Here is a 66,943-nt window from a genome sequence, read left to right on the forward strand (position 1 = left end):
TGTGTTGTCAGACTCGCGGACTTAGAATAGTGAGTGAGTGAGTTGGATTTTATGCCGCATTTAGCAATATTCCAGCAAAATCACGGCGGGGGACACCAGAAATGGGCTTTACACATTGTACCCATGTGGGGAATAGAACCCGGGTCTTCAGCGTGATGAGCAGATGCTTTCACCTCTAGGCCACCCCACCGCCCCGGACTTAGAATAGAATAGAATATAATTTTTAAAGTGAACTGTCATGATTATAGTGTTAATGAATCTGACATTTTCTGTATATGTCTATGTTAAAATAAAATGCATTAGTTTCTGTAATTTTCATATTTTGTTCTGAAAAATACACGCACTGAATTGGAGACAACTCTGCTTAGAATTGATCTTCAGCAGCCTGGTGTCATAGGCGACTAACCAGATAGAGTGGTCAGGCTCGCGGACTTGCATATTTTAAAACAGTTGCAACATCTTAATAACAAGATGTTTTCATGTACAATGACATTTCTGTCTACAGCTTAAAAACTGCAGGGATGTGATCCAGTGTTCAGACGGATCAGCGGATAAGAGTCTGGATCAAGGTATCCCCAAAGGCCGTCGTATAGCTTGTACAACAGGCTTTGATACCCCAGTGAACGGATCAGTGAAATCAATTGTTATGCCGTTGGCGAGTACCCTTGTAACAAAAGCGGTCTGGAAATATTTCAGCAATGACCTAAGCGTCTAATTTTAGTTGACGTGTCTTGCGTGGTAGCAAACTTAGATCACAAAGATATTTTTGCAGTTTGTCATCGATGACAAGGCAACCTTCTGGGTGTTATTCATTCAACTCTGATGAAAACGCACTATATAGTTGGCCTTGGTAACTTCACAACAACGCAATCCAATAAAATCCGGGTTAGAATTTGCCTTCAGCAACCCATGCTTGTCGTAAAAAGCGACTAACGGGATCGGCTGGTCTGGCTCGCTGACTTGGCTGACTCATGTAGGGTGCTTCCAATAATTTGAACATACTTTCTACATTACCAGCGTTCGGCACGTCTTGGCCCGGGATACGAGGAGGGTCAAATCAACTTGAATACCTCATTATTTTGGTAAAAATGGTGTTTGTATCTATAGACTGCAATGTTTTCTACCTAAATATGAATTTATGCCACTGTCGGAAATGTGGGTAATCGACCCCGGATCCACACACCCACACACACGCATGCATGCACGCACGCACGCACGCACAAATGTGAATGTACGTGGCTATATTTACATCAAATAACCTTGAACACAACGGTTAATCATATTTCATCTCACTTCACATATTTCAATTGTATAAAGATTGTTTGTAAAGCGAATCAGCCTTGACAAACAAGACGCCATCAGTGCGCACCATTTGATTCAGGTCGTGTTATAGCCTTGCACAAGTCTCTAAGGTGATAATTAATAGTTTTAATGAAAATTTCTAAAAAAATATAAATAACAAATTGACATCTTTAGACGTGCACTGTCTAGACTTGCCTCTTTGAACGATAGAAATACTTTACATCCCTGGGCATTTAGGAAGAATTAAACTGATGATTCATACAGTCAAGACGTGATGAGGTACTTTTACGGCAATGTCACAGTAGGTTTACTCATGACTATCTGCTGAAAACGGATAGGAATGGCCGGACCTCCCATGTGTATCGCTTGCATTGAAGTGTTCACCATCAAGCATATTCTGCTTGACTGTGTGGAATTTTCAACTGATAGGGATTCACATTATGACGCGATAAATCTGAAAGACCTGTTTTCCCGCGTCAGCGGACATCTCATTGTTAGCTACCTGAGGGAAGTTGAGCTGTATCATAAATTGTAACTATGTACACACACTATGGCTGAAATAATGCTGATGCGACGTAAAACTCAGCTCAGCTCAGCTCAGCTCAGCTCAGCTCAACTCAACTGAAATCAACTCAACTCAACTCAACAACTCAACTATACTCAACTATACTCAACTCAACTCAACTCAGCTCAGATCTGCTCAGCTCAGCTCATGCACATACGTCTTTTACTCAGCTGGGTCATTCTGACCAACTCGTGTTATTCCGGGACAAGCTGATTTTACGGAAAGGGGCGAGGGGTGACGAATGCAGCACAGTAACTGCAGTCATGTGACCAGTTAGGTGACCTGTCAGCTGATCCAGGAGGCGTAGAGATCACTAAACGTGTCTTCTTATATCTCTGTCTTATTGGAAAGCTTTCAGTATTACCCCAGTGAATGGTTCAATGCACGCTTTGATTCTCTAGTTCCTTGGCGAGTACCCCAGTTACCTTACACAAGCAGCCTATACAGATATTTGAGCAATTACCCTGTCTCACACATAGGCAGTAAATACACACCGATAGAGCGTCGCATGGAAGTGAACGAATTATCATGCGAGAGGTGAGCAGGTGTTATATTTTAGGTGTAGGAAAATTGTCAATATCTATATTTGTATAGACCACATTATCCCCAGAATTCTTACTGTAAAATAGAAGACACATCTGCGTAATCATGCCAAATATTTTCCATTCCCTCATTGAACAAGCCCATGAGCCCGCAGAACAACGTCTAGCTATGGCTACGTTCCGTAAAGATGCATAAACACATCAAAGTTTAAGGTATCATTGCTGTATAAACGAAAAACAAAATATACCAACATAAGAGTAATTATCGACTATCTTTGTGCCAAATTTGAATGCTTAGTGTTGTACGGTTTTCGAGCTTTCATGTTCGAATGACACACACCATCAAATTGTTAGTGAACCCAGACAATTGGTCCATTTTCTTTTGGTGAAGGATTTACGGTTAGCCTAAACTCGTCATCCAATTTCTTTAACAGCATTACCAATAACTATCAAGTATTCAATTCTTCAGATGTGCTGTTTAAACGAAGGAACTGTCACTATATCAGTGCTACTACTGTTCTGAACACTGTAATGACATTCACACGGAGAGTGAGTGAGTGAGTTTAGTTTTATGCCGCACTCCGCAATATTCCAGCTATATGGCGGCGGTCTGTAAGTAATCGAGTCTGGACCAGACAATACAGTGATCAACAGCATGAGCATCGATCTGCGCAATTGGGAACCGATGACATGTATCAACCAAGTCAGCGAAACTGGTGTCCCCTGCCATGATATTGCTGGAATATTGGGGACAGTCTTCCTTTGGGTCAGTTTTCCTGGGGTATTCAGCATCTAGGCCATCACTGGAGGCATGCACACTGTGGGAGAGGGGTCAGTGTTGGGGGATGGACAGCAGTTTTCTTGGAGGGACAATCCTCCTTTGGGTCAATTTTTGGTCACACAGTAGGATGAGGGGTCAGTGGGTAGTGTGTGTGTGGGTGTGGGAGGGGGGTAGGGGTGTGGGGTTAGCAGTTTCCTTAGAAGGGCAGTCTCACTAAGGGGCACAGTTATTGAAAATGAATGTTTCCCTCACTGTTCTTTTTGTTTTGTTTCAGGGTATGACAAAATCGAGGGCATTGTCTGAAATGAAGTTCAAGCTGTGTCCAACAGAATCTTTTGCACGTGAACAGTTCAGGAAGTGTGGTGTAGAACATTATTGGGACCTTGCGTTCAGTGGTGCTGTGTTAGAGACGACAGGAGAGGAGGTATGATGAGGCGTGGACGACACGACTGGGATGTTCTGAGTAAGGCAAGGTTGATGAGTGATGACAGGAGGTTAAGACAGCTTAAAATGGGAAGTACTGTGGCATGGGAAGATGGCGACGTTGGATGGACAGAGGAAGAGCTGGAGGAAGGCCATGGGAAGAATATGGACTCTGAGGTCACTTCTCATGTCTAGAATATGAAATAGAGTGATAATGGCGATGACATGTTGTGAAACAACAGTGAGAATGAATATCGAAGCTGACATTATTAACACCCTATCTGCTATTGAAAACATTAAAAAGTCTAGCAATAAAAATTGTTTATTGAGGCGGTGAGGTAGCCTAGTGGTGAAAACGTTTGCTTGTCATGCTGAAGTCCTGGGTTCGATTCCCCACATGAGTACAATGTGTGAAGCCCATTTCTGGTGTCCCCTTCAGTGATTTTGCTGGAAATCTAAAAGCAGCGTAAAACCATACTCTCTCACTCACTTAGTTTTGTAGATAGGGTAACGGGGGACCTGGTATTATTTGAAAATGAATGATCAGTTACTGACATTGCAGGGTTAAAACAAAGCATTACAAATCCCAGACTCCCAAGGCTTGCAGATGGTCAGGGGCGATAGCTAGCCTAGTGGTTGATTCCCCACATGGGTACAGTGTGTGAAGCCCATTTATGGATATTGCTGGAATATTGCGAAAAGCAGCGTAAAACCATACTTGCTCACTCCCTCTCTTTTGTTTTGTTGAAAGGGATACGGGGGACTGGTATTATTTGAAAATGAATGATCAGTTATTGACATTGCAGGGTTGAACTCTGTCCTCAGGTTTACAAATAATCTGAAAAATCTGTGTCGTTGGTGCAAAAGTATTTGGCCATTTAGCCTGTATTGCAGAGCACACTGAAACAAAGCATTACAAATCCCAGACTCCCCGGGCTTGCAAATGGTTGCAAATGGCGATTGGTAGCCTAGTGGTTAAAGTGTTCTCTCATCACGCTGAAGACATGTGTTCGATTCACCACATGGGTACAATGTGAAGACCATTTCTGGTGTCCCCCACTGTGATATTGTTGGAGTATTGCAGAGTGGTGGAAAGCCCATCTCACTCACTGAAATGGTCAGCCTATAGGTTAATTAGCTGTGTATGCTGATTGTGGTGTTCCATCTCACTCCGACTCCTCAGAATAGCATGTCACAGAAGGCTGTTGGTTTGAAATGGTAAGTCAAGCATACTTTTCCCATATAAAATATTTGTCTGACTAAAGACTGAGATCACTAATCTTGTATAGCATCTATGAAAGTAACTGTCACTTTGAATGAAACAGGTTGGCGGTGCTGAGTTGCCTCCCTTAGTTACAACAGAATCCAGTAATCAATAAGAAACCACAGCCATGCTTCTGGCATTTACCAAAGAAGCAAACAATAAAGACCTGGGACACTAAACAAATAGAACTACCCGAAGACACGGGTTCGAACATGGGCACAAAGCATTTTCTGGTGTCCCCGCCGTGATATTGCTGGAATTGCTAAAAGCGGCGTAAAACTAAACTCAGTCATCAGTCAGTGTAGAACTACGCCATTTGTAACCAGTATAGAGTTACGATGGTTCGTAACACTACGAATGCTCTGTGGATTAAGATTTCAAGCTTTCCTCCCATATTCTTCTGACATTGAGCAATCTGACCATGAATCAGATCATCCATGTCTCGAGGCCTTGAGGATCTTGTGACACAGATTAAATGCCAACTCACTCCATTGACAGGAAATACAGTTTTCGTAAGTCATCAAAATATGAATGATCTGCAGATTCGATTTAAAGATTGCTGTATGGTTGATAACAGATTGTAAATATGGAATAAATGGGTTTTTTCTAAGTTTAGTTGTTTTGTTATGCTTTCCTTTGTGTAGTACACAGACTGGGTGTGTGGCGTGAGTATTGAGTATTGATTGTCTGGTCAGGAGTGTATATACAAGACCATGCTTGGAGGTCACAGACTAACTGCGTGGGTATTGTAGGAAGGTGGAATATCTGGTCAGGAGTATTTACAAGACCATGCTTGGACGTCACAGACTGTAACTGTGTTGGTATTGTAGCAAGGTGGAATATCTGGTCAGGAGTATTTACAAGACCATGCTTGGACGTCACAGACTGTAACTGTGTGGGTATTGTAGCAAGGTGGAATATCTGGTCAGGAGAGTATTTGCTAGACCATGCTTGGATGTCACAGACTGTAACTGAGTGGGTATTGTAGCAAGGTGGAATATCCGGTCAGGAGTATTTACATGACCATGCTTGGACGTCACAGACTGTAACTGTGTGGGTATTGTAGCAAGGTGGAATATCTGGTCAGTCGGGTATTTACAAGACCATGCTTGGATGTCACGGACTGTAACTGTGTGGGTATTGTAGCAAGGTGGAATATCTGGTCAGGAGAGTATTTACAAGACCATGTTAGGATGTCACAGACTGTAACTGTGGGTATTGTAGCAAGGTGGAATATCTGGTCAGGAGAGTATTTACAAGACCATGTTAGGATGTCACAGACTGTAACTGTGTGGGTATTGTAGCAAGGTGGAATATCTGGTAAGGAGAGTATTTACAAGACCATGTTAGGATGTCACAGACTGTAACTGTGTGGGTATTGTAGCAAGGTGGAATATCTGGTCAGGAGTGTATTTGCAAGACCATGCTTGGATGTCACAGACTGTAACTGTGTGGGTATTGTAGCAAGGTGGAATATCTGGTCAGGAGTGTATTTGCAAGACCATGCTTGGATGTCACAGACTGTAACTGTGTGGGTATTGTAGCAAGGTGGAATGTCTGGTCAGGAGTGTATTTACAAGACCATGCTTGGATGTCACAGACTGTAACTGTGTGGGTATTGTAGCAAGGTGGAATATCTGGTCAGGAGTGTATTTCCAAGACCATGCTTGGATGTCACAGACTGTAACTGTGTGGGTATTGTAGCAAGGTGGAATATCTGGTCAGGAGCGTATTTACAAGACCATGCTTGGATGTCACAGACTGTAACTGTGTGGGTATTGTAGCAAGGTGGAATATCTGGTCAGGAGTGTATTTACAAGACCATGCTTGGATGTCACAGACTGTAACTGTGTGGGTATTGTAGCAAGGTGGAATATCTGGTCAGGAGTGTATTTACAAGACCATGCTTGGATGTCACAGACTATAACTGTGTGGGTATTATAGCAAGGTGGAATATCTGGTCAGGAGTGTATTTACAAGACCATGCTTGGATGTCACAGACTGTAACTGTGTGGGTATTGTAGCAAGGTGGAATATCTGGTCAGGAGTGTATTTACAAGACCATGCTTGGATGTCACAGACTGTAAGTGTGTGGGTATTGTAGCAAGGTGGAATATCTGGTCAGGAGTGTATTTACAAGAATATGCTTGGATGTCACAGACTGTAACTGTGTGGGTATTGTAGGAAGGAGGATTGTCTGGTCAGGAGCGTATTTCCAAGACCATGCTTGGATGTCACAGACTGTAACTGTGTGGGTATTGTAGCAAGGTGGAATATCTGGTCAGGAGTGTATTTACAAAACCATGCTTGGATGTCACAGACTGTAACTGTGTGGGTATTGTAGCAAGGTGGAATATCTGGTCAGGAGTGTATTTACAAGACCATGCTTGGATGTCACAGACTGTAACTGTGTGGGTATTGTAGCAAGGTGGAATATCTGGTCAGGAGAGTATTTGCTAGACCATGCTTGGATGTCACAGACTGTAACTGTGTGGGTATTGTAGCAAGGTGGAATGTCTGATCAGGAGTGTATTTGCTAGACCATGCTTGGACGTCACAGACTGTAACTGTGTGGGTATTGTAGCAAGGTGGAATATCTGGTCAGGAGTATTTACATGACTATGCTTGGATGTCACAGACTGTAACTGTGTGGGTATTGTAGGAAGGTGGAGTTTCTGTTCAGTCGAGTATTTACAAGACCATCCTTGGATGTCACAGACTGTAACTGTGTGGGTATTGTAACAAAGTGGAATATCTGGTCAGCAGAGTATTTACAAGACCATGCTTGGATGTCACAGACTGTAACTGTGTGGGTATTGTAGCAAGGTGGAATATCTGGTCAGGAGTGTATTTACAAGACCATGCTTGGATGTCACAGACTGTAACTGTGTGGGTATTGTAGCAAGGTGGAATATCTGGTCAGGAGCGTATTTACAAGACCATGCTTGGATGTCACAGACTGTAACTGTGTGGGTATTGTAGCAAGGTGGAATATCTGGTCAGGAGTGTATTTACAAGACCATGCTTGGATGTCACAGACTGTAACTGTGTGGGTATTGTAGCAAGGTGGAATATCTGGTCAGGAGTGTATTTACAAGACCATGCTTGGATGTCACAGACTGTAACTGTGTGGGTATTGTAGCAAGGTGGAATATCTGGTCAGGAGTGTATTTACAAGACCATGCTTGGATGTCACAGACTGTAACTGTGTGGGTATTGTAGCAAGGTGGAATATCTGGTCAGGAGTGTATTTACAAGACCATGCTTGGATGTCACAGACTGTAACTGTGTGGGTATTGTAGCAAGGTGGAATATCTGGTCAGGAGTGTATTTACAAGACCATGCTTGGATGTCACAGACTGTAACTGTGTGGGTATTGTAGCAAGGTGGAATATCTGGTCAGGAGTGTATTTACAAGACCATGCTTGGATGTCACAGACTGTAACTGTGTGGGTATTGTAGCAAGGTGGAATATCTGGTCAGGAGTGTATTTACAAGAATATGCTTGGATGTCAGGTGGACTGTCAACTGTATTTCTTGGATATCACAGACTTAACTGTAACTGTGTGGGTATTGTGGCAAGGTGGAATATCTGGTCAGGAGTGTATTTACAAGAATATGCTTGGATGTCACAGACTGTAACTGTGTGGGTATTGTAGCAAGGTGGAATATCTGGTCAGGAGTGTATTTACAAGAATATGCTTGGATGTCACAGACTGTAACTGTGTTTGTATTGTGGCAAGGTGGAATATCTGGTCAGGAGTGTATTTACAAGACCATGCTTGGATGTCACAGACTGTAACTGTGTGGGTATTGTAGCAAGGTGGAATATCTGGTCAGGAGTGTATTTGCTACAGTTCGTTTGAGTCAGAAACGGACCGATGAATTGCAAATTGTACAAAATTGCCACATAAAGATAAATAGTACACATGTTTATCATTTACTAATACCCAACAGCTTTCATATATTTGAAAATTTTCCGGACTCCACCAAAAAAGTTGTTTAAGAAACAATCATCATTGAAAACGCAAAAGTTGTTATCTGTCGCGGCGGGGTGAAACCTCAGAAACGGAACAGCCACTATCTCGTCGTGCACGGGATACACATGCCTGATGAAAAATGAAGTTGAATGCTGACGTGAAACAGTTGATGATGAAAGTGTACGATGTTTTCCGTGCTGAAGCCGAAAGGGGCCAACCATTTTATGCCATTAATAAATTCCGTAAGCGTTTCTTACTCAAACGGACTGTATACCATGCTAGGAAGTCACAGACTGTAGACGTACTGTGTGAGTATTGTAGCAATGTTGATTGTGTGGTCAGGTCAGAAGTTAGTATACAAAAGTGTGCTGGAAATGTGGAGCAAATCAACAAAGAGAATCCAACAAGTGCTCGGTTTGTACCCTTGATCTTCCTCCTTAGGTCTGTATCACTAGTGAACACGATATATGCAACACAAACCATTCCGGGTGTGCCATTATCTATTGAGTTGCAATGTTATAACATGGATGGTAAGGCGCTCAGGTTCAATTTCCCATGTGCACAGGATCGCCTTTTTTGGTATCGAAGATAGATCATCGTCACAGAGAGCAGTCGGTGTGACCTACCCGTCTGCTCTTTTGGTCATTACCTTAAGTGGGATAATAGACGTATAATATGTCATGTATATCAGCAGTGTGAGAGCTTGTGCATTGTAAGTCTGGTTCAATGTAATGCCAACGAGTGGCCGTATATCTTGATGAAAAGGCTACATTACTACCCCGCTGAATAAATTCCACTCAGGTTCTAAAGTTGCCTGGCGAGTACCCCAGTTGCCTTTTGAAAGCAGCCCATGCGCATATTTGAGCAGTGACTAGTCGCGTGTTACGGAATTTTATATTTAGGTTAGTTATGATAAGATCACTAATAACTGGTTTGAACCAGTGTTTGTTTATGAGATCGCCGGACGTGTGTCAAATAGTATACACAGTGCTTTTCCAAGTAAATAATTACCGACAGAGAAGTGTTCTCGTCACCTGAAATGCGTGATCATATAAAGGATAGACATTGATAATGTCACAGATACATGTGCACGGGTACAACGTCTCTGTTGGAGGACAACAGGTGATACAACAAGTCGGAGGTAAGATCAGACATAGTATCCAGGAGACACCAGGGCCACGTTTCACAAAGCCACCATACCAGTGTTACGTATATGCCTGACGACCGTCGTAGCCTTGTAATGGGGATGGCCTAAAAGTCGGGCCAAGAAAAGTCGGGCCGGGCCGGGCCGGGCCACCGGGTAATACTAAAAATGGATTGCAGAATATTAAAACGAAACCTGCACATTTGGATCGATACTCTTCCTGCCTTCACAAATGCATAGTTTAATTGAAAATGTATAGCTAATGGTGAAAAAAAACACCACAACAACAATGACTACATACCGAGATTCCCGTAGAAAAGACACCGTCTTCTTGTTGTGTGTTTTCCTTGCTATGTATATGAGGGAAGGTTGCTTACTTCTCTTAGCGTGTGGCATCCTGGGATCCTGGGCAGGAAGTGACAGTGTTTTGACTGCTTTTATTTTATTTGCGTGTATATTGCATTAATTAATTGTACGCATGGTGTTCGTTAATGGGTTTATTAGCCAATAATGTATTTGGCCCGCCTTGGCCCGGCCCGGCCGACTTTTAGGCCATCCCCTTGGCTTTAATGGCTTTGTGGAATGGGACAGAGGGTTCACTTGAGCACATACAGACAGGCAGCTGTCAGTGAAATCTGGATATCTCCAGTAGTTAATAGGGTTTCAGGACTACAGCATTCAAGGTCCCTGTAACGTTTACAATTGTACAACACGCAGTGGCACAGCAGGTAACACAAAGGCCGATGCTGCAGCTAAAGCAGCTCTTGACAAGCCCTTATCTCCACTGCTGATCGCGTATAGTGATTTCAAACAAACTGTCAAAAGTTATACTCGGGACCTCATGCAAAAAAGGTGGGACAGCCGAATAGGAAGAAATAAACTCCATGAATTGGTTACACCTACTTGGGTTGTCAGTCAAGACGTGATGAGGTAGTTTTAGGATGATGTCGTATTGGCCACAGTCGGTTTACTCACGACTATCTGCTGAAAACGGATGTGATGGTCCTCCCATGTGTATCTCTTGCGATGAAGTGTTCACCATCAATCATATAATACTGCTTGACTGTGTGGACTTTTCCACTGCAAGGGACATACATTATGAGGCGATAAATCTGAAAGATCTGTTTTCCCGTGTCACCGGACATCTCATTGTTAGCTACCTGAGGAGGGAAGTCGACCTGTACCATAAATTGTAACTATGTAATGTGAATGACGGATTGCTTGTTTTTTAATTTGGTGCTATGACATTCTGTTTGTAAATAGTAATGTAATGAATATATATGTTTGTTAGTTTGATTGTTTTTACCCCCCCCCCCCAAAAAAAAACAAACCCAAACAAACAACAACAAAAAAAAAAAAAAAAAAAACAACAACGAAAAAAAAACAAAAAAACCCAAAAACAACAACAACAACAACTCTTTTAGGACCTTATATTTTAAATGTGTATGAATTCAGACTTGTTCTCATGGCTGTAATACTGCCGATGTGAGGTAAAACCCAACCCAACCCAACTCAACAACTGAGAATGGGGTGGTAAGATGGCAATCTCCATATTCTCAACATTTTTCAAACCAACCACTATTTTTACACAACTTTGGAATAACTAAACTGCTGGAAGTTTATTAATTGTTTTTCTTTATTTCTACGTGGCGGTGGGGTAGCCTAATGGTTAAAGCGTTGGCTCGTCACGCCAAAGACCCGGGTTCGAATCCCCACATGGGTACAATGTGTGAAGCCCATTTCTGGTGTCCCCCGCCGTGATGTTGCTGGAATATTACTAAAAGCGGCGTAAAACCAAACTCTGTCAGTCAGTCTGTATTTGTATAGTCTGTGACTGTTGTCACATTAATTGCCTGTGAAGATCCGCAACTTTTGTTTGTTGTAAGAGACGGCTAAGAGGAACGTGGGGTCAGTTTATACTAACTGTGTAGACTGATGGTCGTGATGTCTCGGATTCGGTTATTTACATATAGCTGGAATATTGGAAAGGGCGACAACAACAAACAAACAAAAGAACTCAAAGATTCAAAGAAATGATGAGTCACTTTAATTTTCAAGACATGACCTCATTCCAAAATCGGATCACTCGTTTGAACCAAACCAGCGAAAATGCTCTAGACACGCACAAAATGTCCAAAATATACGAGGCACATGAAGAAACTGTGCATACAAAAATTTAAAATCTAAATTTATCAAACCTGTGTAGACACATAAGGATTTAAACTCAGAGATTAGTGACATGTATCCAACATGCATGCACGTTCCGTGACGTCAGTGGGTTCGTCCTTGAGACGTTCAATACGTTGTTGCACGTGCATTCCGGGAAAGAGAAACAGAGCAAATGAATGCCACACAATACTGTCACTTTGGAAAGCTCAACCCCTGCCCTTGCGATCGTTCAAAAAATTAAACGGCTATTGAAACGCATAGCATGCCAAGGTTCACGTCTGCACAACGTCATGAGGCCATTGGGATGGTCCGTGGGGGAATGTCTCAACGACAAGTGGCTGCACATTTCCACTGCGACCGGAACACCATTTCTGTACTGTGAGACGCTACCATAACACAAATGACGTCATCGATCGGCCACGTTCTGGACGTCCACGTATAACAACGCCAAGACAGGACAGATGGATAAGGGGTGACCCATCTTCGCCACAGATGCCCGAACCATCCCAGGACTTCGCCGTATCCACCCAACACAGTTCGACAACGTTTACGTCATCACGGGATCAGACCACGACGTCCCGCCATACGGCCTATCCTGACACAACGTCATCGACAAGCTCGCCGAATGTGGTGCCGAAATCATGTCCGCAGACCCTTGTTTTGGTGGAGAAATCTTGTTTTTACAGATGAGTCCAGGTTTAACATTTCCCATAGTGATGGACGTCAACGTGCGTGGGAGAACGTTATGCTCAGGCCTGTGTCTTGGAGAGGAATCGCTTTGAAGGTGGTTCCGTGTTGATTTGGGGTGGAATAACAGCACGCCAAAGAACTCCTTTGGTGATTGACAATGCCCGCCCTCATACGGCAAGGGTTGCTATGGATTTCTTGCAACACCACAACGTTGACTTACTGCCTTGGCCTGCAAATTCACCCGATCCCTCCCCGATAGAGCATGTTTGGGACAAGATGGATCGACGTCTACGCCGTCTTCCTCATCCGCCAGATAATGTCCTTGACCTTGCACCAGAACTTGAGAGAATCTGGCGTGACATCCCACAAGCTTTCCTTGCACGTTTGATAGGCTCTATGCGTCGCCGATGCACTGCTGTTCTCAATGCCGATGGTGGACATACCCGTTATTGAGCTTGTGACATGGTCGTTTGATCCCTGTCCCGCTTGTGGACTCGTGACGTCATTGTGATTGACTTTTCAATTGAAACTCTCCCGACTTGTTATGGTCTCATGATCTCTCCATTAAAGTTTATATGTACCTTTGACGTTGTTATCGTACTTATCAACTGGGATAATATTTTGACAATGCACAGTTTCTTTATGTGGCTAGTTAAGTACAGGTGTTCAGTCATAAATATCAGATAGGTGAATAAAAACATAATGCCTTTTTCTCCAACATGTTTCGTTGTTTACTCTTCAGGGAGATTGTAATAGTCACCTGTTAACAGTTAACAGTTTTCTCCCTGAAGAGTTCATTTTGAATAATTATGAACTTTTTTTATAATTAATATTTAATGATAGTAATTTATTTTGAACTTGACAAAAAGGTTTGTATATATTTTGTTACTGATGGTAAAATATTTGATTGTATCTTGTATGCACTTTCTATCAGTTTGGAACTATGTATTTCATCTTTTTCTCCCAATTTACTCACCCAGTGAGAACATTTTGCTATATATACATGCTTATGTTCCAGCTGTAACAGAGGAAGGAGGTGATGAGGAGGGCAACGTGTGTGTCGGTGGCACGCAGGTCATCAATAAATATGCTTCACCTCCTCATGGTAAGAATGGGTGTGTGAGTGTGGTATTACGCCATATTTATCAATATTCCAGCAATATCACGGCGGGGGACTCCAGAAAAGGGTTTTACACATTGTGCCCCAGAATTGTTGTACGTAAGGTGTTTGATCGTCAACTTTGACCAAACAATGACATGGCCAGTAGTGCAAAACTGAGAAGAAAAGTAATCTGATCCTTGAAAATTCAGATAATCTTCCAACCAGATGAAATGAAACCCCATGAACATGATCCCAAGGGTGTAAATGTATTTTGAGAGAGCCTTTGCTGATCTCGATTACAGGCCAGTGTCACCAAAAACCTTGTGAAAAGATAGACTACTTGATTTTCGTAACATTTTCCCCCACCCTTGCTATGTGTCAGGCCATTTATACAATACCAGGGGTACCAAATCATATTCTTCGATGACAAAAGCCAGACGCTTTCTTCTGTTCTTGCTCGGGTCATGTCAATGTCAAGGTAATACATATACATTTCAGACAATCCCACAAGACAGGAATAGCTTAAATTTTGGATTTTCTGTTTCGAAATTGCCTGGGCAAGTGCCGTATTGTTGATTCACCATTGTCATATTATACATCGCTTTGTGCTATTGCAGATGGGGACAGTGAGGTAAAGAGGCGCAGTCAACATAAAGCTTGGACTACAGCGTGCACTGTGGTGAAAGAACATGTCCTCAAACATCCAGTTACCACCATAATAGGAAGTCCTGGTGAAGGAAAGACTACAACGGGTTATTTGGTGATGAACGACTTCTTGAAAAGACGATGGTGCACATTTGCTCCCAAAACACCCCAGGAATATTTTTCTCACTCGATGGAAGAACACACGATTGTTTTGTTGAATGATATTTTCGGGACATTTGAATATGATGAGAATTGTTGGAAAGGTTGGCTTTCTGTTTTTGATGACATAAGATCTCATAGCCTTAAAAACTCTCATAGAGAAGAACCGGAAACATCCAGTGTGAAATACATCATTATAAGCAGAGACTATATTTGGAGAGAAGCAGAGCACAAATTAGGAAAATTTATTAACAACATATTCACGAAGGTCAATATCCTGGATATCAGTACATCTGTTGAAGCTAAGCTAAACCTTGATGATAAGCTGCAAATCATTCATGTCATGATGAATGAACATGACAGAGAACTTTCCAAAGATGTCATTGAAAGAATAATCAAGGAACCCACTCCACATGGGTTTCCACATTGTGCAGAGCTGATGTTTACCTTGCAAGACACACGAGAAGACCCAGTGACGTTTTTTAGAGAACCACTTGTCTTCTTGAAGGAGACAATCAGACAGTTGAGTGACGATCTGGTAAAACGCTACGTTTTCATTCTACTCCTTAAACACGGAGGGGAGATGCCACTTTGCAAAACAACAGAACAGTTACAAGATGCTGGAAAGGGGTTGATTCCTGATCACATCATGGATACCTTTGATGTTCATACCTTCCAGAAGACATGCTACGTGTTACAAGGGCCATATCTTCAAATAGAGGAAGACATGATCAAGTTTTCCCACCCATCTGTGCTCCAAAGTGTAGCAGTGAATCTCGGATGTGACTTTCCTGAGTTGTTAATTAAACATTGCCATATGAACGTGTTAAAGGACATCCTCCGACACGGGTTTGAACCTAGTGAGAGCTATGTCGATGTCACACATAACATCATCCCAATCGTGGTTGATAGATTTGCAAAGGAGCTTTGTAATGGAAACATGATACATGTTCTTTCGCATGTCCTTCTGCAGTGGAAAGAGTTTGTAGTGAAATTGCTCAGTTGCTCTGATATTCCAAAGGATTTGCCAGAGCATGTTCATGAAGCCACAGGCGAGTCCTGCTTGTATCTAGCATCGAGCAACAAGAAAAACGTGATTTTAGAAGAGCTATTGAGAAGGTTCCCAATGACTAAACATAACTTGGTAAATGCTTTGTTTGGTTGCTGTGAGTTTGGAAACAGCAGTGGCGCCAGTTCTATCCTTTCATCTAACCAGGAAAATTTGCATGAAGTGAGAAACAAAGACGGAGAAACGTTTCTTTTAGTTGCTGCCAGGAATGGACACATTGACGTATGCAGGGCTGTCCTTCCTCGTCAAAATGTTGACTTGGGGAACAAGCAAGGGGACACCGCTTTGCATTTAGCAGCAGAGCAAGGCAATACTGATCTCATAAATCTGTTGATAGATCAGGTTAATGATGTGGATCAGAGGAACAAGAAGATGGAAACAGCTCTACACAAAGCATTACTTGGTGGACATATTGACGCGTCAAAGAATCTTTTAGAAAGCGGAGCTGATTTTACCAAGACAGAGTCAATGGGACTGACGGCACTTCATTGTGCCTGTTACACGGGTCTATCAGAGATAGTTACAATTCTGGTGGAAAAAGGTTGCGACATCCATGCACTAAACAAACGTGGGAGTCATGCAATCACAAAAGGTGCTGAAAGTGGACATACAGAAATAGTAGAACTGTTACACAATGCAGGATGTAGTGTGCACAGATCTAACAATGAAGGTTACACTTGTCTACACTTCGCAGGTCAGAATGGTCACATGGATACTGTCAACTGTCTACTAAGATTAGGCTGTGATATAAATGCCAGAAGTCACATTGGACGTACGCCTCTAATGCAAACGGTCATTGGAAACCAGTTGGAGGTGCTGGAGATCTTAGTGGAAAATGGGGCTGACATCAATGCTGTGGACATCGTAGGATTTAATACACTAATGGTGTCTATTATGTCCTTTTCTTCAGATGGAGCTCTGTTTCTGCTTGAGAGGGGTGCAGATATCCATCACCATTGGTCGGTGCCAAAGTTTATAAGCTGTCGTCCTTTACAACTTTTTTGGGGAGGGTTAATACTGCCTCTCCTTCATATGAGCAATATGATGGAAAGGTTTCTTCCACAAAATACTTTGTCACCCCTGATGCTCTGTGTGATTACAGGCCAAAAAGACGTTATGGTGAATATTTTAGAACAAGGAGAGGTTCTTGGTGAAAATCTTCTACACAACTGCTGTGAAAATGCAGACAACTGTGTTGCCATGGTCGCGACAAATCTACCATCCTTTCCAAATGCGCTTCAAAAGTCTTTCATTGCCCGTTTGAAACACGTGTGTACACGTGATGTTGCTCAGGAACTTATTCAAAGAGGAGTCGATGTCAATGCGTTTGATAGCAATGGGTTTGCCCCTTTGCATCTTGCAGCTGGAAATGGCCACACTGGTATTTTGAAAGTATTACTGGACAGTAATAATTGTTTGCTCAATCCAAGATCTCGCAAGGATAAGTCAACTCCTTTACATGCAGCTGTGGGAAACAATCACACGGATTCAGTAAACCTGCTGCTGGCGCACCATTGTGAAGTAAACAGCAAGGATATTGCAGGTCGAAGTCCAGTACATTTAGCTTGTGAGACGGGCAATCCCATTGTTCTGCAGGACCTTCTAGCACATGGAGCTGATGCTAATATTCAGGATCAGAAAGGCAACACACCCCTACACTATGCCGCCTGGGAAGGTGATCTTGTCAGTGTACGCTGTCTGTTGGGTACTGGAAACATCTTGGACATGCAGAACAGGTATTCTTTCAGAGCAGTCGACTATGCCTATGCTCGCTGTAAGACAGACACAGGAAGGGTGCTTGAACAACGTTTTCCTCCACGGAGTCTTCGAAGACGGTGTAAGCTTCAACTATTGAAAAAATTGTTTGCACACCCGAACGTGTGTTTCATCATGGATCATTCCGTGGTGGCACTGTGTGTATGTGTATGTATATGGTATGTATTTGTTATCACATGCTTGTTTCACGTTTTCCAAAGAATGTTTTGTTACCAGTGACCAAGACGTCACATTCTGAGCATGTCACGGATCTTCTAAGAAGCACCTGGGTTGTTTCTGGTAATGTCATAAATGGGATCGGTACCATTATCAGCAGGGGGAAATATCATGTCAACAACATTACGGCAACCTCTGAGGTCTGGGAAGGTCATCTTGAAAGACAGTGTACTCTGTCTGATCGGTACTGTGAATATCTTGAACATACAGAATAGGTATTCCTTCAGAGCAGTCGACAACGCATATGTTTGTTGCAATACAGTCACAGGAAGGGTAAAAGAACAACGTTTCTCTCCATTGAGTCTTCGACGATGATGTAAACAACTGAAAACTGTGTTTGTACAGCTGTTCCTGAACACTTGTGGGTAACATTTACCGTTTTAGTTAACTGTGTTTGTACAGATGTTCCTGAAACCTTGTGGGTAACATTTACCGTTTTAGGTAACTGTGTTTGTACAGCTGTTGCTGAACACTTGTGGGTAACATTTACCGTTTTAGTTAACTGTGTTTGTACAGCTGTTCCTGAACACTTGTGGGTAACATTTACTGTTTTAGTTAACTGTGTTTGTACGGCTGTTCCTGAACACTTGTGGGTAACATTTACTGTTTTAGTTAACTGTGTTTGTACAGCTGTTCCTGAACACTTGTGGGTAACATTTACTGTTTTAGTTAACTGTGTTTGTACAGCTGTTCCTGAACACTTGTGGGTAACATTTACTGTTTTAGTTAACTGTGTTTGTACAGCTGTTCCTGAACACTTGTGGGTAACATTTACTGTTTTTTAAGTTTTAAGCTGTTCCTGAACACTTTGTACAGCTGTTCCTGAACACTTGTGGGTAACATTTACTGTTTTAGTTAACTGTGTTTGTACAGCTGTTCCTGAACACTTGTGGGTAACATTTACTGTTTTAGTTAACTGTGTTTGTACAGCTGTTTCTGAACACTTGTGGGTAACATTTACTGTTTTAGTTAACTGTGTTTGTACAGCTGTTTCTGAACACTTGTGGGTAACATTTACTGTTTTAGTTAACTGTGTTTGTACGGCTGTTCCTGAACACTTGTGGGTAATATTTACTGTTTTAGTTAAGTGTGTTTGTACAGCTGTTTCTGAACACTTGTGGGTAACATTTACTGTTTTAGTTAACTGTGTTTGTACAGCTGTTCCTGAACACCTATGGGTAACATTTACTGTTTTAGTTAACTGTGTTTGTACAGCTGTTCCTGAACACTTGTGGGTAACATTTACTGTTTTAGTTAACTGTGTTTGTACAGCTGTTCCTGAACACTTGTGGGTAATATTTACTGTTTTAGTTAACTGTGTTTGTACAGCTGTTCCTGTAATCGGTTGTACATTGGGGCGAGGTGGGCGCGGATCCAGCGAGGTTGAGGTGACGGGATCGAGCCCACCTGTGACCGGGCGTAAACATCTTGGAGTCAACTTTGTGTGCAGACTCTTTCAGTGTTGTCACAACCCCTAGTGTACAGTACACAATCCTGTGCACTTTAAAGAACCGACGAATCCGTTGGTATATGACCAGATGGTGGCCACATGAATACGTGCAAACACCTAGTTGCGGGTACAGCAACGTGCAGTAAACTTGGACGAGGTACTGTGACTCTGTGTGTCTCGTTAGGATGAGTAAGCCACAATAACTCGGTGCACCTAGTGGCTGCAAGAGTTGTATACTCCCCAGGGAGTTGAGATTGATAATACGATGTGCCGTTGAGATTGACCCTCAGTGATCGAGGGAAAAAAATACCAGCGCCTGGAGCAAGCACTAGTTGCCTGGATATGTGCGCTATGTAAATATCATATAACACAAAAATAATAATACATTACTGAGTAAACTGTATTAGTTTACAGTATTTAGTACTTGAGTGCTTGTACTTTTTTCAGTACATTTTCTGTGTTTAAATGTATCTATTATAAATACTGTATAAAATGCAATTCTTCACTTTTAAATTACGTTTAAGTTTTAGTTCATGTTACAGTCGAGCACCGTTGTCTCGATGTTCATGGGACCGAAAAAAATATCGAGTTATCCGAACTTCCAGACATCCATATCATCGCATATAACTATGAAAGAAAGCAAAACAAAAAGTAGCTTAGTGTATTAGATTGTCTGTTAGTGTAGGTATAATGAAAGGTCACATCTATACTGTGGTTGTAATGTTTATATAATATATCTGTGTTATATCTACTATTCACACTTTGCTAAGGATCAAATCATGGATTCAACAGAAAACTATGATGTGGGGTCAATTTGGTTTATATATCTAAGCTTATTGTAAGCATGGATCCTAGGTTTCAGTATGTCATTGCATCTTGTGGATCCCATACCTGAGTGGTCAGGCTCGCGGACTTGTATATTTTAAAACGGTTGCAAAACATCTTAATAACAAGATGTTTTCATGTTCAATGACATTTCTGTCTACAGCTTACAAACTGCAGGGATGTGATCAAGTGTTCAGACGGATCATCCGATACGAGTCTCGATCAATGTATCCCCAAAGACCGTCGTATAGCTTGTACAGCAGGCTTTGATACCCCAGTGAACGAATCAGTGAAATCAATTCTTATGCCGTTGGCAAGTACCCTTGTAACAAAAGCGGTCTGGAAATATTTCAGCAATGACCTAAGCGTCTAATTTTAGTGGACGTGTCTTGCGTGGTAGCAAACTTAGATCACAAAGATTTTTTTCAGTTTGTCATCGATGACAAGACATCCTTCTGGGTGTTATCCATGAAACTTTGATGAAAACGCACTATATAGTTGGCCTTGGTAACTTCACAACAACGCAACTCATTAAGATCCGGGTTAGAATTTGCCTTCAGCAACACATGCTTGGCGTTAAAGGCGAGTAACGGGATCGGCTGGTCCGGCTCGCTGACTTGGTTGACACATGTAGGGTGCTCGCCAATAATTTGAACATACTTTCTACATTACCAGCGTTCGACATGTCTTGGCCCGGGATACGAGGAGGGTCAAATCAACTTAAATACCTCATTTTTCGTAAAAATGGTGTTTGTATCTATAGACTGCAATGTTTTCTACCTAAATATCAATTTATGCCACTGTCGGAAATCTGGGAAATCGAACCCGGATCTTTGGCGTGACGAGCGAACTGAGCATCTCAGTGGGCATAGCAGTGTAAAATCGGCATTAGGCGGGAGTAGTACAAACATACGCACGTACGCGCACACACACACGAACGTGAATGAACGTGGCTATATTTACTTCCAATAATCTTGAACACAACGGTTAATCATATTTCATCTCACTTCAGATATTTCAATTGTATAAAGATGGGTTGTAAAGCTAGCCAGCCTTCATTTGACAAACAAGATGCCATCAGCCCGCACGCGCACCATTTGATTCAGGTCGTGTTGCACAAGTCTCTAAAGTGATAATTAATAGTTTAAATGAAAATTTCTAAAAAATATAAATAACAGACTGGCATGTTTAGACTTGTACTGTCTGCTTATCTAGACTTGCCTCTTTGAACGATAGAACTTCTATACATTCCTGGGCTTAGCATTTAGGAAGAAATAGACTGATGATACCTACTTGGGTTGTCAGTCAAGACGTGATGAGGTAACCTTACGACGATGTCGTATTGGCCACAGTCGGTTTACTCATGACTATCTGCTGATAACGGATGGGGATGGACCTCCCATGTGTGTCTCTTGCGTTGAAGTGTTCACCATCAAATATTTCTGCTTGACTGCGTGGACTTTTCAACTGCAAGGGACTTACATTATGATGCGATAAATCTGAAAGATCTGTTTTCCCGCGTCAGCGGGCATCTCATTGATAGCTACCTGAGGGAAGTTTGACCTGTACCATAAATTGTGACTATTTTTTGTAATGTGAATAACAAATTGCTTGCTTCTGAATTTGGTGTTATGACATTTTCTCGTTTAAGCTTTGTACTTAAAGTGTCCATGTATCGTGACTTGGTATCGTCGCTATATGGCTGAAATAATGCTGATGCGACGTAAAACTCAACTCAAGTCAGCTCAGCTCAGCTCAGCTCATGCACATACATCTTTTACTCAGCTGAGTCATTCTGACCAACTCGTGTTATTCCGGGACAAGCTGATTTTACGGAAAGGGGCGAGTGGTGACGAATGCAGCACAGTAACTGCAGTCATGTGACCAGTCATGTGACCTGTCAGCTGATCCAGGAGGCGTAGAGATCACTAAACGTGTCTTCGTATATCTCTATCTTATTGGCAAGCTTTCAGTATTACCCCAGTGAATGGTTCAATGCGCACTTTGATCCTCCAGTTCCTTGGCCCAGTTACCTCACAAAAGCAGGTTATACAGATATTTGAGCAATTACCCTACGCACTGTCTCACACAAAGGAAGTTAATATACAGCGTAGGACCGGTGAACGGCAGGAACTATTTCATAGCATGGAAGTGAACGATTTATCACGCGAGAGGTGAGCAGGTTTTATTTTTTAGATGTAGGGACATTGTCAATATCTAAATTTGTACCACCTGTCACACTGTCCCCAAAATTCATGCTGTGAAATAGAAGACACATATGCGTAATAATACCAAATATCTTTCCATTCCCTCATTATACAAGAACATGAGCCTGCAAAACAATGTCTAGCTTTGGATACGTTTCTGTAAAGATGCATAAACATATCGAAGTTTAAGGTATCATTGCTGTATATACGAAAAAAAATATACACCAACATTAAGAATAATTATCGAACTATCTTTGTGCAAAAGATGAATGCTTAGTGTTGTACCGTTTTCGAGTTTTCATCCTCGAAAAACAGACGCCATCAAATTGTTAGTGAGCGACTTAAGAACCCAGATAATTTGTCATGGTAAACGATTTCATTTTCTGTTGGTGAATGATTTATGGCCAGCCAAAACTCGTCATCCAGTTTGCTATACAGCATTACCACTAACTATCAAGTATTCAAACGACGGAAATGTCACCATATCAATGCTAATACTGTTCTGAACATCTTCAAGACTTCAGTGGGGTGATATATCACTGTAATGACATTCACACGTAGAAGACAATTATTATGTTAAAAATACGTTCAGGTGACATTACAGGTAAACTCAAAAGAGTACAAAACAAATTCATTATGTGTGCCAAATGAAACTGATAAACGAAATTGTTGTCTCTATGGAACCTGCAAAATTCAGTTTAAGGACCGTTCAGAATCTATGGCTAGGCGGGGTGATGATGATTTTTATGGTGAAGCATGTACAATGTGAATGACCCTCCTAAACTTTATGTACAAAATAAGTGACCCCTAGCTCCCCTGAACAAAATGGGTAACCTCTCCTTAAAATCATCCCCCCCCCCCAGCCATAAATAATGAAAGGTCCCTTTGTATCAAACGATAACGAATCACCTTGTCCACCCAAAAAAGAAAAGATATACTCTTAAAAAAACAACAATAAGTCGTTTTCAGAAGAATTCATCGTGTTAGTTTAAGAGTCATTATTTCATGTAATTTTAATGGTTGAAAGGTGAAAATTCACACGTCTGTATATAGACAAAGACAGCAGCAACATTTATTGTTCTGAGTCCACAAGATGGCGTCAAAGTCAGTACTTTGTATGGCCACCATTGGCAGCAATTACTGCTCGACACCATCTCGGCACAGACTAGATAGGTCGACGAAGTCACTCTTGAGGAATTCTTCCCCACTCTTCCTGCAATGCGATGGCCAGTTGTCGAAGTGTCTGGGGCGTGTTTTGACATTGACGGACACGTCGATCGAGTTCATCCCATAGGTGATCTACTGGGTTTAGATCTGGTGACCAGGAAGGCCATGACAAGACACTGACGCTAGAATTGGCAAGGTAGCGGACCGTAACGCGTACTGTCGGTGAAGTAGCGTTGTCATGCTGGAACAACTCCCTCTGTTAGAAGCATGTGACGTGCAAGGACGTCGTTGATGTACCGACTTGCTGTCAGATTCCCCTGAACCACAACTAAATAAGACCTTTATGTGCTAGATATCGCACTCCACACTAAGACACTTTCTCCACCGGACCTGTCGAATGCAATAAGTGGCAAAACGGTCATTTCTCAGACGGTAAACACGCTGTCTTCCATCTCGCCGATGAAGAAGAAATCGCTGAACCAGACTCGACTCCAGTTTCTAAGGTTCCAGTTCAGGCCCGCGTTTCACAAAAGCCTCCTAAATTTAGGAGGTCGTAGCCCCTACGATCTTGTTTACGACCCTCTTCCGACCTACTTTACGACCGTTTCACAAAGACGTCATATCCATGTCGTACGACGCCGTCCTAAATCCATGTCGTACATTGTATAAGAAGTACTTTGTTGCATAGCAACGCATAAAGCGAGACCGAAGGGGCACCTGCTTATCTTGTTATTCCCAAAGTATTTCAAAATAGAAATACAGTTTGAATAACAACGCAAATGTTATGTTTTTAATTCAATGTACAGGTTATCTTATCGTAAAAAGATTATCAATAAATGAATTATTTTGGATTTTCTCACTAAATTCCATTGAAAATTACAAGATAAAATGTATAAATCATTTCCATTAATAGTATCAGTTTTACTTACAAGGTTTGAATTAAATCGCTGTCCATTAACTTGTTCATATGAAACTGCAATATTAGTCCCAATGTATTGAATATTGCACACTATAGGACCTAAAGTACATGTTGCAGTAATGGCTACTCTTGATCTTCTAACACTTGTGTAAAGGTTTAAAATGTTGTGTGATACTCTAAATGTGTCAATTTCTTTTGTAACTTTTATTCAAACAATCAACAACTTTCAAAGAATAAAAACGTATACCCTGTATCCACGTATGATATGATATTGAACAAGGCTAAATGTAGGTACTGAAATTGGTTTCATGAAAAAAATATCTGAATGATACGCAAAATATACATCATAGTACTGAAAGTGTAATCAGAAGGATAGGACGATTGTGTTTACCTTTTTCACCCGACCTTCACCTCAAAGATATTGCCTAATATGTACAACAATGTTGACGTGTGACATCACAACCGATGACCGATTTCTTACAAAATGGCGGCTTCGCTGACAAGGGTACACAGGATTTTGCGAGGACTCTTCCCTTGCTTCAAGGATCGTTTGTACATAAATATGAAATGTAAGTAATCAGAGTGACTCTGACTATCTGTGTATTGTTATATGTTTTCTTTGTAAATAAGAGAAGAAGCCAGAAATGCTGATAATTACCGTTGTCGTTCTGCGTGATTTTGCGTCTGTTTGATTGCAGTATATTGTAATTCTGGTACCTGTATTCCGATACGTACTGCGATGTAGTGGGAGCTTAAGGGATTGACAATTAGTGGCATTGATTGTACACGAAGAGCCTATTTTCTACATGAAGGAAAACCAAGTTCTATGGATAGTCAACTTCTATTTTGCAATGAGTGCGACGTTTCGGTGTAGGTACTAACACCGTTATCAAGCAAGTGATACAAAGAGTTGTAACATGGAGAATATATGTGAGGTGAGGTGAAATTGGGTTTAAGGTCGTGCTTGAGAATATTTCGCTCATGTGACGACGTGCATGCGTGTGTCTATGTGTATGTGCGGCTGCTTGTACTAGCCAGACTTAAGCTAGTTTTATAGTGCTAGCCCACTGAGATACCATGCCGCAGTGAAGCGTGAATACCCCACTCAGACACATTATACTGAATCCGAGCCGACCAGTCCTTGTTGTACCCATTAATACCGAGCGCCAGGCAGGGACCAACAAGTACCATATTTTAAAGTCTTCTGGCATGACGCGGTAGGGGATCGAACCCGCGACCTTCCGCTCTCCGGGCGGATGCTCTAACCACTACACCACGGATGCGATCGGAGAATATATGTATAGCTGCATAGTGAGTATATACAACTGACTAGGTTGATATACATTACATTGCTTATTAGTGATTTGAGCAGAGAAGGTTGATGTACAGAGTGATGGTGATTAAAACAATATGTAGAAGGAGTTTATACAATAGATGAGTTGATGTACAGAGTGATGGTGATTAAAACAATATGTAGAAGGAGTTTATACAATAGATGAGTTGATGTACAGAGTGATGGTGATTAAAACAATATGTAGAAGGAGTTTATACAATAGATGAGTTGATGTACAGAGTGATGGTGATTAAAACAATATGTAGAAGGAGTTTATACAATAGATAAGTTGATGTACACTGAGATGGTAATGTGAGTTGAAGAGAGTAGGTTGATGTACACATTGATTGGTTGTGATTACAATACACAAAAGGGGGGCATAGAAGCCAGTTGGACGAGGTATGGGTGGATTACTGGTGATTTTAATTTAGGTGGTGATAGGCTGAGGAGATAAAATAACCTTGATCCCGGTTCATGGTGGGGTTGAAGCGTTAGATGTTTTATGGCTTAAAGAAATTTCCTAATCTTGTAGTATGATCCGTTGGTTTCCAGGATGTGGATGTTGTCTCAAAGGATGGCAGGGTCAGGGTTGGCTTGGGTGTGGTCGGCTATGGCGGGCCATGCCATCCTTTGGGACTACATCCACATCCTCTCCAAAATGCCTCTCAAAGAAGATATTTTCTACATGCTAAAGTCATAAAAATAAACTTAATGGTTGTGATAAGAGAAATTTCGAATTTCGATTTGATTTCATAGGATTGTATTTTCTCTTTTATAAAATGTATTTTATGTAAACTATGCTGTTTTGTCAATCAATTACAATGGAAAACGTCAGCGTGAATGAAAGTCTGCATGGATTTGAAATTAAACCATAAAGATATCCACAACAAAAAACATTGCAGTACGTATCGTGTGAAAGGCGATATACCGGTAATACCGTGCAGTCCTACTCAAAACAGGGGCGACAACTGCCCACTTCACGCAATCGATTCCTGACAGCTTGGTCGGAAATTCTTCTCAAACCATGTATGCGTTGTGCAGTCTTCACGGCTGTGGCAAGACGATGACGCAAATGAGCAGCCCGGATGTAGCGGTCCTGGGCGTGGTGGTAACTCTTGGACGGGCGCTTCTCGGGCGATCGTGGGCGGAATTTGGCTGCAGGAAACGATCTCAAAGGCGAGATATGGCGCTCTGATGAACGTTGAAATGTCGGGCAACTGCAGACTGCGACTCCCCAGCTTCAAGGCGGCCTATGGCGATGTTTGGATTGGCAGCACTCAGTCGTGGCATGAGGATTTCCTCTTTTCCAGGCAATCACGAATGACAAAATTAAACACAACGTATACCTTCTTATAGTGATCGATACCCCATGATTTTCCGCTTACTTGCATGTGTATTTTGCTTTGAATGTTTTCTTGGTGACGTATTAGCGAAAATTTCTTCAAACACTTCTAAACAAGGGGACAAGTTAGAATTGTCGCGTTTTGGCGCTGAAGCACAAATATGACGTTTAGGAAAGCAATGGTATATTTGTGTTGTTTTTGCCGCAGCTACATTAGTCCAATATTCTCAAAATCACCTATGCGTTTCTTTTTTTTTGAAGAGTGTAGATGATGAACTGATAATGAAACCGCGCTTTCACGGCACTGCTTTTGATAGGTGTAGACGTGCTCACAGGGGAGTGAGTATGTGTCTCGTTAATGAGCCGTCCAAGGTGATGCCACTCACTTCTAGTATCTGTATCTAGGTTGTGCTACTGATATGATCATGTTGAAACAATAGTTAAGAATGCAAACCACTGCCACTTTTACTCAGTTATAGAAGTTGACGGAGAGAATCCGTACGTAAGAAATATGATTACTATGTAATACAAAAAAATGGTGAAAAAGAATTTTCAAGTTGATTCAGCTTTACGTGACTGAAATACGGAAGTCTCTATATGGTTTCTCTGTTCCTACACTACTTTTGGGTAGTACAGCACACCTTGTCACTAGACACTTTATTGAATAACCACCGTAAAGCGTTCGCTGTGTAAATAAGAGTTCGACATGAAAGCGTTCACCATGATATTCTTAAATCGTTCTCTAACTGTTTGATAGTGTTGGTCTTTCGAGGATGAAACCTCGAAAACGGTACAACATTCAGCATTTAGATTTGACACAAACAGAGTTCGATAATTACTCTAAATGTTGGTGTATTTTATTTTTCGTTTATACAGCAATTATACCTTAAACTTTGATATATTTATGCATCTTTACGGAAACGTAACCGAAGATAGACATTGTTTTGCAGGCTCATGGACTTGTATAATGAGGGAATGGAAAGATACTTGGTGGGATTACGCACACGTGTTTTCTATTTTACAGCATGAATTTTGGGGACAAGGTGGCTTATACAAATATAGATACTGACAATTTCCCAAAACCTAAAGAATACAACCTGCTCACCTCTCGCGTGCTATGCTATGAAATATTTCCTGCCGTTCACCACTCCTACAGTGTGAAATAGTAAATAGTCAGTTTTCGTCAACAGGGTGTCAAGAAGTGTCCATACTTTGGTCAGCTGCCAAAATGAACCAAAGAGGCAATAATGAGGGTTTATAGGAACACCTAATGATGTCACTTTATATCACGCACACGTGCACACACAAATAATCGAAATTTCGTAAATTTAGCTATTTTCCCGTAGTTTTTCTCGTTATTTCAGTTATTTTCTCGATACTTCCTAAAATAACTGAAATTAAGGGGGGAAGGGAATACATGTAATTGTATATTATGAAACTAATGTGGGACAAATAGGCGCCCGGCGATTCTAACTTTGCCAACTATGACAAGTGTTGGATCAAATGACTACCTGCCGTAGGTCCTTCAGAAATACTAATTATTACTTTTGTATTCCCCGTTGCCCTTGGTAACTTTACAACTACGTTTACGCCACACGACGTTCATGCAGTTTTGTACTGTGGTTAGATTACCACTGACGAGCAGCCAGTGATCAACGACAGATAATAAATCACGTACGTACGCGGGTCGCAATGAATGTCCGTGGCCACAATAGTGACCATTAAATTTCTGAGTCCCAAGCTGCGATTTGAACCACGGTTCTGATCCGATGTCAGATGCTTTGTCAACAAGAGAAGATCACAAAGTAAGGATGTCATCTGTAGGATCACTCCACGCCCTGCTACACCGACAAGGTAAGCATGTCATCTGTGGAAACATTCCACGTCCTGCTGCACTGACAAGGTAAGGATGTCATCTGTAGAAACATTCCACGCCCTGCTACACTGACAAGGTACGCATGTCATCTGTGGAAACATTCCACGCCCTGCTACACTGACAAAGTAAGCATGTCATCTGTGGAAACATTCCACGCCCTGCTACACTGACATGGCAAAGGTGAGTGAGTAGGTTAAAATTTAAAGTCCATTTGGCAAAATTACAGTCATATCGTGAGTGAAACAGATCATATTTGAATAATTTATAAAGTGAAAATATAAAATTTGTCTGCGAAGGAAGTAAAACGACTAGAATATCACAGTTAGAAGTTTAAAACTGGCATTTAGCTTAAGACTATATACTGTTGAGGACGTACAATATATAAAGGGGCTATAGATCACCAGCAACGGAAGGTACATCACTATACCAGGGAACATGGGGATGAGCATTTTGCTACCTGCATGGACCCTAGCTGGATTTACATAATCCCCTTCAGCCACTGGTGATTGTAGTGAAATTTAGCCATTATCTAAAACAACAATTATTCTGCGATTGAAAAATACTTGAATGAAACTACTTCAACCCCGTTTGAAGGTATTGCCACAAACAATCAAACTTATTTATTCATTCTAACAAATTACACACCCAAGCACTCATTTCACATCAAAATAACAACAAAAAATATCAAGTAAATCAATTTCTTTCAAAAATCCAATTATTAAATGATAATTTACATTCATAAGAAGATCCTTAACCGTTTTGGCGGTGAAATGTTTATCACTTGGAAAAAACAATACAGTCAAGCAGGAAATGCTTGACCGTGATTCTTTCACCACAAGATATTCAGAACGATTGCTTTTGCAGGCTCCACCAGAGGTGATACAGCCATAATAGAGTTTTAAAGGTATCAGTGCTCTGTACATTTGGAGGAGATTCTCTGAGTTAGAAACCACTTTCAGTATATCTAATGGCTTCGGGCATTTATTTTCAAATATGTAAGATGTGACCGAAAGGTCAAATGTTCGTCGAAAGTCATATCCAGGTACTTGGCCTCTTTTCCAATTTCATAGGTGTACCGTCCAAAGTTAATTCCGGGTCCATGTGCAGGTTATATTTTCGGCAAAACTCTTCCTGATCTCTAATGAGGGAGACATCTCTATGCCAAGGGCCTCAAAGGAGTTGTGAAGCGGTATATCTGATGGAGAGGGACTTTTAGCAGATTGTATATTCCGTTTTCGTTGTCTTTCCTTTTTGATACGATTACACTTTTAACGGTTGGGTGTGTTGTAAATGACTGAGACTAATACAAGATCGGAGCTACCGTCTGGGTTTCTGCTGTGCAAAGGTTTACCGCGGAAGAGTGCTGCGAGTTGGATGACCCCAACTGAGCGACAGACGTAGTTGCCACAGGCCGATCAGATGTAACCCACGATAAATCGGTTTGACAATGTACAGAAGAAGTGGAGACAGGGCGGGAGACAGCTGCGTAATAATTAAATTTTGAGGGAATTGTTGCCTGACTTTTCACGAACCTTTTTGCATGAATGAATGAAAAGTTTTGTCCACATTTAACTTTTAGTATTTTGGATTCAGTTTGCCATAAAATACAATATTTGATGGAGTGACATGCTCATTGCCACAGTTTGCACATTAACATCTTGTACACAACTGCTGCCATCGTGGGTGCCACCACAGCGAGAGCAAACCACTGAGTTGCGACATGATTGGGAACCATGTCCAATTTGTTGAAAAGTAAAGTACCGGAGTGGATTTGGGACATACATCTTCACTCCGATGTTATTGTTGATAGACTGTGGGAGAGTAGAAGGAGCAAAGGTCAACAGATAAGTATTTGTGTTGACGATGCTGTCCTGTTTCCTAACCGTGAATCGTTTAACAGCCATGACAGCCTGATCCTGTCATTCTGCAGTAATTTCTTCTTCTGTCATGTCAGACAGGCATCGAGCCCTATCTCGATTAATTCCTCTGCAAGATTTTAATGTTCTGTGTGTGGACACGGTTATTTCAACGTGACCGCCTCCGTGGTGTAGTGGTTAGAGCGTCCACCCGGAGAGCGGAAGGTCGCGGGTTCGATGCCCGACCGCGTCATACCAAAAGACGTTAAAATATAGTACTTGTTGGTCCCTGCCTGGCGCTCGGCATTAATGGGTATAACAAGGACTGGTCGGCTCGGAGTCAGTATGATGTGTCTGAGTGGGGTATTCATGCTTCACTGCGGCATGGTATCTCAGTGGGCGAGCACTATAAAACCAGCTTAAGTCTGGGCTAGTACAAGCAGCCGCACATACACACACACACACACACACACGCATGCACGATGTCATATGAGTGAAATATTCTCAAGCACGACGTTAAATCCAATTTCACCTCACCTATTTCAACGTTTACAAATGTGGTGATCGATAAGAGATCGCAAATACTCTACTACTCGTAGTGGAGCTCTTGTCCTCAAAAGCGTTTCTTGAAAATAGTGACAATATTGGATGTACAAGCATACAGTTAAATGCATGGGACATTGGCGCGTTGACGAATATTTGGTACATCATAGATCATAAGTCAAATGATCGTAATGGCGCTAGATTAGATATTCAGGAACGTACAAGTAAATGCATAAATCGAATTGTCAACATCGCCGCAGCAAAATATAGCAATAACAAGTTTAACGGAATTTCTGACGTGCACACAGGAGAGCGGCAAAATCCTACTCGCGGTCGACCATACAGACGGAATACCTGACTGATAGGTACACATATATATGACGTACAAATTGTTAGAAAACTCATTGAAACCGGGAGTCCGATTTGAATGGGACGAGTCGATACCCGCAGATAGCTTTTCAAATGATTCAACTAAATATTTGTTAATAACTTGATGTGTGCCCGCAGTCTTATTTCCTTTTAAAAGTTTTAAACGAAATCATGTGTGTGTGCATTCATACAAATTTTAAGTATAAAGTCCAAATGAGTTTTTTAAAATATATACAGAGGCCCAGATAAGCTGCGTATCCGAGTAAAATACGCATAGAAAATTTCCAATTACGCATTGAAAAATAATTGTTGCGTACCAATTACGCATTTAAACTGTTAGATACACAAAGAGTTTAAAACAAATGCGTACGGAATATACTTATAAAAATCGCTTGCGTAATGAAAAAGACATCGATTGCTATCAATTTGTACTGTTAGTATAGGACAAGTGTTGTACTGTCAGTATAGGATGACTGATTTTTTATGAAATCATTTCCCTTATATTTAAGTTGGTTTTGAGTAGGTATCACATAAGGCAGAACATACCTGCTTAGTAAACTTACTCAATGACACAATACTTAGGTGTGTAAACTGACTGAAATACGCACATATTTGAAAGCAGTGGGTAACGGAAAATGAAATACTGACTCAACATTCATAATACCCACTCCCAAAAAATACAGTGGGTACAGTACCCACATTAGCTAAATCTTATCTGGAGCTCTGATATATATTCATTACATTACTATTAACAAACAGTGTGAGTGACTGGGTGAGTATGGTTTTACGCCGCTTCTAGCAATATCACGGCGGGGAACATCAAAACTGGACTTCACACATTGCACCTATGTGGATTTACAAACAGTGAGAGTGACTGGGTGAGTATGGTTTTACGCCGCTTCTAGCAATATCACGGCGGGGAACATCAAAACTGGACTTCACACATTGTACCTATGTGGCTTTACAAACAGTGTGAGTGACTGGGTGAGTATGGTTTTACGCCGCTTCTAGCAATATCACGGCGGGGGACACCAGAAATGGACTTCACACATTGCACCTATGTGGCTTTACAAACAGAAAATGCCATAGCACCAAATTCAAGAGCAAGCAATTCGTTATTCACATTACATAGTTACAATTTATGATACAGGTCAACTTCCCTCAGGTAGTACTAAACAATGAAATGCCCGCTCACGCTGGAAAACAGATCATTCAGATTTGTTGCGTCATAATGTGAATCCCTTGTATCTGAAAAGTCCGCACAGTCAAGCAGAATATGTTTGATGGTGAAGACTTCATGGCAAGAGACACACATAGGACCTCCATCTGCATCCGTTTTCGAAGCTAAAATGTAACCTACAACGCTTTTGTCTCCACGCGTCTTGTCTATGAGTCCGTCGTCTGCAACGCTGCCGTTACATTATAAGTTGTATGCTTCTCTCGAGGGTAATACGGTCTGATGTACGCCTCTTTGTAGCAGTGACACCCGAGCCGGTAGGCGAGGGATAACACTGCTACAAAACGGGTGTACATCAGACCGTATTACCAGAGGGAGAAGCATACAACGTATTTATCTTAACGCCATGTTAAATGTACAAAATATCATTTTATTTTATTTGGAAGATCACTACCGACTACAGGACCTGTAATCAAAATGGCGTCTGCCTCTCGACTGGATTTTTAAAATCAGCGAAGCATATTCTGACAAGCTTAAAACTGCTATAAAAATGGTTAATTATGTTTATGACCAATGAAATTCAAATATTTTACATGAAGGTAAGATAAATGAACATATTCAAGTCTTTACAAAGGTTGATTAACTTTTCACCGTAATTATTCACCTTGTCAGTATCTTCGATGTGTCTTACGAATGGTAAATCTAAACTCGTATAGTCCGTTTGACTCAAAAGCGGACCGATGAATTGCTATCTAACTCGAAAACTAATAACCATATAATACTCAATGAAACGCTGATCACAATCAAAACTTCAGACCAACTCTGTGAGGTTTTTGCAGAATTTAAGCCCTTAAATAAAAATAAATAAACAAACTATCATTAAAATATTGACACAGTTCACTATTTGTTACGAGGGAGGAGTGCAAAGAAAGGGACAGCCAGGTGTGTGAGAAAGGATGGAGATGGCACAGCACAGGTTAATGAATAAATAACTTTGTCGGCACTTGTGCACGTGCTTCTCGAAAAAGTCACAATTTTGGCTAGGACAAAAGTCACAGAAAAACAAAGTCACAATAACCAAGTTTATTAAATTTAATAGGTTATGTTAATATCATCATGGTCATAAATCTTACATTTTTATAATGAAATAATAAATTCAAGTACTCAGAGATCTCCTTTTTGTTTAGAAACCACTTTCATATCCAAAGAAATAATCACACATCAAAAGAAGACAAGAGCAACATCACAATTTCCACCCAGTAACTGCTATATTAGCAAAGCATAATCAAAGTAATACACTAAGTAATTGATTTAATTAAGAAACAGTTAAGTAGCATTTTCTGCCAATTTTACAACCCACTGATATATATAATCGTATTGTGACTTTTTCCTTTGACTTTTTATCCGTGACTTTTTTCCCTTTGACTTTCTTTTCTACATTCGTCCTGCAGTCTATCACCCACCGGCGCACCCCCCGGGTCTGCTCCTGGGGCACAGCTTGGAGGGCATTGTTCACGTATAACTTGTCAATTAAATCACCTCTTTCTTACCCTGGGCTTTAACATTTCAATTTACACAGCGCTGATAATCAAGGGTCCTACCCGGAGGGGGGTTATGATAAGAGGGGATACACCTAATGTTTGCTGAATACATTAAACAGACAAACTTTGAATACATATTGAAACAGTGATGTCGTTTGACCATGGTCCCTAGTATGGTGATCTACCTTCAGTTGTTGGCGATCTACAGCCTGTTTTTATATTGTATCGTCCTCTATATTTCAGATTTAATTGCTAGTTTTAAATATATATCTGTGACAGTCTAGTTGGTTTTACTGTCCTTTGTCGACAGATACTTTAAATTGATTACCTTCTTTTCATCGCTACGTGGCTGTAATATTGCCGATGCGATGTAAATTTTTTAACTCACTCATTCACTATGTCGTTTGAATATATGACGTTTTACAGAAACTTGTTGAAATGGTTTGAGCTATGGCATTATCATAATATTGCTTACTGTAATCGTATACCAACTAGTAATACTATATGTATTTATACCACCCTGGATTCCATACAAAAGTGTATGCTCAAAGCGCTTCATAGGAGTTCTACAACACATAAAACATTTGTACATAAACAAAAATTGAAACTTTTCAGGATCTGTTTGTTATTTTCTGAAGAGGAATGTTTTCACGGCATATTTGAAGGAATCAACGGAAGTTGACAGTCGAGATCGAGTGGCAGCTGGTTCCATAGTGTTGGAGCTCCATAACTAAAACACCGGAAACCAAAGGATTTTACTGTTAGGATGAACAATAGATGTTGATCAGCTGATCGTAAGGCTCTCGGTGGAACATATTTGATCACCAACTCATTGAGGTAGTCAGGAGCAGGTTTATGATAGCACTGGCGGGTTATCAGCGTGAATTGTTTAAAGCTAAACGCATTCGTGCAATTTTAAAACATCCTTATTCAGCTACTATTTTATATCGCATCATGGTCGGTGCAATAGTCTTCATCCGAGTAAGAGTCACATGTGGATAACGAAATGACAAACGACCACAGTGGTGTTAGCAGTTAGAAGGGCAAACAAGAACATCAACCGTAGATCATTATAAACATTCATTGTCACATTCTTTATTCAGGAACTTTGAGCACTCATGTATTTTCGCTTTTAAGGACGGTGTGTTCCCAGAGTGGCCTCTCTGTCAATTACATGATAAGGGGTTACCATTTAGGATCCACTCAGGGACAACTCGTCTGAATGGTGAAAAGAAAAAATTAAGGAATACAAAATGATGAACAGTGGAAAAGTTGAAGAATTACAATCCGAGAGAGTTTTGGAAGCATTTTGGAGCAAGCAAACAACAGAAGGGACGAGAAATATCAATAGATACTCCAATACAGCCACCAACCCATAGTGAAGAGGCTATATACGAGGAGATGGACGTACCAATCACGTAGAAGGAGGTAATGGATACCATAAAGAAACTGAAGAACAACAAGGCGCCTTCGGCAGACTGTATATTGAACGAATACTTCAGATCAGCAGTAGATCTCCTGTGTCCGAGCATTACAGCTCTATTTAGTAAAATCTTTAACAGTAGAACATTCCCAGAAAGCTGGAGTGAAGGAATAATTGTTCCGAATACAAGAAAGGGGATGATAAAGACCCTGATAATTTTAGAGGCAGTTGTTTGAACAGTTGTTTGTCCAAGCTCTTCACAGCAGTACTGTAATGGAGACTCAACACAATGATACTATCATATCTGATGCGCAATTTGCATATAAATCTGGACACTCGACAACAGATGATATTTATGTGCTAAAAACCGTAGTATCTAATATTTGAGTGAGAAACAAAGATTATACTGTTGCTTCGTGGACCTGTCCAAGGCATTGGACGCTATAGACAGAGACTGTCTGTTATATAAGCTAAACCAACTAGGCATATCGGTGAACTTGTGGTATGTTATAAAGTCAATGTACCACAACGTTAAATCCAGGGTAAAGCACAATGGTACTCTATCAGATTACTTCCTCAGTAAAATAGGCATGAGACATAGGCATGACACAGGGAGAAACAATGTCACCTCTATTATACATAGAGGACTTGGAACTTGCTCTTCAAGAACATATAGACAGCGGTCTCCTATTGGAATATATAAACATCTTTTTAATTCTATTCGCTGATGACATGGTCTTGCTGTCGGAGACACCTGAGGGATTACAACTGTAACTAAGTAACTTAAAACAATTTTGTATTCAGTGGGGACTTCAAGTCAATGAAAACAAGACAAAGCTTGATGCTTTTCGACATGGTGGAAAACTAAAATCAAATAAAGAATGGAGATATGGAGACCATGAACTTGAAGTAGTAGATCATTTCCACTATCAAGGGAATATTCTTAAATATAATGGTTCTCTCAGCATGACCAAAAAAAACTTAACAGGAAAGGGTCAGAAATGTTAAATGTGCTGTTGAAAAATATTAGGAAGTTATATTTCACTCCGAAACCCAGTGTGAATTATTTGATGCATTCGTGGTATCCACCAGGAATTATGGAAGTGAGATATGGGGAATCACCAACTGTACAGATATGGAAAGACTGACTGACTGACTGAGTTTGGTTTTACGCCGCTTTTAGCAATATTCCAGCAATATCACGGCGGGGGGCACCAGAAATGGGTCTCACTCATTGTACCCATGTGGGGATTCGAACCCGGGTCTTCGGCGTGACGAGCCAACGCTTTAACCACTAGACTACCCCACCGCCCCTATATGGAAAGAATTCATCTGAAATTCTGCAAACGGATACTGCAAGTAAACCAAAAGACAAGCTCTGTGTGCGTATATGGGAATTTGGGGAGATATCCCCTCTCCATAAACAGATACGTTCGCATCATCAAATATTGGTTTAAACTTTTAACAACCAATAAGTGTGTACTGATATAATGTATGATGCATCTCTAACGCTTTCTTCAAAGAAGAACCTTTCCTGGGCAAACGACGTGAAAAATCTGCTGTATAAAAATGGGTTTGGTTATGTGTGGGAAGACCCCTGGTGTGTTAATCATAATGCATTGTTACCTTTAAGCAAAGACTGATTGATAGTTTCCTTCCGAAATGGCATGAAGATGTATCTAATATTGCAAAGCTTTTCATTTATAAACATATTAAGCAACAATTTGGCTATGAAATGAACTTAAATATAAAAAATAGTCCCATTAAAAAAATTATAACCACCCTTAGAGCATCGTCACATAAATTACATATTGAAGTTGGAAGATACCACAATGTACCGAGGGAAGAAAGAATATGTGTCCATTGTTTGTCTTTAAATCTTAATGGAATAAAAGACGAATACCATTTCAGTTTGATTTGTCCCAGATATATTAAAAAACGTAAATATTACATTAATAAATATACTCATGCCAATAATGTGGGGTGGGTGTGTGTGGTGTGTGTGGGGTTGGGGTGGGGAAGGGGGTGACAACCATTATTGGCATGAGTATATTATTGCGAAACCCCAGTGTCTATAAACTTGTACAATTACTTGCCTGCAAAAGTAATAAAACTATTGTATAATTAGGTAAATATTTAATACATTGTAATCGAATGATAAGTTCTCACGCTTTGTAACATGCCCATGTACTTATGTACTTATTTGTTTGCAATTTCAAGACGAGCTGGTTCAAGTCTTAATAAAGTCTATTTTCTGTTCTGTTCTGTGAATGTGGGGCCAGTGTGGGACAGCTTCTTAGTTGTAAAACAAAGAGTTAATCTGCTGGCAAAGTGAGAATAAAGTGAGAATAAAGTGAGAATAAAGTGAGAATAAAGTGAGAATAAAGTGACATGAATAAAGTGACGTGAATAATGTAAATATATGCATCGTAAAACATTCTTTGGTTTGTTGCGTTTCCTTTTTATCATGGTACTCAGGGCGCTTTCAAAGCATCACGGCTCTGTAATTAGTCCAACACTGTAATGAAGCTGATTGGATTAAGTGAGGCCAGTGCGGGAACACTTAAGTGTTCAGGGGCCACTCTGGGATGAGTTGTTAACAAGGCGTGAAAACTGACGAGTCACCGTGGGAAAGGCTCTCCGGGCATACATCTTGAGGATAAAAGATTGTTGTCACCCGAGGGTATTGTGCCAATATTGATGATTCATTTTCTTATATTTGTATGTTTTTTCTGTATGTATATATTTTGTATATTCCACTTTCATACTAATATTGAAATATCACTTTGTGATTCTTCATGCCATGGCTCAAGCTGATGTAACGCACTTTGCAAAGATTACAAACACGAACCATATACCATTTAAAGTACTTACCTAACCCTTTATCTAAGGTTTCAAGCATCAGTAAGTTACGTAAGGGCCATTGTATAGATATCTACACCACAACTGTGAAAACAAACTGAAATAAATCGTTTCACGGTCACGTGACATCAGCTATTAAAACGAATTTGACATCCAGACTAGAGTTGTAAAACAAACCGTAATTAAGCTGTTTACGGACAAGAAGTGGACCTTCTGAAATTTCATTATGGACACGAAGTCGATCCGCGGTAAACTTTGATGTTGAAGGTGTTGATAGAGTCACGCCAATCCGATGGTAGGTGTTTAAGATTTTCGATAATGTCAGCATCGTGTAACATGTAAACATAGTTCACACACATAGGTCACTCAAAATATCATCAATGTCATCATATGAGAGTGAATTTTACAATGATGAACATATTTCATTCAATTTGAATAAATAAGGAAAGAACTCATTCAATTTGGAAATGGCGAATGCCCAGTTAAATCAGCGATTTGTGCTTTAAACATATTTTTATTTCCCAAGAAATCTGGATAGGTTAAACAGCAAACCTTGCTGATGTACATACCTCTCCAGGTACTGAGCTGACACAGCTGGTAATACGTTTAACAAAATACTGCTAAACATGTACAGTTGTACAAACGGATATATAAAGTCAGTATTTTGGAGTCTGTGGCAAAGAACGATAATGCAGTAATCCTTTCTATGTGAAATTAAAATTGGTCAAATCGTTTGCTTTTAACGATAAAGTCGTGACCTGATTGAAATATTTCCATGTTTGCGGAACTGCTGACTGAACTATGGCCATAAAGTAGGTCAGGTCATAACCATGTTTGTAAAAGTACATGGTCTTTCTGATATTATCATATTTGTCGTAGGTAAAGAAAACGTGAGTTGTAGCGATTTCTTCCTACATCTCGTGGTTCAAAATATCTGTGCTTTGGTGGATTTGTGTACTGAGTGAATCAGATTATAGGAAAAATCAGATGCAACCGCAAAAGATTCAGGTAATATTATCGTTTAACAGATTATGTTAACAATTCTAACAATTTATATACAGTAGTATTCTAGATTGGTGTAAGAAGATTCAGGTGATACCATTGTTTAATAGATTTTGTTAAGAATTTCAACAATTTATATATAGCAGTAGATTAAAGATTTTGAAAGGCATTTAGAAGTTGGATAAATATGAATACATGACACGTTTTATGGATAACAACTTCTTATTTATTCTTTACACGACGTTTCAGAGCTAATTCTTGCTTTCATCAGGTGAATGATGAGTCAGTACAAAGAGTGAATATATATAGATAAAACATGTTTACACAATAAGGAGGGAGAACGTACAAAGATAACAATGTGTTTTGATGACAAAGCCAAGAGTGGGAGTGGGGTGTGATGATGTACAAAGATAACAACTTAATATGAAGCCAATGATAACAACATGATAGGAAGCCAATTAGACAGGACTAATGTACAAAGATAACAACTTAATATGAAGACAATGATAACAACATGATAAGAAGCCAATTAGATAGGACTAATGTACAAAGATAACAACTTAATATGAAGACAATGATAACAACATGATAGGAAGCCAATTAGATAGGACTAATGTACAAAGATAACAACTTAATAAGACGCCAATGATAACAACATGATAGGAAGCCAATTAGATGACTAATGTACAAAGATAACAACTTAATAAGACGCCAATGATAACAACATGATAGGAAGCCAATTAGACAGGACTAATTCCAAAGATAACAACTTAATAAGACGCCAATGATAACAATATGATAGGAAGCCAATTAGATAGGACTAATGTACAAAGATAACATTGTAAGGAGGAAGCCAAGAGATTATAAGACAATAGAGTATACACTTGGAAGGTAAATGCCTTTGTCCCGGTTAATGGCTGGCTTCTTTCTCTGGATCTCGATGCTTTCTTGAAGCTTCCTCTTTTTCCAGTGGTTGATGTTGGTGAGTAGAATCTTGTTTGTTGTCAGGAAATATGGGGGTCGGGATTTTTGATGAGATGTTCCGAAAGGGCAGATTTCATTAGTGTAGAAAGATTCAGGTAATACTAGTATTAACGTTTAATAGATTTTGTTAACAATTCTAACAATTTAACTATAGAAGTAGATTGGTGTAAAGTCTGGGTAAAAAAAATGTCTAAAACAAAATAACAAATCAATTTTGTGCGCGGAATGCGGAACGGCCCACGCCTCCGAGACATCAGTGATTACATCACCAGCTACTGGATCGAGGGTGACCATAGATCCCGGTGGAACTACCACGATTCCAACGGCCCCTGCACCAACAACCATCTGGAAGGATGGCACTCTCGTCCGAAAAGATTGGTGGGAAAGACCCACCCCAATATTTTTGAAATAATCATATTTCTTGCCAAGGAGCAGACTTACACTCAAGTCCGTCTGTTGGACAATCAAGGAACAAGGAATACAGGTACTTTGAACGTCGCCTGTAAGTCTTAATACATGATCCCAGGAGTGGACAAATCAGCATCAGGGAGTTTGCAGATGCTGCATCTCACCTACTTCTTGCTTAATGATTTTGTATACGAAATAAAATGGACGCAATATAGTATGTTTCTCCTGTTGTGTATGCTCTCAACCGCTTATTATTATCGCCTTGTGAATACACGTATTTCGTCTTTGTCTTTTTTAATTCCCTGTTAATTGCTATAAGGTCAAATGGACAGGACGTTGACTTTTTTTCTTAAACTGAACCGTGACATTTCAGCCAAGGGTGGACGTCCTGTCCGGTCACCAATTTAGCTGATCTAATCATCCTGTCACGGTCACGTGACTACCCCTCCAAAACAGGTTCTGCGTGTCCAATCGGTCACTGTAAGTGATCTATGTGAACCAACCAAAATCGTAATTTAAAGATATATATTATATGTTTTGGCCAATCGCAAAAGAATTCCTATATTGATCAGTGATGTTTCGACAATAAGAGGCCAGTGATTTCGTATCAACACGTTTGACCTCACAATGGATATTGAAACATCTGCTTGACTGATCATTGACTTAAAGAATTCTACATTTTATTTTAAGGTATGTTCTTTTGTTCATCTCTATACATTATGCCAGGTAATGTCATGACTGAAATGTATTATTTGTGAATAGAGAGTGGTAATATCATGTGTATAGTGTACTTGCATGAACATGGTCATGCATAATATCTCAGATAAGGACAAGCTTTATATTTGGGAGATGCGACGTTTCGATACAGATTCTTGTATCGCTGTCAAGCAAGTATGAGTCAGGTAAGAAAAGGGGCTTTTTCGAATCTCCCGAATAAAGAAGTTGTTCATCCATAAAAGCTCGGTGGGGTAGCCTAATGGTTAAAGCGTTGGCTCGTCACGCCGAAGACCCGGCTTCGAATCCCCACATGGGTACAATGTGTTAAGCCCATTTTTGGTGTGCCCCGCCGTGATGATGCTGGAATATTGCTAAAAGCGGCGTAAAACCAAACTCAGTCAGTCAGCCTTTCTCTTTGTCTCACATCTACCTGTCTATACGCTGCTTGATCCCTTCTAGGGGAGGAGGGATAGCCTGGTAGATAAAGCGTTCACTCGTCTCGCCGAAGATATAGGTTCGATTCTCCACATGGGTACATTTTGTGAAGCCCATTTCTGGTGTCCCCGCTGTGGTGTTGCTGGAATATGGCTAAAAGCGGCGTAAAACTAAACTCACTCACTTCATCTCTTCTAAACATTTTATATTCATAACAAAATGTATCAGTTGACTTGTAACATCGGAAACAGACTCGAGTAGTTTCTGATCCACCCAGAGTCATGTACGACATGAAACTATGTAGTTCAACCCATTTTCTAAAAGGGTCGGCGGGGTAGCCTAGTGGTTAAAGCGTTCGCTCCTCACGCCGAAGGCCCGAGTTCGATTCCCCACATGGGCACAATGTGTAAAGCTCATTTCTGGTGTCCCCTGTCGTACTATTGCTGGAATTATGCTAAAAGCGGCGTAAAACTTACTCACTCACTCTGAAAGTTTGTCCTTATCTGATTCATCAGCTTCTAAATATGCCACTTTAAGAAGTCATAATATCTCAGTCGTTCTTCAATATGTGAGTGAATTACATGAGCTGTCATGGATTAGTTGTGCCTATATTAGAGCTGTGACGATATATCGTAGTATCGATAATCGTGATACTTTATCTGACGATAAATATATCGATGTGTTTCTTCGTATCGTGATATGTATCGTTGACCTTAAAATTGTTAATTTTCACTAGATATTGATGGTTATTTCAAAATTTCTTGCTATTAAATTATGATTTTTTAAATGAAAATAACTAAAGAAAGCATATCGTGATATGCATCTAATCGTATTGTTCCAAGATATCGCGATACGTATCGTATCGTGAAATTTCTGTATAGTCACACCTCTAACCTATATTGCACGCATGTGAACTAATACATATGAAGGATTCAATTGCAAAAATCATTTATATTAGATTCATATGACTATGTTTCCCAATGTTTATTATATGATGTTAGGTTGAGATGAGACTTACTATGCATACAACTCTACCATTTGAAATGCCAATTCCCCCATCGAAATGTAAATAAGCTTATTGTTTGAATATAATTTATGTATATGTATGATAACACTCTTGACCTCACAAGAAATATGGAAACATCTCTTCGTCTTTACTCATGACTGTCTACTCAAAACAGAGCTTCACTTGGAATGAAGTGTTCACCATCAAGCATATACTGCCTGTATGTGACAAATTAGCTGTATTTCTTACAAAAAGGTGTTAGGATGTTTTCTGTTGCAAATATGTATTTTAAGCCACACACGCGCGCGCTTTCTTCCTTTAAACTTTGTGCTTACAATGGATTTGTGTAAATGTGTAGGCTTGGTCTCACCGCCATTGCCTCTCAATCACCCCATAAATATAAGCGTAGAATACAGGTAAAAAACAATATACTGTGCTTTAAGTACGTTAAAGAAATCTTAACTACGGATGAAGAGCTTTTAGCGTTATCCAGGAGGCTGCTCTCCACGGGTGCTCTATAAACAGGTTGTTATATGTACAGTTTCTAAACGCATGTTATGAGATAATATATTTCTACGACTTTATCAATTTTGTCCATTTAGATACAAACAACAAGCTGTATCAAGTGGTAAAGCCCCATTAAACAGCGATCGAATTAAAACAACATAACTGAGGGGGTGAGTGAGTGCGTACAGTTTTACGTCGCACACAGCAATATTCCAGCTATATCGCGGCGGCCTATCACTCCAGACCAGAGTGGACCAGACAATCCAGTGATTAACAGCATGAGCATCGATCTACGCAATTGGGATGCGATGATATGTGTCAACCAAGTCAGCGAGCCTGACCATACGAACCCGTTAGTCGCCTCTTACTACAAGCGATTTTACTGAAGATCAATTCTAACCCGGATCTTCACAGGTCAACACACCGTAAGCTATACAATGTTATTGTTCGCACAGAACATACACAATATGTGAACCGTATTTCAACCCAAGTCTCCGACATATGTTAATGTATAAAAAGCTGTTGATGTTAACACAATATACAAATCAATGAATTTACAGGGAGCTTCAGGTAACGTCACTCTGTCCGTGATTGGTTGACATACGTCCATGATTCGTCTTTCAGTGGTGATGTGAGATTCCCTCGGACTACCTGAGCCATTTTCAACATAATAACCACACCTGTTATCAACACTTCATCAAAGCCACTAGATAGCACCAGGTAAGCGTGATGTTACCTGTACTTTTTCATCAGTCATCTTTCATGATTTTTTGTTTCATGATAAAACGTTACACCTTATTTATACTGGACCCATGAAGGTCCGGGTTAGAATGAACCTTCAGTAACCCATGCTTGGCGTAAGAGGCGACTAACGGGATCGGGTGGTCAGGCTGGCTGGCTTGGTTGACACAGGTCATCGGTTCCCAACTGCGCAGATCGATGCTCATGCTGTTGATCACTGGATTGCCTTGTCCAGACTCGATTATTTACAGACCACCGCCATATAGCTGGAATATTGCTGAGTGCGGCGTAAACCTAAACTCACTCTCACTGAAAAAATCGGATTGTTTTGAAAAATAACTAAGTTGCAATGAATGATGGTTTAAGAAAATTAATTTATACACATGTGGAAAGTTCTCGATGTTTTTGCGTAGTTGATTAGGGCTTTACAGAGATGTATACGTACTTGTGCATTGTGTCCGTGCTGACTAATATCATTGAAATCATATGTGCCAAGTGGCTTATGATTAAAGATCCATCACTGTAATCTGCAATGACTAACAGCACAGGACAGTTTCTTTGTTTATTCCAGCAAAATCAGGTTACGAGCATGTCAACCCAGCATGTTCAGAGACAAAATATTGGTTACTAGGACTATTAAATGAGTATTGTGTACGCAATAATTCTCGGATATCGAGAAACAATCATTGGCAATATTCTCATACAATAGGAATGAACACAGTAGTCCTTATAAGAAGGCTTACACTGAGATTGCATAAAAAATACCTGTCAAAGTATATGATGAATGTTACAGACAAAAAATACAGAAATTTCAGACACAAAATGTTCCAAGTGATGGACGTAGAGGAGAGAACAAGCAAAGATAAATTTACACCAAGAATATATAAACACAGAGCATAATCTAGAAATAATCTGATATAGTGTTTTTGAAAAACAAGAAGTCAAGATACTTGCTCATACAATTCTGACAATGGAAGCGTCCATCCAGGTAGCAAAAGTAATGTAAGTCCCCATGGTCCCTAGAATGGTAATCAGCCTTCAATTTCTGGTGATCTATAGCCCGTTTATATATTGTATTGTTGTCTATAGTGATATCTTTTTTTTGATGACATACTAGTTTTAAATTTTAGAGCTGTGATACGCTAGTAGTTTTACTGTCCTTCGATGGCAGATTTTTATGTTCTAAATTTATTGATTTTAATGTTGATATAATTAAATTGTTCTCGTCACGATATGGCTGACATATTGCCGATGTGACGTTAAATATCAACTCACTCACTCACTGATAATGGAAGCCATTTTTTCTTCAAACGCAGTCCCTTTATTCTTCTTGCGGGCAATGAATTTTTCAATAGAATATATATACATGAAGATCTTTATCACTGAATCAACTGAACGGGTTGTCCTTTTATGACTATTTAAGTGGTTGATGGACTTTGCTGGGAAACCAAAAACAATAGCACAAGTATCAATTTTATTTCTTCATTGAAATAAGAGTTTAAGTACAATTCCACACTCAGCCAGGATTCTTTGACATGCTCACACACTAGAAAATCCCTATCAGTTTTACAAAAGGAGAACATATCCCCAATTCATTAGTTTCATATGTTTTAGTTCCTTCTTGGTGTAGACAACGCCATGTGAGAATGTAAATTGGAATTGTAATAGTTTTACCTCATTTGTGTAACCCCTATAATGAAGAAGGATGGAAGTGCCACATTGACGTTTTCAACCCATTTGTCACACACAGCACCAGACAGTTTTATCTGTGCCTTAAAAGGGCGATATACATAAACAAATGCCAAGAAAAGGAATTGTCAAATAAACCCACATGTCCGCAACTGCATTTCCTGTCATTGGAGTTTTGCTCTCGTGTTGTGGTTAGGGCACAATAGGTTTTAAGAACCCCTCGGAAATATCTCATCAAGTAAACTTCCGTCATTCTGATTTGGCAAGACTTTTTATCGAGGTTGAACAGGCTGTTCAGTGCCAGCTGTGGCCAAAGTTCGACAAAGTTCCGAGTTTGTTATTCCAACATGGGTACTGTGTTCTCATTTCCTGAGATACCACAACGCTGAATGATTGCTAAAAGGGGAGTACATTCGGCATAATATCCTCCCATTTGTCAAACATCCCAATAGTCAGACAGGTAAAACTACAAACCATCTGGTTGAGTGCACAGCTAATGGCCCATAAAATAAATAACAGGACAAACCATTATTACTCCCAGGCCGATATCATCGGCATATCAGGTACAAATGACAATAAATATTGTGGCGGAATAGTAGTTAGCCGGAAGAATTTACAATTTGCATGATATATTTACAGAATTTACTGAGCTGATTTTTCATAACAGACATCTTTTTACGGGTTTTAACATCAACAGAAAGTGGGACTGTACCTAATTCACCATAAAGCCTAGACAGTGGGGTACATTTCTTTACAGGTTATAATTTTCCCATAAAACCTATTTACATTTTCAATTTGTTTTAAATTAACATTTCCCCACATTTCACGACCGTACAATAAGATTGGTTTCACCATTGAATCAAAAAGATTTAGCTGACACTGTATTGATCAGATTAACATTCGACTTCTGCGTAAAACAAAATACATGGCTTTAGTAGCTTATTTACTGAGATTTGATTAAGATAATTTGAAAGAACATTTACTGTCAAAAATAACTCCAAGGTATTTATGCACAATATTATAACAGTTTTCCTCAGGTTCAACTAACTGGTTGAAATATCCAATAGGGACATACCCATTTATATATGGGTGTTAAATATATATACACATATATATTCAAGTAATCTAGTGTCTCATAGGCCTATTGGACGGGTGCTGTTTTTAATATATTATAATCATGACCATAAATTCTGTAACACGGCATGTGACACTTAAATAAAATAATTTTTCTTCTTCTCTTCTTCTTCTCTAACTAATGGGAGTGAACCTTCGGCATCATTCCTCTCGCCCCCGTCCCCCTAGTCCTCTGTTGTTACAAGCCACTGTTACAGAGGAGTGAGTACAGCTAAAAGAACAACCAGGCGAGTGAGTGAGTGAGTGAGTTTGGTTTTACGCCGCTTTTAGCAATATTCATGCAATATCACGGCGGGGGACATCAGAAATGGGCTTAACACATTGTACCCATGTGGGGAATCGAACCCGTTTCTTCGGCGTGACGAACGAACGCCTTAACCTCTGGGCTACCCCACCGCCCCGAACAGCCAGGCGAGGGGCTAGAGGTACTAATTAGTGGCTTGTAACAACAGGGGGCTAGGGGGACGGGGGCTAGAGGGGTCGGGTCGTACATTCAAGAAGCGAAACAAATAATAACAAGACATTTATGTTGTATCTGAACATTGCATGCTTAATCGCTACATTTGTTTATCGACAGATTGACGATGGGAATACACAAAACCGTGACGATACTAGCAGTCGTAGGCTCATTGGTCTATGTTTTATTGAGTGTATACAACGGATATTATTTCTACGACCGAAATATCATTATGCCATGCCCAAGTGTTCTAAGTGCACAACGTTATGGACTTTGGCAAACACGACCTTTAACAGAAAAGGAAGATAATGAAATCGAAACCTTTCTGCGTGAATCTCTCTTCACTGGAAATTCTTTCCCACTTTATGAAGGCACGAAAAACGCTTGTGGAAATATATCTTACTTCAATGAAACAGCACAAAATCGGGCTGGGCATTGGCATCGTGTGTTGTGCAATCCAAGGGGAGATAACCCATGTTGCTATAACAACCGGTGTGTGAAGAAAGCAGTTGGGCAATGTGTGTGTTCCGAATGTTATGACCTTCGAACTGAAGTGCATGCTGAGTATTCGAAGTGGATCCCTAATGATGACAGGTAAATATGAAGAAAAATGTCTTCTGGCTAAAACACGTCATGACTGGCGGAGGAGAGAATGAAGCGTCAGTAATATGAACAGTTCCTGAAAAACATTAAATTATAAAGGAGCCGTTATTTCGAAAGACACACAGTAAAGCTTTCGTCGAATGTATTTCGACCAAACTATTTGCGACCTCTAGTCGCCATCACACAAAGTAACCGATTTAACCCACTCAGCCACCACTCTGTCCACTAAGATGGAAGTCTGACAATTGGTAATCTATTACTTTGTGTGCCCATCTGTCAGTGTAAATGGCAAGGTTTCCATGGCAGAAGCTATGGACACACAAAGCCTCTTAGAAACTGGAAAAAAATGTAAAATATGCTATTTTAGGGGTCACACTTTCTCAGTTAGAAGCGATTTAAGTACTTTTGGGGTTGAGTTTCACATGTTCGAACATACACTCGCAGTGTAAGGCACATTATCGCTGATAAACTTGAAACTGATCTATAAAATCAGTATAAGAAATTGCAAAGGAATTATGTCTGCGACGGTCTGTACATAATCGTGTCCAGTCCAGATTATCCAGTGATCAGCAGCATGAGCATCGATCTACGAATCGGATTTATGGTATGACATATATCAACCCTTTATCCGACCGGGTATTGCCGTCCTTGATCCTTAATATCTAGAGCCTTTTTATAATCTATGGAGACGAAACATTTTGAATTGCTTCTTTGTTCTGTTTAGATGTCAGATTGAAAACTTCACATCACAGTCAGCTTGTGAACTGTTAAAGGGAGGGACCTACCACTTCTACGGTGACTCTCTGGTTAGGATGATGTTTCTCGCATTTATCATCATACTCAAGGGAGACAATCTACATGGTGGACTCCGTCCTGACACTCCCAAAGGTACGACTGAGTGAGTGAGTGAGTGAGTTGTATGGTTTTATTGTCTTATGGCGCTTTTTATCAATATTACAGAAATACCACCCACCCCGGATCTTCATTGGACTTAATACAGATAAACATTCCTAAAGTGATATGTTACTGATACTATTCATGTGTGTATGTGCGTGCGTGTGCGCGTGCGTGCGTGTGTTTTTATGATGTATGTATGTATGTATGTATGTATGTATGTATGTATGTATGTATGTATGTATGTATGTATGTATGTATGTATGTATGTATGTATGTATGTATGTATTGTTCTCTGTTTCAGAGGAAGCGGAAAAATGCTCCGGAATGTACGTTTTTCCAATAAAAAACTGCAGACGTTACCTTGACTACAGCCCGACTCTATGTAATGGAACAGTGAAGGCGATGTTTAAGATGTATACTCAGGGAGGTGCGGCGCCAAGGATGGTCAAAGACGTCACACAGATCCTGGACAGACCTCGATCTATGATTCTGTATGGCTGTGGTATGTGGTCAATGTTTAACACAAATGACGTTGAGAGATATGCACTGTCTGTTATCCACGCTGTCCACAACGGCACTGACCGGCAATGGCCAAAGTTGGTGTGGTCAGGCATTCACCATTACGGTCTTTGGCGACGTCACCATGTCAAAGCAGTAGACTTTGAACACGCGGAATCCTTCAACAGACATATGGAGGCAGTTGTAGGGAAGTACAATGTGCCAATGTTTGATACCTTCAACATGACTCGAGGGGTACGGAGCGTGGACTCAATTCATTTCGGCCCAGGAGTAAACTTCCTCAAAGCTCAGATCTACCTGAACTATATCAAAGAGCTACAAACTAAAGGCAACTGGGACTAACAGTTTGTGAATACCATATATGGTATGTCCTACGCCTGGGAGCCACGTGACGATTTGAAACCGAAGATGGAGTTATCAACGTTGATGCAACAGAAAGTTAAAGGCCAACTCGCAGTCCAGGAACTATTGAGAGTTGATGGGCCAAGTTGTCATCACGTGACCTGACGTCATAGTGGAGAGCTGACTTGCAGACAATCACTGTTTCTGTATCGTACTCTCTAGATTCAACGTTCGCTATGATATAACAAAACAGCGATGCCGATGAAGACGTCACTTTCGTCTGAGGTCAGTTAAAATAGTCTTGACGGTAATATAACCCTAACGTTAACGTCAGCATTATTTCAGCCATATAGCGGCAAGACCACACACATGCACATTTTAAATGAGTTTCTTAAAATACATATTTCTTCACTACATTATTATTTACAAACAAGGAAAGGTCCGAAATTTAAAAACCAGCAATGTGTAATTCTCACTTCTTACTTACAGTTTATGATACAGGTCAATTTCTGTCAAGCTGTTTACAAAAAGGCTATGATCTGGAGCAGTAATTGTACAATATTTAGATGGTATGGATATCAACTTTACAACACAACATTGGAAGTTTCTTGCTCCCCTTATTATTTGTAATTCCACACTGCATTGTATTAACTTTAAGTCAACAAAGATAGCGTGAGTGAGTTTAGTGTTACGCCGCTTGCAGCTGTATTGCCTTAATATCACGGAAGTGAGTGAGTGAGTAAGTTTAGTTTTACGTCGCTTTCATTAGTATTGCAACAATATCACGGAAGTGAGTGAGTGAGTTTAGTTTACGCCGCTTTCAGCTGTATTGCAACAATATCACGAAAGTGAGTGAGTGAGTTTAGTTTGACGCCGCTTTCAGCAGTATTGCAACAATATCACAGAAGTGAGTGAGTGAGTGAGTTTAGTTTTACGCCGCTTTCAGCAGCATTGCAACAATATCACGATAGTAAACCCAAGGGCTACGTTACATAGCTATGAACGTAAAATCAATGTCCACATTTTTCGTGGATCTGGTATTTTGTATACATTGTATATCAGTTATATTCCCATCAATTTATATGGTCTAGGTGAAGATCCGGGTTAAAATTGGTCTTCAGTAACGCATGCTTGTCGTAAGAGGCAACTGACGGGATCAGGTGGTCAAGCTCGTTGACGCGTCATCATATCCCATTTGCGTAGATTCATGTTCTTGTTGATCACTAGATTGTCTGATCAAGTTTCGATTATTTACAGACCGCTGCTATGTAGCTTGAATATTGCTGAGATTGTTATTGATTGTTAAACAGCAAACCAACCAACCATTTCTATGATTTTTGTGATCGAGGTCTCCCACATCGATCGGATGCAACAGCTTTTCATTACATTCAACATGTTGGACATGGATACCAGCGTGTATACAATATGAGGTGGAGATCAAAATGGATTTATTTGCTAACTTGGGCAGAAATGCATGGTCGAGCGCATTTGTATGCATTAACAAAGAACAGACTGAATTGCAATATCGACATTGATTTGAGAGTTTATTCTCGTGTGTTGTTAAACATGGATTTGCCTGGTTCTCAGTGTCATCGAATTACAATATGTCTTCCCCCTGCCCGGTTCGCCATCCCTTTTCCCTCACAGATAATACAGTGGTACAGTGGTACAGTGGTACAGGTGTACAGTGGTACACATAGAATGCCAACCGTCTTTGTTCTGGTTCCAACCTTTACGAGTGAACAAACAGCCATTTTTCAATCTGTTATCCATCAGTCAATTTGTCAATGTTTTTTTTTATCTATTTATGTTTTTAGTATTTTCATAATTATTTTTATTATTTTTGTATTTCACTTTTTGGGGGTACAAAGTCAACATACAGTGATTAGTCCACTATTCCAGACATTTTCCGGGAATTTTGATAATGATCTTCCAGATGTCAAGAGAATATGACATAAACTAAAGATATAACATCTTCATCTAAACAAACGTAAGACCAAATTAGACGTTACAGCGGTATAGAATATCAACCGACTTCGTTCTTGTTCCCTCTTTGTAGGGAACGGTGGGGTAGCCTAGTGCTTAAAGCGTTTGTTCGTCACGCCGAAGAAACGGGTTCGATTCCCCACATGGGTACAATGTGTTAAGCCCATTTCTGGTGTCCCCCGCCGTGGTATTGCTTGAATATTGCTAAAAGCGGCGTAAAACCAAACTCGATCACTCACTCACTCGCCTGGCTGTTCTTTTAGCTGTACTCACACCCCTGTAAAAGTGGCTTGTACCAACAGAGGACTAGGGGGACGGGGGCGAGAGGAATGATGCCGAAGGTTCACTCCCATTAGTTAGAGAAGAAGAAGAGAAGGAGAAGAACAATTATTTTATTTAAGTGTCACATGCCGTGTTACAGAATTTATGGTCATGATTATAATATATTAAAAACAGCACCCGTCCAATAGGCCTACGAGACACTAGATTACTTGAATATATATGTGTATATATATTTAACACCCATATATAAATGGGTATATCCCTATTGGATATTTCAACCAGTTAGTTGAACCTGAGGAAAACTGTTATAATATTGTGTATAAATACCTTAGAGTTATTTTTGACAGTAAATGCTCTTTCAAATTATCTTAATCAAATCTCAGTCAATAAGCTACTAAAGCCATGTATTTTGTTTTACGGGTTCGATTCCCCACATGGGTACAATGTGTGAAGCCCATTTCTGGTGTCCCCCGGCGTGATATTGCTGGACTATTGCTAAAAGCGGCGTAAAACTAAACTCACTCACTCCCTTGTAGAGTAAACAAACAACCGTTTTTCAATCTGTTATCCATCAGTCAATGTGCCAATGTTGATGAACCGGTGTAGACGACACCAAGATGTTGACGTTATGTTTTAAGAATCCATTCGGGCCTACAGGTGTTATCTTTGTCTGTTTTGTTAGTGGTTTTAGGGCGAGGCGACGTGATGAACCGTGTTTTTTTTATCCTCTTTATTTTATTTTCAAGAATGGATTGGTTTTGCTACATCCATTGCGTCGAGAAGTGTGAGTGAATGAGTGTGTTACAAGTTTATGTTGCATCAGCTGAGGCTGAGTCAACTGTACAACTATACTGACGTTCATAAGAAAGTACACACCTGGTGTTTTGGGACTATTTCCATTAACACCATAAATATTTCGCTAGCAATGTTGTAATTGGGTACACTATCTGGTGTTCTCGAAACACTTGCACAATGTTTGTGACAAGGCAGAATCAAAACACTTTTTAAAATATTAATGCTGTTTTAAAGAAAACATTTTACCAAAGAATCAGTTGACTGTGTACTTTCTTCAGAACGTCAGTTTATTTAAGTCCATTTTAAATACAAAGTTTAAAGAAGTTTAAAACACAAACATATTTCTTCATTAAAATATTATTTACACTTAGAAAATGTCATAACACCAAATTGAAAAACAACCAATTTGTCATACACATACATAGCTACAGTTTATGATACATAGCAATTTCTGTCACTCAGCTTATAATGAGATGACCGTTCACGCGGGACGACAGATCTTTCAGATTTATCCTTTATAAAATGAATCCCTTTGCATTTGAAAAGTCCACACAGTCAAGCAGAGTAGACACACTTAGGAGGCCCATGTTACGACGTATATTGTAATAAAAACGCAAATTGAATACTTGCAGCAAATTGTAATAAACTAGACATAAATTGTAATAAAAATTGACGTAAATTGTAATAAAAATTGACGTAAATTGTAATAATTTTAGTTGCGGTAAAATGTAATAAATATTTACGTAAATTGTAAAAACAGTTTTAATCACTCGTAAACACGCTTGTGTTTGTTGTACGTTGCATTTTATGCATCATATAAGCTTGTTAGGGCGATAACTCAAGAAGGAAATGATGGATTTTGTTCAAATTTGGTACCAAAGTATATTGGCGAGATTCACCGACACCAGTTAAATTGAGTGACCTTGAGGTAATTTGCAAGGTCACAGCAAAAATCTGAGGGTTTTGCCGATATACAGATTGTTAGCGCGATAACCTAAGAAAGAATTGACAAATCTTAGCAAAATGACGAAAATAATATTCGTCCTGATATATAATCGATATAAAATCTCTAACTGTCCTCTGTATCATATCTTTTCGCAAATATCTGTTGAGGTTTTGATATGTATACATATAAAGTGGGGGTGGTGGGGGGTTTTAACGGGTATATCTAACACACTTACATGCATGTAGAGTCAACCGCACCTAGAATATGATACAAATGCAGCTGTTTTTATGTTTTATTTTTCTACATATTGTCTATCAGCCTCAAGCAAATTGGTTTTGCCATGTTCCAGCCTCACGATCCCATTTTTTGTGACTCTGTATCTTGGCTTACTCCCCCCAAACGTAAAATCTGCAATAAAATCCGTCACAAATTTCAGGAAACAACATATGCAAGAAACATTTTTGTATGTTTGAGATTGGTAGAAGTCCGCTAGAATCAAACTTAGATATCAAACTGCACAAAAATAACAAATTGAGACTACAATCGCTTGTTCAAATGACTCACCCTTGTGTTTACTGAAAGAACTCGAGAAAGAAATGATGGATTTTGTTCAGATTTGGTACCGAGGTTTATTGACAAGATTTACCGACACCAGTTGAATTTAGTGACCTTGAGGTCATTTTAAAGGTCACAGCGAATGTGTAACATTTTTGCACATGCCAAGCTTGGTAGCCGCGAACTCAGGAAAGAATTAATAAATTCTGATCCAATTTTGTATAAAGGTGTATTGACGGGATTCCCCCAACACCAATTGATTGGGGAACTCATTTTAAGTTCACAGTGACAATTGTATTGCACATGTCTAAGTTTTTAGTGCAAAAAAACACAAGACAGAATTAATATAGTTTGCTTAAAAGTAGTACCAAGATGCGTTGGAGAATCGTCTAACGCCAGTTGAATTCAGTGACCTGCGGATTATTTTCAAGGATGGAATTTGTTCGCATTTTGTATCAAGGCATCCGATGACAGTTTCGGTAACGTTTACATAATTTTCAGGGTCAGACAGAGAATTATTGCGACATTCAGATATCGACATGTGGCGGGGGTAATAGCTATGTTAATTGTACCAGCTGTGAAATTATTCGTGACACGTTTTAAAAAAGCCCGAGATTATTTGTGTATGTTTCGAATATTACAGTAAGTGTTTTTCATTATGGAGTTATTTTCGATGTTGACACAAGGACATGTTTTACGAGCCATAGCTTTTAATAATTTAATGTTATTTCTATTACAATTTGAAGTACTTCATAGCATATCTAAAAATAACAGAATATTGTTTGTTTACGCTTTGAAATGTACGTTTATTCTTCTTCGTTTTCGAATTATTTCCAATATTGACGCAATGACATTTTTTAAGTTAATTTTATGTTTTGATCATATGTGATTTATTATGATTTATGTTTCGATCATACATTCATATATTGTGTCACAGTTTAACTCGGTTCGTATTATTTTATTCATCATATTACAGAGAGACAGACAGAGAGACGGACAGACAGAGACAGACAGACCGAGAGAGAGAGAGAGAAAGACAGACAGACAGACAGACAGAAAGGTATATTTCATAAATGTGGCCATGAGGCCAATAGTACAAAATGACACCTTAGATTAAATTTTTACAGAGCGCATTGACATGATTTTGTTTACAAAAATTGCTAGACGGAGCATTATGTTATGGTTTTTAGTATTTAGAAGATGTACAATTTTTTGTTTATTTGGGTTCATAATATAGATACTTGGTATGTAGTGAGTTCTTACCGCTGCATATAAAGGGCATTTCATTAACACGTGATACTCATCTTCTGGTACATTTTTACAATAATCGCACATAGCTACACTAATGTCATTGTCTTTAGATCTTCTATACGAAGCTATTTTTAAATTGGTGGAGTCGCATCTGAATTTTGTTAAGACTCTGCGCAGATGTAACGAAGAGAGTGCGATCAAATACAATTCTGGAACAATATCAAGTTTAAAGGCAGAATACATAAGCCGTGATTTTGAGTTTCTTATATATTGTGTCCATTCTTGATAGTACATGTCTTTACAACGTTGTTTGAAAAGATTTAAAAACAATTCACAGTTTCCAATATGTTGATATATCCATACATAAGCAAAGCCATGTTGAAATAATATTGATCGTACTGCCGAAGCCCAGTTGATATCTCCATTGTTGTGTAAACGTTCCAACAGATCATACAAGCGACGTGAGTAACGTGTGTCTGGTTGCCGAAGGAGACGTATCCAGAACGAAACAACTGGTGGCATATAGTTTACATGTAAAGGGTATCTCCCACATTCGGCTAAAACTGCCTTGTTCGGTGTGCAATAGCCAATGTTTAGAACGTTTTTACCAAATTTTGAATGTACTTTTTCTATTCCATGGTGGATAACAGTTCCCCAAATTTCTGCTCCATATCATAATATAGGTTGGATTTTACAAAATGTTGAAATATATATCGAACGGAATTTTTTTTATATCTGTACATGAATTTCTTAATAGGAAATAAGGCTTTCTCTGTTTGCTTACACAAAACATCACAAGCTTTAGTGAATACATTTCTACTAGATAACGTTAATCCCAGATACTTATAATAGGAGACAGTTTCTAGTTTCTCTGTTCCAATTGACCATTTTTCTCTTTCTGCTATTCTACCATCTTTTTTTAAAAACTTTGACTTTTGTCTTATTTGTATTTATTGACAATCCCCATTTCGTACAGTATTGTTGTCAGATATCTATCTTTTTCTGTAGGTTCACAACGCTGTCTCCAAATATAGCGACATCATCTGCAAACAGAAGAATTGACAGTGCATTTATAGTCTCATCAATAAAAGCGCCACTATAGTCGCTGTTTATGATGTCGTTAACTAGTTCATCAACGTACATAATAAATAGGACTGGAGATAAGATACAACATTGCCGTACTCCAGTCACTGGGTTAAATATTTCAGTCATACTGTACTTCGTACATCTAACAGCTGCTTTTGCATGAGTATACATTGAGCGTAAAACAGTGCTAATTTTACCATGTAGACCATTGTTGAGAAGTATATATAAGAGCTTGTTTCTGTCAACGGTATCGAAAGCTTTTTTAAAATCAACAAAAACACAGTAAAATTTTCCACGTTTTTTCCTTATGTACTTGTGGATAATCGAATTTAGAACAAATATTTGGTCAATAGTACTGTAGTCTTCTCTAAACCCTGCTTGCGACTGGGAAATGATATCCTGTGTTGAAGCCCAAGGTTTTATACGTGTATCTAGAATATTTGTGAATACTTTGCTAATTATATCAAGTAGAGCAATACCCCTGTAGTTATTGGGATCCTCTCTATCCCCAGCTTCATGTAACGGAACGATAAGACCAAGGTTCCAAGAATCTGAAAAATAGCCAGTGTTAAAAATCTCGTTGAAAAGACGTTTATAAAAAGGTAATAATATCAAACACGTTTCCTTAATGGCCTCCGTCGGAATACCATCAGCCCCGGGAGATTTACCATTTTTCAGATTCTTAACTGCATTCAAGATTTCATTATTTGAGATCACGTCACCCAAGATATCGCCACAGTCTCTACATTGTTCACAATTAACAACATCATGGTTTTTAAGAAATGTCCGTACATGTATATCAAACTGTGTGCAATCTGTTTGAGGGTCAAAGAGGTTACTAAAGTGTTTGTACCAGTTATTTAGAGTGACGTTTGTTTGTATGCTGGCAGTGTTACAGTACTTCTCGATTGACTTCCAGAACTCTTTGCATGATTTACCTTTTGCTGCGTTTACAATTTCCTCCGCTATATTGCTTTCAAAAGTAGTTTTTTCTGTTTACATAGGGCTTTAAATTCTTTTTTAGCATCGAGGTATTGCTTGCAATGTGCTGGGTCGTTTGTAACTCTAAATGTATCAAGGGGTGCATATTTATATCGTTTCGATCTCTCACAGTCTTCAGCAAACCACCTGGGCTGGTTGTTACTTCTGTTTGGTGTTGATTGTAAATGCTGTGTAGTAACATTTTTGTCTGCATGTGTAAAACAATATCTAAACAAAGTCTGGATGGATTCTAGAGCAGAGTCGACACTAACATGTATACTATCATCAAATTGTTGGGAGAAATAAGTAAGGGAATGCTTTAATATATCGGAGAACTTACCCCTATGTTCTGTTCGCCACGTGTACCTGTGTATCTCATGAGCGGTGTGAGACTGAATGCATGCTGCACGCTAGTGGGAGGTGCTCCGAGTCCGTTTTTGTTAGTATTTTGAAATTAATAAATTAATAATTGATATAAAGAAACTTCACATTCTTTCTTCAGGGCACTATAAAAGAACAAGAGATGGTAAGATGGTTAAATTGTTATTATTTCATTGCTGAGATCTGTGTGATGTACTCGATACACTGACCGTGCCATAATTAGTTCCATTAGGCTACACCGCCCTTCCAAAACATGGGTATACAGAATGTCAAGTCACAAGAATAAAAATGCGAAATTTCTCAGTTCAGTATCGTGTATGGCCGCCACGCGCATTCACCACTGCCAAACACCGTCTCCTCATCGATTGCCTGATGCTTGTGAACACGTGGTTGGGGATTCTGCGCCATTGCTCTTGCAAGGCAGCGCCAAGTTCCTGCAAATTCTGAGGTTGGTTCCTAAGCCTACGAAGCCTTCTCCCAAGTGCATCCCAAACGTGCTCTATTGGATTATGGTCAGGGGACCTCGATGGCCAGTCCATGACGTTGATTCCAGCGTTTTGAAGGAAATTTCGTGTCAACATCGCGGTATGCGGCCGAGCATTATCATGCTGGAATTGTAGACCTGGGCCATGAGCCGCCATGAAAGGAACGAGTTCAGGGGTGAGCACCTGGTCGCGGTAAGCAGCAGCTGTGAGGTTTCCACAGATGACCAGAAGTCGGGAACGGTTGTTCCCACAGAAAGCACCCCACACCATGCAACTTCCGCCCCCGAATATGTCGACTTCCTGTACACAACATTGGGCATACCGTTCACGACGTCGTCTCCAGACTCTATGCCTGCCGTCCGCGAATCTGAGGGTTAACCTGGATTCATCGCTAAAGACGACTCGATTCCAGTCTCTCTGGGTCCATCGGAGGTGACGTTGGGCCCACAGCAGACGTTGACGTTGATGAAACGGCGTCAATAATGGCCCACGATATGGACGTCGAGAATGGAGATTGGCAGCCCGCAACCGATTTCGAATGGTCTGTGAGGACCGTCGACCTCTAAACATCTCAGCCCTGGTTCGTGTAGCCGGCAGAAATCTGTCACGTAGGTGACGTAGGACGATTTGACGGTCTTCTGCTCGTGACGTCACACGTGGACGACCCAACCTTGGGCGATCAGAAGTGGTGCCAGTTTGTTGTAGACGACCTCGCAAGTCATACACCGTACGACGGCTGCATCCCATTGCTCTTGCGACGTCAATAACTGATCTTCCCGCTTGCAACATGCCAACGGCACGTTCACGTTGCACATTTGACGATCGTGGCATTTCAAGTACCGTTAGAACTGTGGTTTAAAAGTGTTTTTTCAATTCTTGAGTCCAATGCAAACACGTGCATATGAAGAAAACTTCGATGCGAAGATCACGTGATCGACTGCACTTGCAAAACCTGATTTGGCACTAACATCATTTGCACGAGGAATGGATGGGTTTGAGTGGGTTTTGCTAACGTTTTTCTAGAGTCGAAAGATAGGGATCCCATTTCGGATACATAGATGTATCATCAGAAAAAAATTATTCATTATTTTTCAAATTACATTTTGTGAAGTTTCTTTTTTGACTCAGTATATTTCTGTAGGCACAATACAGTAGTCACCCACGCTATTTCCTTGGCTGCCTATGAAATTATAATCACCTTGTTTATCAAAACCTGATCTCCCATTTAGAACATGTATTTTCATATTTCTACACATATCTAGAAGTTGTTCCCCCTGAGTGTTAACAACATCGTCTCGTGAATTTCTTAATATATCAAAATTGTCAGAGTCATAATCCTGTGCATCAATTGGAAGATAAGAAACATTATCATTTTCGATAAAGCACTGCTCTCTACCAATACGAGAGTTCATATCACAGAAAAGCGTAAATATAGCTAGCTGTAGGGTATTCCCTAATAAGACAAAGTAACTTGTCCTCTAAAAGTTCAATACCCGTACAATCCCAAGAGTTGGCTGCTGTAGTTGTAGCATCTTGCACGTACACAAAGCCAAGGATGTTACACTGGGTGGGTAGATCAGTCAGGAAGAACACGCAGTCTGTCCACTCCTGTGGATACGGGTGAATAGTGTTGACACTGACTTCCTGATGTAAACAGCGATACCTCCGCTGTATCTACCCACTTGGTGCAGTCGCTCCCGTACACATTGATGGCATATGTGATCTGGAAAAATGTGTTCAAAATCGGTAGCATTCTTTGCCCACGTTTCGATGAGTGCAAAGACATCAAACTCATTTAGAAAATTGAGGCTATAGATTTTAGAATATAACCCATTCATATTCCAAGACAAAAAAAGACAGGGAAATTAGGGTATGAGTTTCATGACTTTGTTCATCAATTTTAAGATTATCATGGTACGTAGCTTGTAAATGTGTATGGCCTCGACCATCCTCCTATCTGTCTGAGTCCCGCTGTGAGCTGAGTCTCTAACGCGCATCTCGGGGCGGGTCTGCGTCTCTGTGTCGTCTGTTCGTGTCGGTGCTGTCCCCTCTCCTGGGGGAACTCGCATCGGAGCTGCAGGGTGGGAGCCGGCTCTCGGAGGACAGGGGGTGGTGTCTTTTCCCGATTTCCACTATAGTCTTCTCAGACCAGTCGTATTTAAACTCAGAGCCATTAATGATCAGTTTATCATATGAAATGTAGCAATCATCTCCTCTACTACGATAGTCTTTGACATACTCTCCTAAAACTTTCCTCGCCTGTCTCACAGACTGGGTAAAGTCGGGGGATCAACGAAATGTTTTGTTTCCCTTAACACATGTTCTAGCTGCCTCGAGAATGTTTTCTCTGCACTTAAAGGAAGACAATTTCACTATGATAGGCCGGGGGGAACGTTTTGTATTTAACCGGTGTGCCCTTTCAATTCCCACTTTTGCCACGTCACTGTCACACATGTTAAGTTCACCAGCAAGAAAGTTTCTGATATTCTCCTCACTTTCTTTCCATTTTTCGTCCACATTGTCCTTTATTGCAAAAAAATATCAAATTATCCCTTCTGGACTGGGCTTATATATTTTCAAGTTTGGAAGTCATTAATCTATTTTCTGCTTCAAGTTTATGCACTATTTTCCACATTTCATTTTGGTCAAATTTAAAGTCTTCCAGTGGTTTTTCGAATTTGTCGAACTTACTGTGTAGCAGCTGTAAGTCATTGCGTATAGCATGTAGGATAGAGGTGATGTCCAGCTCGCTCTGCTTTGCCGGCTCCACGTGTACACCCGCGTTCGACTGTGTGAGTCGACTCTGACGTGTCCCTCGGGACCCCGGATTGCTTTCCACATTGCCGCTCATGATCAATAAAACTCCGATACATAGTAAAATTTGTAGCTGTCTTGCACAGAATCCATTTGAAAGTTTCAGACCATGCATGCATTGTCCTTTTACCTTTCTGGGTTGTACATTCAAACCAATACGCACTCTCCAGAGTTCGATATTTACTCCCATGTCGTTAAACACGTCTATCCGTCGCCATTGTAGGTGGTGCCCTTCATCATATTACTACATATTATAGCTAAAATACATGGAATTATCATGAAACGGCCCTCCCATTATCAGAAGTTTGCGGTCCGCTGCAAATGATATTGGACCGCTCAACCTTAACGACGGGCCACTATCAGTTCTGTTGTCAAGTGACGTCATAGTTCGACATTAATTTGCTTTCGACTGGCAGATATTCTGGGTCAAACAAGTCAAAGCAACCCAAATTCCCACTTCAAATAGCGGTAACATTGGCTTTCTTGTTGGTGCTAACCTTAACAATTGCACTATTAACACTGTTGATGGACCAAAACCGAACACTGTCATAGTTTGACATGTTGCAGGCTATGTCAAAGGCCAAGGTCGAATATCGTCACTTTCTGTTGTGACGTCACTTGAATTGTTCGATGACGTAATTGCATTCGGGCAGTCAAGCCCGTCAGAAGTTGATTTTGGTAAACTTACAGTCAAATTCCTTCATTGTTTCCTTTTTCTTTTCAACACAAATTCCATGTATTTTAGCAATAATAACGGTAATGCTATTTTTGAGGGCATTATCATTTGCAGAAGCCCTCGGTCTTTTTCAACTGCCCTCGTTCGTCGGGCAGTTAATGGAAGACCTCGGGCTTCTGCAAATGATAATGCCCTCAAAAATAGCATTACCCTTATATTATTGTAGTTTTATGAGAGGGAATTTTATGTTACATTTGCTAAGGATGTCATGAATCGCTGGCGCCTGGTTATTCCTTGCCACATAGCATCCAATCTGTCTACCCATTTGTTGTATTTGATTGATGCATTTAAATTAAAATGTAGAAATGCTATTGAATTGTGTCATATGCTTCAAAGAATCGATCATATGTGATCGTTATGAAAATAAAGTCAAACTTCTTTCTGTTGGGTATACAATAGGTTTATGGACAAGAAGTCGACCTTTTGAAATTTCGCTATGGGCACGAAGTCGACCCGCGGTAAACTATGATGTTGAAGGTGTTGCTAGAGTCACGCTAATCCGCTAGTAGGTGTTGTTCACTCAATATGTCATCAATGTCATCATACATATGAGAGTGAATTTCACAATAATGAACATATTTAAGGAAGGAACTCGCGGTAGATTGCATTCAATTTCGAAATGGCAAATGCACAGTTACATCTCGTTGTGGAAGATACATGTGTGTTGGTGGATTTATGAGTGAAGCGAAATTGGATATCCTGGAAGTGGACAGAAAAGAAGTTTAATTTCACTGCGTCATCTGTCAGTGACATTGTGACGATGGTGAAAGGTGACCATGCTCATCCCCGTGTCCAAGTAGACATAACGGTAAGCATCTTGTCAATGCCTGATATCAATATGTTACTAAGGAAACTATAAAAGTAAAAGAGATATATCAAATCTGAATACTGTACGTGACCATATTTTGCTTATCGTTGAATAGATTTTGTGAACAATTCTAACAATTTATATATAGCAGTAGAGTGGTGTAACTTAAAAGAATGTGTAAAAAGAAATAATAAATCTACTTTTATTATCTTTCAGATGAACCAGACAGTTTGCAAATGGTGCATCTCACCTACTTCATGCTGGATGATTTTGTATACGAAATAAAATGGACGAAATATAGTACTTTTCTCCTGTTGTTTGTGCTCTCAAACGCATAATCCGGATTGCCGCCTTGTGAAAACACTGGATTATTTCTTTGTCTTTTCTAATCCCCTGTTAACTGGTATAAGGTCAAATGGACAGGGGTCTTTTCGTTCACCCAGCAGCTTAGGGGGATAAACAGTTATGCTTGCTTGATTGCACAAATACTGTTCATCCCTGTGGGAATGGTCCGGCAAGCTGGAGGATTAGCTCACCTAAGTAGCCATGTGCAGTTCACCATGACACCGATAGACATTAATTTTAATTTTACTCTAAGTGAACTATGTTAACCGAATACATGTGTGTAACGTTGCACTGTGGTCTAGTGCATTCATTCACCATGGCAAGCTTCATTTCATTCTAAATGGTAGAGGAGGTCAGTATTTGATATTTAGGGGCAGCAGATTTAGTATCAAGACAAGGAGAGCAACTTCAATCCACTGGATAGATGCGTTCATTACCATATTTCCAGACACACAGATAAAGGGCTGCATGTTCCACTGTACATAAACAGTTTGGAAGAAGGTGCAGAAATTTGGTTTGACAGTACAGACGTCAGGCTGTTGGTCCGGAGAGCCATGGCCCTTCCCCTGGTTCCTGTTGATGACATTAGTGACGTCTGGTTCCAGGTGAGGCAGTTGACAGCTTCACCGACTACATCACTTCCTACTGGGTGGAAGGAGACCATGGGAGGGCAACATGGAACCATCCCAACACCCAAGGGACACGCACGACAAGCCACGTCGAAGGCTGGCATAGGAAACTCAGCGTTTTCATCGAGAGCCATCCAAACATATACAAGATGATAGGCGATGATAGATGATGTATATAAGAGTATATAACAATATTTAAGATGTATATAAGATGTATATAAGATGTATATAAGATGTATATAAGATGTATATTTATATGATATGGATATAAGGCTATGTAAATAATTAATGTGTCATGCAAAAATAAAAGTTTTCGATCAATATTCTCGCAGTCATTCCTTAAATTAAAATGTTTCAAAGTTTACAGGATCATACAACCCAGTGACTAAACATCACAGGTGGCCAAATATCACAGGTGGCCAAATATCACAGGTGGCTGAACATCACAGGTAGTCAAACATCACAGGTAGTCAAACTTCACAGGTAGTCAAACATCACAGGTGGCCAAATATCACAGGTGGTCAAATATCACAGGTGGCCAAACATCACAGGTGGCCAAATATCACAGGTGGCTGAACATCACAGGGAACAAAAGGAAAAGCGCACCTTTTGTTGTAGGGGATTATGTCGCTCCAGTGAACTGGGACCCTAAAACAAAAGCCTCTCCTCCGCCACGGTGTCATCATCATCATCATCCTTTTTATTACCATAAGTTTACAAATACATGCAAAGCATCATGGGGGTATTTTTCAAAAATATATCACTTTTAGGCTATGGCTTGAAATAAATCCAGCAATTATGTACAGGTAAATTAATCATGTCATGTTGACAGACATTATAATGGAAATAAATTTACATAGATTTCTTAATTGTTTCATATTATAAGTTTCAAATAGGGCTGACATTTTGTAATAGTTAGGGTTGTTTACATAATAATTCTTTAAATACAAATTTCTGGGAGCAGTAAATTTATTGCATTGAAATAAATAATGAAATTCATCTCCGAGTTGGGAGGGACATGACGGACAGAATCGTTTATTTGAGGGAATATTTTCCCAGCGACCTGTTTCAATAGGTAATTTATGGTTGGCGGTTTTAAATTTGATTAAAATATTACAGTGCTTTGTTCCTAAATTACGTTCCAGTAATGAGATATCATAATGAGATTTCATACATTCGTAGATAACAGCTTTAGAGTCAGATGTTATGGGGTTGTTAAACAATTGGAGCGATTGGTCTGAGATTCTAAGTTGGACAGCATTTTTGAACCAAGAAAAGGTGTAGATGATGACGTTATCCCGCCTGATGAAGGCCTCCAGCTTGACGAGCTCACGGTCGAACTGGCTGACCTGCTCCATGCTGTCCATCCTCTCCGCTACCAGGTTGACGTCTTCTTGGTTGTTCATGGTTGTGACGAACGTTGGTCAAGTAGCTTTGGAGATTAGATAACTTCGTTTCCAGGTTGTCCAAGCGTTTACTCATGTCTCGAACTTCAGTAGAAAGTGTAGTTATCTGATTACCAAGTTCATGTTTCACTTCCTTCAATAGAGTTTCCTTGACTTCTTCAAAACGTGACAGGCCCGGGGCCCATCTCCATGTCAGATTCTTTATTTACCTTTATCTTCACAGACAATCAGTAGTACACGAAAATTGGTACAGATAGATGACTAGACATTGATTATAATGGAGAATGTACAGAAAATTACCTATTATCTAGCAATCATTTCATTTCTGAGACAACAGGCTTTATACCAATATTTACCTAAATTACATAACTGTTTTACATCTCTAACACATAAAAGTTGAATAAGTTTATGCATTGATGGACATCTGTTGTAATATGGTTTTATATTGGTTTTCTATAGTTATTGCAATATGATCAGTCCTACCACATGGCCAACTTCCCAAATCCCTCTGTGGACAACTCCTGGAGATTGGGATCCTCACTGGGGGCTCCAGAGATTCAGGATTAAGAGAGGGTGACCTTACATTATTAAAGAGTGACAAGAGAGAGTGACCTTACATTATTAAAGAGTGACAAGAGAGAGTGACCTTACATTATTATAGAGTGACAAGAGAGAGTGACCTTACATTATTATAGAGTGACAAGAGGGCATGTCTACCTTGATCTGCAAGCTGGATCTCAACAATTGTAAACTTATTATTATTATAATTAAAAACAACTCCCAGATATGTAAAAGTATCAACAACTTCAATTACACAATTATTGTAGCACCAATTTTCTGTTTACCGACGTTTACCAACAAAAAGACTATTTTTGTCTTAGAGGTATTAACATCAAATCCCCATTCAAAAGAGTAATTCAACGATGAATCTAACTGCTTTTGTAAACCTTCTACTGATTCAGAAAGTAAAGCAAGGTCGTCTGCAAAAATACTTAGAGCTTTACATTTTAAGGAATACAATTATCTTCGAAAAAGAAGTCTCAAAATCACTGAGATAATCACTGGAGACAAAACCTGACCTTGCCGTAAACCCGAATTATTCTCAAAGTAATCACTATCAAAACCGCCAACGCTCACACACGATCTAAAGTTCAAATACAACGAATATACACCTGACATGAATTTTCCATTTACACCTAACTTTGACAACTTATACCATAACGTACATCTGTCTACCGAATCAATTGCACTCTTAAAATCAACGAAAGCACAATACATACAGTTATTATTGTTAAAGCT

At 39.9% G+C, this 66,943-nt stretch overlaps 1 protein-coding gene across 3 annotated transcripts; it reads left to right on the forward strand.

Moving 5' to 3' along the window:
* Window positions 1-9,766: 9,766 nt before the first annotated feature.
* On the forward strand, window positions 9,767-50,877 carry LOC124290510 (ankyrin repeat domain-containing protein 50-like). Of its 3 annotated transcripts, XM_046727268.1 has the most exons (5): window positions 13,893-13,965; window positions 44,401-44,496; window positions 47,918-48,391; window positions 49,125-49,288; window positions 49,599-50,877. In XM_046727268.1, the coding sequence occupies exons 3-5, from the start codon at window positions 47,925-47,927 to the stop codon at window positions 50,156-50,158; spliced, it is 1,191 nt and encodes a 396-aa protein (XP_046583224.1). In that variant the 5' UTR covers window positions 13,893-13,965; window positions 44,401-44,496; window positions 47,918-47,924; the 3' UTR covers window positions 50,159-50,877. The 3 variants fall into 3 exon arrangements, with proteins under 3 accessions (XP_046583216.1, XP_046583209.1, XP_046583224.1); XM_046727253.1 differs by lacking the exons at window positions 44,401-44,496; window positions 47,918-48,391; window positions 49,125-49,288; window positions 49,599-50,877 and adding exons at window positions 9,768-9,998; window positions 14,580-18,596 and having other exon boundaries at window positions 13,879-13,965; XM_046727260.1 differs by lacking the exons at window positions 13,893-13,965; window positions 44,401-44,496; window positions 47,918-48,391; window positions 49,125-49,288; window positions 49,599-50,877 and adding exons at window positions 9,767-9,998; window positions 14,580-18,596.
* The last annotated feature ends 16,066 nt before the right edge of the window (window positions 50,878-66,943 follow it).

Source organism: Haliotis rubra, unplaced genomic scaffold, assembly GCF_003918875.1.
Source record: "Haliotis rubra isolate DU_JTF1 unplaced genomic scaffold, ASM391887v1 Scf1125, whole genome shotgun sequence".
Taxonomy (NCBI): Eukaryota; Metazoa; Mollusca; class Gastropoda; order Lepetellida; family Haliotidae; genus Haliotis; species Haliotis rubra.

Bases quoted from the DNA above. Each gene is read 5' to 3' on its own strand.
- LOC124290510 (XM_046727253.1), top strand. From the start codon at position 9,929: ATGTCACAGATACATGTGCACGGGTACAACGTCTCTGTTGGAGGACAA. The intron at 9,999-13,878 runs GTAAGATCAGAC...CTTATGTTCCAG, and splicing joins GGTGATACAACAAGTCGGAG to CTGTAACAGAGGAAGGAGGT. The intron at 13,966-14,579 runs GTAAGAATGGGT...GTGCTATTGCAG, and splicing joins ATATGCTTCACCTCCTCATG to ATGGGGACAGTGAGGTAAAG.